Source organism: Orcinus orca, chromosome X, assembly GCF_937001465.1.
Source record: "Orcinus orca chromosome X, mOrcOrc1.1, whole genome shotgun sequence".
NCBI lineage: Eukaryota > Metazoa > Chordata > Mammalia > Artiodactyla > Delphinidae > Orcinus > Orcinus orca.
Window position 1 is genome coordinate 17,744,287 of NC_064580.1, and position 72,089 is coordinate 17,816,375.

At 39.5% G+C, this 72,089-nt stretch overlaps 1 long non-coding RNA gene across 1 annotated transcript; it reads left to right on the plus strand.

Moving 5' to 3' along the window:
- Positions 1–6,543: 6,543 nt before the first annotated feature.
- LOC117197874 (uncharacterized) lies at positions 6,544–29,014 on the plus strand. Its single transcript, XR_004478776.2, has 5 exons — positions 6,544–6,679; positions 10,654–10,780; positions 11,255–11,446; positions 11,588–11,672; positions 26,083–29,014. It is a non-coding gene; the product is annotated as an uncharacterized LOC117197874 (long non-coding RNA).
- Positions 29,015–72,089: the final 43,075 nt, after the last annotated feature.

The following is a 72,089-nucleotide window of genomic DNA, read 5'->3' on the forward strand; positions in this document are numbered from 1 at the left end:
ATTTTTTTGAGGGAAATTTTAATTTTAGACATGATCCAGAGAGCTATCATCTGTAAAAATAAATATCGATTTGATAGAAATAATAAAATCTTACTTAAATCCATTTGTAAATGCTTGAATCTCTTTAATAGAGAAATTCCATAAAACTTTTTGATGAAAAATAGTCATTAAACATGAACTATAGATCAAATCAACCTTCTTTTTTTTTTAACCTATACTTCTTTACTGAGTGCAAGCTTATGCTTGGTACTCTTTGATAGCTAATAAATACAGAAAGAATGATGGAATTAGAAATTATCAATAGAATAGAATAGAAAATTACCAATTTTCAAATTCAAATGAAATAACAAGTCTAAAAAATGATAATTAGTGGATAATAAAATCATTACGTCTGAGGTTATCCACTTTGGACTCGTGTTGGACTCACTTAGAGGATTAAAAAAAATGCTAATACCCATGTCACACAGCCAGTGATTCTGATTTAAATTACTATGGGTGTGGCCTCGGCATGGCGACCTTTTAAATCTCCACAGGTGATTCTAATGTGTAGTCAAGGTTAGGTGAGAGGTTGATGGAAACCATAATTTCATTAAATGCCTCATGAAGTGATGAAATGGGAAGGTCCCAGCACCACCTAGGAAGTCTTCTTGCCTAAAAAAAAGTCATTGAACCTAAATCTAATCAAGTTTCTAGATACAACTCTAAGTTTACAAGAAATAGAAATCATAAATAACACTTAAATGCATCTGTAGATATGTGAATCAGTGTCATATAGAAATTATACAGAGGATAAAGGAACAACTTAATAGCACCAAAGGGAAGCAACAAAATCCCAAATGTGGTATATCCTACAAGACCCAAAACTCAGTTTCTTCATTAATGGCATGTTAGAATAAATAAATAAAACGAAGGTGGGGACTGTTACAGAATTGAAGAGCCTTAAGAAACATAAAAACCAAATCCAATGCGTAGGACTTGTTGGATCCTATGCCAGGGATCTTCTCTTTTCTCCTCCAGATTTTCTCTCCACCCTTCTCTCTGGCCTGGGAAGTTGACCTATATGGACTGTGCCTTTAGGCTCCCTTGCCCTCCGGCTTCTGGTTGGGTTTGGCCAATGGGAAGCCCCAGAAGGAGATCATAGAGGGGAAGAGTGGGCAGTCTGAGGATTTATTCCCCTGACTTCCTCTCTGTGAGGTCACCTGGACTGGTTGGATCCCTCCATAAAAGGACACTGTTCCTCTCAAGGTCTTCTCTACAGACTCTTTCCTTCCAGGTTTAGTAACCTTGACATTGTCCTCGTTACTCCTTCACACCTAGCGGTGGTAACAGCTCTGCTGTTGCTAGCCAAAGATGACTGCACTAGCCTCCGTGATTCCCCTACACCCCACAGTGCTTTTGTAAATAAACCCTCCTTGAACTATCCTAACCTGAGACTGCTGTTTCCTGATGGGACTGATATAGATCCTCACTGAACCAAATCAATTCTCCTTTGAGACAGTGGAGAAATTTTGACTATGAAGTAAACATTAAAAACTATTAAGGGATTATTATTAATTTCATGAGGTATGATAATGCCATAGTGATTATGTAAAAAAACAAACAATTACCAGTTAGAGATACAAACTAAAGTATTTATTGATGAAATGATGTGTCTAGGAATTGTTCTAAACATACTGCATTGGAGACCTGGGCAGTGGGGTGGAAAGTAAGAAAGAGTACGGCAGGAGGGACTTCCCTGGTGGCGCAGTGGTTAAGAATCCGCCTGCCAATGCAGGGGACATGGGTTTGAGCCCTGCTCCGGGAGGATCCCGCATGCCGCGGAGCAACTAAGCCCATGTGCCACAACTACTGAGCCTGTGCTCTAGAGCCCGTGAGCCACAACTGCTGAGCCCGCGTGCCACAACTACTGAAGCCTGCGCGCCTAGAGCCCGTGCTGCACAGCAAGAGAAGCCACCACAATGAGAAGCCCGCTCACCACAACAGAGTAGCCCCCACTCGCAGCAACTAGAGAAAGCCCGCACGCAGCAATGAAGATGCACTGCAACCAAAAATAAATAAATTAAAATAAAATAAAATAAAAAATTTAAAAAAAATAAGAAAAAAGCACAGCAGGAATAGATGAAACAAGATTATCAAAATGTTGATAATTGAAGCAGGGTGACAGATATATGAGGGCTCATTATATGTGCTATTCTCTCAATTGTGCAAACAATGGAAAATTTCTATAATAGAAAGTTAAAGCAGAGCAACCAATGTTTTATTTTTTTCTTAGATGAGACCTGGTTTGCGAATTTTCATTAAAGAGAGAGGCACACAAAATCTGAATTTATACCAAATGAAGACTTTAAGGGTGTGTTTAAAGCATGGAAATATGAAGATGTTTCTACATTTTATTCTTTCCTGCAGAGAAAAATTGATGAGAAAGCTGAATACATTTACTGGATATATATTTTTCCTCTTTAGATATTCAGATAGCTACCAAATTCTGTCAATCTGCCCGTGAGCATCTGCAAAGGGAGGGGATGAAGAGGGTCTGGGGGCAGTGGAGGGGCCCCGACAGGCCTGAGCTCCTATTGTCTGCAACCTCAATGACAAAGTCTGATATTGCTTGGAGCTTCCTTTTTATTTTGTTTTGGATTTTTCTGGTAATAGATACTAGTAATGGAGCAAAGTTATGCATAAAAATTGTCATTATTTATAATCCTTTCAGGGGATTTAGTTGCTCCTGGGGCAGCTCAGAAGCAAACATAATTTCTTCTGCAACAAATTCTGCCCTAACCAAAGGAAGCAAGGTGCTGGATTGGTTCTGCTTCAGTAGCATTTTTGCTTCTCAAACACCATAGATAAGAGAATTGTGTAGATACCTGAGAAGAATGAGTGAATACAAATTGAAAGACATACATATCTTGCCACTAAAATAAGCTTCCTTTTACATGAAGCAAGTAGCAGACAACAATAAGGAAAATCCAAGCACAAAGAATTCTATTGCATGCTCAAAAATAAAACAAAATAAAAAGAAAAGCCAAAGTATAATGTCAGTTGGGTTAATAAAGTTGCTTTGTTTTCTTATAATAATAAAAGTTGGCAGGGCTCCACCTGCATTAAAGTACTTCCTGGCATAATGTTCTTCACTCTGTTTCTGCTACCCCCACTTTGCTAAGCTTGTTTTACTGACATTACTGTTAATTGATGGTTACTAGATATAACCAGAAGGCAGACAGATGAGGAAGGAAAAGTTGAAGCTTGTTTATAAAACAGGAAAATGCTGCTTTTTAAACTGTAGTATTAATATAAGAACCTCAGTTTACCAAATAAATGTAGTATTAACACAAGAACCTCCAGTCACCAAGATAAAAGTTGTACTTACTGCAAGTACAATGTAAGTTGTATTAAATATTGCCAATAAGGATCAATATTGGGGAAAACAAGATGATTCAAGGGTGTTTTAAAAATAGCCTCCTAGAATGTATCTGAAAGAAAGCCTACATTTCTAAATTATTTGCAAATATTGGCTAGGATATGAGAGTAGGTAATTTGGACTTAGGCATCTGGTGAGGTTAGTAGCATAAAGGTTAAGAGCAAGGGGTTCGGAGTCAGTCTGCCTGGGTTCAAATTCTGGCTCCATGACTTTATAACTGTATCACTGTTGGCCAGTTGCTGGACCTCTCTGAAAGGCCGACTCAAATTCCTCATATGAGAAAGAGGGATGGCAATAGGGGGCTGTTGGGAAAATTAAATAAAATAAATAACTCAGATAATATGACTTCAGATCCTCATAAAGGGACATAATCCAGAAATGAAACAACTAGAACAACTTAAAGTGTTGACTACTTAGCTGTTCACAGGATAAAATTATTATTTTGTCATCTTAAATAATTTATGGACCATGATGAGAGAGATTAATCAGAACTATCAATACAACAAAACTAGCAACAGTTCTAGAGGCTGATCCCATGGGAAGATCTGCTCCTCTCTCCAAAAGAAAATGGTCAATTGCACTGATTTTGAAGTTGTTTTGCATCAAGAATTATAGAATCTCCCATGGAGAACAGTATGGAGGTTCCTTTAAAAACTAAAAATAGAGTTGCCATATGATCCAGCAATCCCTCTCCTGGGCATATATTTGGAGAAAACACTAATCTGAAAAGATACATGCACCCCAATGTCATAGCAGCACTATTCACAATAGCCAAGACATAGAAGCAACCTAAATGTCTGTTGACAGAAGAATGGATAAGTAAGATGTGAGATATATGTGTGTGTGTGTGTGTGTATATATATATATATATATACACACACACACACAATGAAATATTACTCAGCCATAAAAAAGATGAAATAATGCCATTTGCAGCAACATGGATGGACCTAGAGATTATCATACTAAGTAAGTCAGACAGAGAAAGACAAATATCATATGATGTCACCTATATGTGGAATCTAAAAAAATGATACAAATGAACTTACTTACAAAATAGATTCACAGACATAGAAAACAAACTTATGGTTACCAAAGGGGAAAAAGGTGGGGGGGGGGATAAATTAGGAGTTTGGGATTAACATATACACACTACTCTATATAAAATAGATAAACAACGAGGACCTACTGTATAGCACAGGGAACTATATTCAGTATCTTGTAATAACCTATAATGGAAAAGAATCTGAAAAAGAATGCACACACACACACACACACACACATATAAAAAACTGAATCACTTTGCTGTACACCTGAAATTAACAACATTGTAAATCAACTGTACTTCAATAAAAAAAATGAATTACGAAGTCTCATCAACTCAGTCATTATTTGATATCAGCAGTTACTTTGATATAAGGGTTCAATATCAAAAATGATGGACATTTAGGCTGATTCTGAATTAGGAATGAAGTCATCCGAGCGACTTTGAATATCCTGCCATCATTATTTTATTAAACTAAAAGGAGGGTTAACATTGAGTCAAATTACATTAAGTACAAACCCCAAATGAACACCAATTCACATTAATTTTCAAGTGCTGCATTCACTCTGCCTTTCCACATCAGGACCAAGCCATGATTCAGAGGCAGTCCACTGATGAGTCATCCCCTGCTGATATCTAGATGGGTCAGAACGCCCTGCGTGGACTGAGCAGGAGGAGACAGAGAGTCCAAGGGCTTCCTTTGGTGTGACATGGCAGAACCTAGGGGCCAGGATCTAAGTCCCAGGACCCAGGAGAAGGACCCGAGAAGCAACGTCTCTTGCTCTCAGAGAACTCAACTTCCTATTGTCCCTTGAATGAGGCTTCCATGTGCCCAAAGGCTGCATGAGTTCTTTGACAAATGTGGAGACTTCATGAGCAGAGAAAGATATCTCTTCCAAACTAGAGGACCAATCTTCTTTCCAAATGGTCCTGGTCCTTGATGTCAGAGAAAGGGAAGTGCAGAACACAGAACACCCACAACACCAAGCTGAAAGTCCCCACAAGGTGCTATAACCCACTTGGTGCTAAAACACATCCAAACGAGCAAAAAAACCCAAAACAACAACAACAAAAAACTAATATAAAGGTCCTCTGGGAAAGAGCTGAGTTGTCTCTGATTCCAGCTCGGCATTCTACCTGTCCTCTTCCTTCCCCCCGCTCTCCTCTTTATCCACTCCAGCCCTCTGACCTCTACCCAGTGGCCATTTTCCAGGATCATCTCTCTGTCTATCTATTCTAATGGTGAGCACTTCGAAGTCCTACTCCCTGCTCACCATCTGACCACACACTAGGCCAGCCTCTCTCACACACATCTGACTATACTCAGAGGCTTGCAGCCTATGAGCATTTCCCATTCCTCCATGGGCCACACACCTAACTTAACCAGTCACCTCTATAGGAAATCAGGACAAGACGTACTTCCTGAACCTCTACTGAATCAGGCAAGAGAGAGTGCTTGCCACATTGGATTCGGTGTTCACACAAAGGCCAAGATATTACAAAACCTGGCTATAGGAAACAGCCCTGAAAAGAGGAAGTTTTACAGCCTCCCGTTTGAATGGCCTTTGCAGTTGTGGTTCCAGTTTTTCAGTTACTAGAGAGCATATACCCATGTCTGAGACCTTGGGAACCACTTCTGTGTATTCCATCCTGTGTATCAGTACCCAGCAGAGCACAGAGCCCAGAACTGAACGATGGTAACTTATTTTTTGATGTATCATACAGAAATAATCTTTCCTTGAGATTACAGCTGGATAATAACTTCCCTATTATAGAAACTTGACCAGCTCTACATTATATGTATTTATAGGACACAACCTAGAGAAGCTCAAGTCAATAACTGCTTTACGGGATCATGTGAGTTAACTACTCCTGCATCACAAGCCACCCCAAATGTTGGTGGTTTAAACAGCAATTATTTATTATTGCTCACAAGTCTGCAGTTGCCTGGGGGTTGGCTGATCTAGGCTGGACTCTGGGTGGGAGGCTGAGCTCCACGTGTCTCTTATCCTCAGGCATGTTCTTCTTATGGGATAGCAGAGCTACAAGAGGGTAAACAGAAACATGCAAGGCTCTAAGGCTGAGGCTTTGACTGGCACCCTACACTTCTACCCACATTCCTTTGACCAAAGGACATCACACAGCCAGCTCAAAGACAAGGGGTGGCGATAAAAACTCTGCCTTTACGAAGGATCTCCAAAGTCACATGACAAAAGGTATGCTACAGGGAGGGGTGAAGAATTAGAGCCAACAAGGCACTTTATTACAATTACAATTTCTGAGAACATGGGAAATTTGACTGTAAGGAATACTTGGCTGATGTTAAAATAAGAATGAGTTTTGGATGACATCAGCTGCAAGGTACTCATTTCTTCCAGATTCTTATCCTTTAAATTCTTACTACTTCCAGGAGGGTCACAATGGTTGAAAGTAAAAATTGCCATGTTCGAGTATCCCAAACCTTGTACAAAGTTCCAATTGGTAAATTAACTCTAGTGTCTTTTCTATAGACTTCAAAATTTGTTTAATCAGAAACCCATGATAACCAAAACCCTTGAAATGTTTTTATTGATCTGTTCCTTGTTTAATTAAGTCAATTTCCATCATGGTCATCCGAATTAACAATACAAGCTATAATTCTATTGAATCTACGATTCTAATATACAAGAATCTGTATGGAAGCACGGATCAAAGCACAAAGAAAGCTTATCCACAGAGAGTTTTCATGGTTCGTATTTTCAATTTCATGATAAGATGCAATGTGGAACAAACTCTAATTAAAGCACTTTCAGAAACATCTTGTTGTCTTGGCTTTGGCAATTATAGATTTACCTTGCTTCTGGTGGCAATTATAATTTTTATATATACCAAAGAAGAAATTTTCTCTCATTACTCAAATTTGAAAGCTCTGTGCTCTATATGAAACAAGCAAAAGATGGCCTATAGTGATTAATTAAGGATTAGGCTATTTAGATGTACTACCAAACAAATTACCAGGGCAGCTTTTCTGTAAGAAGCATGTTTACAAACCTTCTACCTCATTTGTACACATAACAAAAACAGTACTTTAGCTCGAGCAGTACCCATGTTCTTCCCTTGAGAAGGATATTGCTTTCTGCAACAGCACACACATTTCAGGTAATAGTAAAAGAACATCAAAGTCATCTTTTAGCTGAAAAACAAGCCAAAATACCCACCCACTCAGCTCCTCCCAGAGCTCTTAACTTCTGGAAGATACACATGCCTGCAATAAGAAATTGATGTATTAAAGATCCTACTTATGTTACATTTACAGCCAAACCCAGGGAGACAGCTAATGGCACTCTAAAAATGGTCATTTTGTCAGAGCTTCAGTGTCGATTACTGATTACACACAGGAAATGGTGACATAAAAAACCCAGTGACAGCACAAACAGCACCTGGCCAGGGCCTACGCATGAGCACGGATGTTTGATACACAGTTATATTTGGTTCATTTGATTAAAACTCTGGGTATCATCAGCTGGCAGGAAGAATTAGAACTAGTCAGCTCATTAATTTTTTTTTGACATCTTTATTGGAGTATAATTGCTTTACAATGGTGTGTTAGTTTCTGCTTTATAACAAAGTGAATCAGCTATACATATACATATAACCCCATATCTTCTCCCTCTTGTGTCTCCCTCCCACCCTCCCTATCCCTCCCCGTCTAGGTGGTCACAAAGCACCAAGCTGATCTCCCCGTGCTATGTGTCAGCTTGTTAATTTTTTCTTTCAGTTCAATATCTAAAAAATTATTCCCATGAGTGTAGTCATGAGGAATGAGGCAAACAACGATTAAAATTCATGAGAGGTTTATAAAATATGGCAGAGATTTGGAAAGAACGCTGGTCTGTGAGTCAGAACATAGCTAATAACAATAGCTAGCATTTCATTAATGCTTCTGATGGTGCCTGGAACTGTGCTGAGTGTCCTGTGTGCCCTAATGAATTTCATCCTTCTGACAACCCTGTGAGGTAGACGCTGTCATCATCCCCATCTTACAGATGTGGCTGAGAGAGACATCACAATATCCAAATGTGGTGGACTTGAGTCCTGATATTTTACTAGCTAGAAGTGTGTCCTTGAACAAATAATTCCTTTTTTGTGTGCCTCTGTGTTTTTATACAGAAATGAACTAGTAGGACTAGATCGGCGGTTCGTCCTTGGCTACAAATTAGGATCTCTTGGAATGCTTTTATCAGGCAACTTGTTGAATATTTATTGCATGCCAAGGGCTTTATATATAGTATCTCATCTGATTCAACAGTAGCCTGAGATATCATCAAGGAAATGAGGAATACCTGATCTCATGGAAGAAAAATTGAAGTTCAGGATCTTGCCTAGATTATAAAGCTCAGAGATGGCAGTCGGATCTGGGCTTAGGCATTTCTGACCGCCAGTCCTGGGCTCTGGGTCCTGGGATGAATTACTCTCATCCTTTATTGACTGATCACCGCTCTCCCTGTTTCCAGTCTCATCCCTGGCTAATGTATCCTCCGCATTGTTTCCTAAATGCTCTTTCTTAACTGTGCAACTTACTCCCACCTTGAAATCTGACATTATGTCTTCAGAGCTTTCTGGATATTTCAAACTCCTCGCTGCAGCGCACGAGGCACTCCAGGATCTGGTTAGTCCTCTAGTCTCGTTTCCTGCCAGTGCCCCCGCCCCCCTATTTTGTTCAGGCAGAGTGTGTCATACAGTTCCTCACATCTGCCCTTTTCACATATGTTGCTGTTTCTTCCCAGAATGTCCTTTTCTTCTTTTCTCCCCTCTCCTAGCTTAATTCCCACTCCTCCTAATCTCAGCTTAAGCATCTCCTCTTGAAGACTCCTCTGGCTATGATGGGGACTTTGTAAGGCCGCCCTTATTTGTTCCCATAGGACCTAGGGCCCTCTTTAAGGGAGTTGACTGGAAAGGTCACTTCCTTCTGAAGCATTCTCTAACTCTTCGATGTCTTATTGACCCATGTGCCCAGATCGAAACTGACGAAGGGGAGCTGGAGAGGAGGAGACGGGCTGGGGAGGGGGCAGGATCAGGCAGTTTGCTAGGGGCTCACCACCCCTGCCTCCTACGTGCTGGTCCCCACCCGGTCATGTCATCTTATCCCTAGATCACAGTAATCTCCTCCTGACTGCTCCCTCTGCTTCTATCCTGCAGGCGCTTTCCAACACACAGGCCACAGGGATCCTTTTGAACATAAGGCAGAGCTCGGGGCTACTGTGCTCAAAAGCCTGCAATGACTGCATCTCCCTCATAGTCAAAATCCAGGTGCTAACAAGGGCCTTTAAGACTTGACATCAGCACCTCTCAAGTTTTCATCAGCACCTCTCAAGTTTTCATGTGCATATGAATTACCCGGGGATCTTGCTAAAATGCAGACTATGACACAGTAGGTCTGGGGTGGGGCCTGAGATTCTGCATTTCTAACCAACCCGCAGGTGAAGCCGATGCTGCTAGTCCTCGGATCGCCTGTCCTATTCTCCTTGCTCTCTCCACTCCAGCCCTACAGGCCTCCCTACTGTTCAAAGAACACACAAGAAATGTCCCCTTGCCTCAGGGCCCGTGTACTAGTTATTCCTCTTACCTGGAATGCTCTTGTCCCAGATCCACTTGGCTAACTCTCACTTTCTTCACATCTTTGCTCAAATCTCACCTTTTCCATGAGCTCCACCCTGACCACCTGATTTAAAATTGCAAGCTGCCCTCTGCTGCTGAGGTCCTGCACTCCTGAAACCCTTTCTCTCGCTCTTCTGTTCTTTTCTTTCTGCATAGCTCTTATGACCTTTTAACCCATGTTATCAATTGACTTATGTATTACAGTCAGGATTTTGTTACCTAGCTCCCGCCCCCAATTCCACAAAGCCAGTTCCCGAGGAGCTCCCACTCTATATGTTGTGTTCACTGATGTTCCCCCAGAGTCTAGGACAGCTGCCAACAAATACTATTTGAATTTTGAATTTGCATGTTGTGGGTGAATGAGAAGGAGAAATGAAGATGATGTGGTGTGACTGTGTGTCCTCCACTGAGTATATTTTCCCTAAGTGCATTTTGCTTGGTGCTTGGCATATTGAAGTGAGATATTGCTTGGCACATTCTAAAGGCTTTTCTTGGGCAAGACATAGCAAAGCATGTTGTGCTCGAGACATTTCATGCTTTCCTTTATTTCCAGATGACTTCTTCTGGAAGAAATGTTATCTTCTTCTAATAAACTTGCCATTATCTTCGGAGACAAATTTCAGGAAAGAAATAAAGAGTATTGCAATTACTGTCTTCCAGCTTACCCATGACTCAGACAGGTAAGCGCTTCTGTACTTCATCTTCTTCAAATTTAGTAAAGCAGTCAGGTGTGTCTTTTATGATGGCAGAAGTTGATTCCCTTTTAATTCTACCAGTCATTTTACCCTCCTTCTCCCTTCATTTTTCTCAATCCTCCTACATTACTAAGCTTTCACGAGGGATTGTTTGACTGACATTACAGTCAGCATTTTTATATAACTAAGAAGATTATATCATGGAATAAAGACATAAGCTAACTACTCCACTGATATAGCTCTTGAATTGATCTTGGGCAGTATGCACAAAGACCAATAAGTTGCGCTTTTATTTGGTCTTTTTTGGGTATTCTACTCACCCATCCTCAAAAAAGTAATCTCTTGAATATTGGGTTAAACCATATGACATTGCTAATATTCAACCATTTAACTTAGAAAAATAGCAATTTCAGCTGGTTCAAACTAAATATAATTAGGAGAGTTTCTTCTTCTCTTCAGAGAACAATCAATTCCTTAAAAAAGAAGCAAGATTTGTGGGCCGCAAAAGAAGATTTCTGGAAAATAGGGCATTTAGCCTTGTCAAGGAGAGAACAGGCTTGTTCTCATCCCCATGCATAGGCTCCATCCAGACCATCTTGGGCCCTCTGAGCAAGCTCTGGGCTGGGAATGAAGTCTAGCTGACAACAATGGGTAAGCAAGGCCGTGGGGGCTTTCTGGTGATCATTCACACGGGATAGAAATAGTCTCAGTCTCTTAGTCCACTCAGAGACATTCATCCATATAGCCTTTTCCCAATCCTTGTCACCAATCTTCCAATTTTGTTTCTTTTAGGTCATGTTCAATTACTCAGATCTTTAGCCAGTGCCAAGGAATTCGTGTAGCTGCTGACCTCAGGCTATCTCCCTTTCCACACAAGGTAGGCAAAGGGATGTGCTGCTTGAAACTCTATTGTGAGAGGATTTCTCTTCATCATCCTTTTGAGCCATATGTGAGGGAGGCTATGTTCTGGTTATCTACCAATGCACAACAAACCACCCCAAACATAGTGTTATAAAACAACTATCTTATGATGCTTGTGGGTTCTGTGGATCTGGAATTCAGATGGGCACAGCAGAAATGGTACCACAATGTCTGGGGCCTCAGCTGGAACACTCAAAGGTTGGGACTGACTCCACAACTAGAGTCTGGAATCATTTCAGGCCATCTTCACTTACGTGTCTGGTGGTTACTGCTGGCTTTGGTGGGAACTCATCCAGGCTATCAGCTAGAACAGCTACACAGGGCCTCTCCATGTGGTCTCTCTGAGTAAGCTAGTCTGGGTTTCCTCACAGGATGAGCAACTCCAGAGAATCAGGTAGAAGCTGTATCACCATTTATGACTTAGCCTCAGAGGTCACACAGCATCACTTCTGCCATAGTAATAAGCCTGCCCAGATTCAAGGGAAGGGAACATGGATTCCCTACCTCTCTCTGAAAGGAGTGTCAAAGGCCCATCTTAAAAAGAGTATGTGGGATGGGCAATATTGTTGCAGCTCATAAATGCTAGCTGTTATTATCAGGGAGTCCCAGACCATTTTGTTGAATGCAAATTGTTGAAATAATTATTCCCAATGATTGATTTTTACTTATTGAACATTTTTGAGCAATCTGGGATGATTTTTGCAACCTTTTATGTGCCTTTAAGCATTTTTGTTCATTTTTTTCAGAATTAGAGTAATTTTCACTCCATTTATTTTTAAAATTTCTAATTCTTTGAAAGCCTGTGTGTAGAGGTATCAGCTATCAGCTGGAAAAGTGGCCTTCCATCAAAGAAAACTGAGGTTTATTTTTCATTGACCTCAAACTATAACTAGCTACATTGATTAATGATGACCCAAAGTCCATGAAAATCATATGAGGACCAATGTTTAGATATAGTTTTTCTATCTTTCTTAAAATCCAGTAAGAGATTCCTGTCTCCTGTCTAGCGGCAAGGCAAACATCAGATCGATTTGCCTGCAGGCCAGCAGCGTAAGCAACCTCAAGCTTGTCCTTGCATTCACATTGTGGTTGCACATGCTTTGTACTACAGCTTCAGTCCCGACAGCAAACACTGTATGAATGCTGGCCACAAAATGTCATATACAGCTAAGAAAACTTTAAAAAATAAATGTTTATGCAAAGATAGTAAAAACATGTTAAGTAAATTAAGTCTGTGATGGTTGAAAATTAAAAGGATGAAAAGGCTAATGAGAAGGTAGACAAATTACTTTTATGACTGTTTAAAATTTGTGCAATTATTCTAGGTTGCACAGAAATTATAAAAACATGAACTGAATATTGTAAGTGTTAATTCATATACTAATTTGCTTATAGACAATTCATTTAGAGATAGAAGCAAATGTAACAATTTCTTACAGCATTTGCAAACCAGCATAGCAGGAATAAGTGGATGAGAATGAATTATAAATAAAAAACCAAAAAAGTAGTGTGTGTGTGAAGACTCAAACTTCTGGGAAGAAATGGATACATATGCTTTAAAACATTTAAAGAACCATAAACCTACCCTGTGCTGTAATCTCTGTAAGGGGAAACACCATATCTGTCTTGTTCAACATTCTATCTCTATTTTATAAATATTTCTTTAATTATTAATGGTGTATCAAATTATCAATATTTGAAAAAAGCAAACTTGGAATATTCAGTTTAATTTTCAATCAATTTGTTTCTTTGACCAGTTGTGCTCAACCAAATATTTTCAACCAATTTATTGTCTATCAATCAACCTGGAGCCATGCTAGGCAAAACACTATCATAAACAAAAAGGACTGTGAGATACAATTCCTGGCTTCATTTTTTTTGGAGGGGTAATTTATTTGAAGAGAAACTATGTGAAAAATTTCTTAAGATTTAAATAATAGGTCAAGACAACAATAGGAGATCTGTCAGAAGCCTCTCTATGATTAATTATTGAATCAATTGTAAACTTCCATTTCTTATAATGTGGTGTATAAGGTAATATTAACCATTCCAACACAAAACACCAAGAAATAATTGATGAAACATAATAAACATCCTTTTTAACATAAAGCTGAGATACGAGGAAACTAAGGGAATTCCCCTCAAAAACCAAAAATTGAGAGGAAAACTGAAAAAGGAAAGTTGTAAGAGGGGGGGAGTTAAAGCTCCTGCTGTTCAGGGTTTTCGAATGGTGGGTTTTGCTCGTTTCTGTAACCAAGAAGATTAGGTTAGAACTGCCAAATGAGGACAAGCACCTACATGTCAGTCCAGAGCAAAGCAGAATGACTGCCTAAAGCTATAACCTCCAAAGGGCTATGTCATAGTGAAAAGGTAGAACAGAAGCAAAATCTACCCACTGCCAGCAAGACAATCACCCTGTTCAGGTCCCCCACCTGAAAAGTTGGAACCTAAGTTTTGCACTCAGTTGTATTTCTGGCTCAAATATATACTCCCTTTATGGTCCAGTATACCCCACCCCATGAAATGAACATAAAAAGTAGTCCCCATCCAGTGATTCCCCTTGTAGAAGTAAACACCGATCTTGTCTGGAGAGTCAGTCACACCCTCAACCCAGACCACAAAAGATTCCTGCAGATAAAGCCACACTAAACATGAGCTCACCATCCAAAAAGAAAAAAAAATTAAGATACATTGGTAGCCAACACAACCAACAGTTAGATTAGGCCCTCAAGTCCTTTAGATGATGAGCTTATTAAATATGTACTATAAACTATGACTAAACCTATTCTCTAGGAAAAAAATATGATAAATATCAAGGCACCACCAAAAAGACCAGGCAGGCTTGAAAAATAACCAACTGATTTGTTTTGAAATGAAAAATTTAGTCATTAAAATACAAACTTGGTGGATAGATTAAACCACAGATTAGACAGAGCTAAAGGGTGAACTAGTGAAATGGAAGACAGAGCTGAAGAATTTACTCAGAAAGTAACACATTCTGGGAGTGTGAGAGCAATCACTTTAGACTGGCACAATCAGAGGATGCATTGTGAAGGAGGTGGACTTTTAGCTGAATCTTAAAGACTGTGTAAGAATGTGTAAAAGAAGGTATTTCAGAGGAGTGGCATGACAGAAGCCAAATTGCAGAGACTAAATTAAAAACTTGTTTAGGTCACAGTGAGTTGGCCACTTTGGCTGAAATGGAAAGTTTGTGTAGAGAAGTAGAGAGAGATAAAGGCTGATTATGAATGTTAGGGCCTATCCCTAAAGCCATATATGAAATGCTGTAATAATCACATAAAATTAATTTGTTTTTAAAACAAAGCAGACACATAATGTCTGCTATATTGATATTGTGGTCCTTTTGACACACAACACTCCAGCTTGCCCAGCTGCCCTCCAATGAGCATGCACTGTGCATACCTCCTTAAAACGGAGGGGTCTTAAAGTCACTCTTCCCCTTGCCTTCCCTCTCTCCACACAGAGGTACATTTCAAAAGATTTCAGGTTGAAATCTGAATGAAAGAGTAACAAATTCCATGAAACTTGTAGTTGTGCCAGGCTGAGGATGGTGTTAAGCAGTTTATAACGCTTCTTCTACAAAAAAAAAAAAAAAAAAAAGCCTTTATGTTATCTCCTTAAATTAATTCCCCAAAGTATAGAAGGCTTTGTTAACTCTCAATTCCTTTCAAACATGATGGTAAAATGGATTCTAGCACTGGAAATTTAATAAGGCCTCAGAGGAAAAAGCGGATTTCAGATTCCCTAGCAAGGGGTGAACTCAGTTCCAGTGAATTATCTCCCTTGCCTTCTTTGCATGGCTTACACCTATACAAAAGAATGTAATATCCAGCCCTCCAACAGGGAAAAGGACAGACTCACCCTGTATAAAGTGGGAAAGGTATCAATTAAAATTTACCCATACAATTTCCGAGCAGACAGATTTGCACAAAGCTACTCACATTTGGCATTAGCAAGACGAAATAAAATATCGGGGAAACCATGGAACCATATTACAGCTAAATAAATTTCTGGAGAGATAGACAGATAAATCAATAATATAAGGAAGGTAGTTTTAAACAAAGGAACAGTAATAAATGAATGAATGAATAAATAAAAGACAGAAGGCCCCCTTCTAGAATCTGGAAGAATAAGATTTATTCTTATACTCATAATTTCTGTACTACAAATTATAAAAGACTTTGTAAGAATATAAATTCAATAAACAAGTAGTAGCAGATGAGATGATAAAACAACAGAGTGAGGAAAGTGAGATTGCAGAGGTTAAGAAATTTGTTTACCATTACACTTCTAAAAATTAATCTGAGACAGCAAGGAGAAGAATATTTCAGGGTTGAAAATAGGCATGGGAAAATATTTGAGATAGTCTCAGTACGTATATGCAGAAGCAAAAAGATAAATAGGAAAGATAGATATGGAAAACAGACAGGTAATCTAACATACTAGACAACTGTGTTCCTGAAATGCAGGTAAAAGGAAATATTAATATCAAAAGGGTATCCTTTGTACCAGGGAAAAAAGAGAAAACAAACGATATTCAATATTGAACTTCAAGTTTAAAAAAGAAATTTCGGCGTGCAGGTAATTAAAAAAAAAAAGCAAGTCATCTATGAGGTAAGGAGGTGGAAGACTCAACTTTTCCACAGCTTCATTAAGGTCGCCCAATGCAGCAAAGAAAAATATAGGATGCTCAGTTCAATTTTAAAATTTAGATGTAACATTTGGAACAGACTTATACTAAAAACATTCATTGTTCATCTGAAATTCAAATTTAACTGGGCATCCTGTATTTCATCTGGCAGTCTTAAGCTACATTTAATGTCAGAAAGCAATGGGATAATATCTGCAAAGTTAGGTGGGAAAGAAAATGGGACTCAAGAGTATTATACTCAGCTAACGGATCATTCAGTTAAAAAGGCAACAGGCAGACATGAGAGAAGCAAGGAACATAACTTCTCAGTGAGGAAATTCTGTTAACCATGTGGATGATTAAAATAAAGAGCTCAGGAATGGAGAAGCCATGGTAAAGAGGATGCTGAATCTGGAAAGTTCTAGGGCAGTTCGATTTAGAGGCTGAGACATTGCCATCAGCTTTCAAAGTCTTTTCTTCTCTTGGTCTACCTTCCACTGGCAGCATCATTCTCAGGACACTCTCTTCACATGGTTGCCTCCAGCAGCTCTAGACTGACCTCTTATCAGCTTGGCAACCTCAGTGGAAAGAGGGAACTTTTTCTTAAAAGTATTAAAAAAAACTCCTGGCCCGATGCTCATTTGCTTTTATGGACTGGGCTATGCAATGAGCCCATCCCTAGATCAATTGTCATCACCATGGAAATAGGCTACTACTTTTATTGGCTGAGTCGTATCACCTGGAACCAGGGGTGGCGTCAGCACCAGATAAATCACTGAGAGTGGAGGAGGAACGGTTTCCCCAAAGAAATACAGGGTGCTGTGACCAAAAGATGGGAATGGATTCTGAGCAGATCAGAAGATCAACTATTTTGTATGCTATATTGTTACCTCTCCAACTAAAGTGTAAACTTCTTGAGAACTAGATCTCTGTATTACACTTCTTTTTTTTTTTTTGGCAGTACGCGGGCCTCTCACTGTTGTGGCCTCTCCCGTTGTGGAGCACAGGCTCCGGACGCACAGGGTCAGCGGCCATGGCTCACGGGCCCAGCCGCTCCACGGCATGTGGGATCTTCCCGGACTGGGGCACGAACCCGTGTCCCCTGCATCGGCAGGCAGACCCTCAACCACTGCGCCACCAGGGAAGCCCTGTATTACACTTCTTTTAATCTCACAGAATGACTGCCTCAGAGCTTTATTATAATGTAGGTGCTCAAAAATATTAATTTCCCTTGATATAACTAACTTCCTATATTTGCAAAATGAGGAGGTTGGAATACATGAACTCCAAGGTCCCTCCACCTTTAATAAAGCTCTGTGAAAAATTCCATGAGAACATATCATATGGGGCCCCACATTAAGTACTTTTGGTATACTCTATAGTAAAACATTTGAACATTTAGTTATAGGTATAGCTCATGATAGATCTTTTCCACTTCAGAAATGTCAAAGGTGTTACAAAGTCCTATTAGATTAGTGTATTCCCATATGTCTTCCTCAAGTCAATGATTCACAATATGATGGAATAGTTTTCCTAATCATGCAGAGATCTTTTCCTAATGTTCATATTTTTCATTGAAATATGTTTACTTCTCATCACTTCTAAGCCTCTAAACAAGAAATGAGAGTCTGACCTTCACCCATTCTCCTCCCATTTATGCCTACTTCAAAATGCACTATCTTGATTATTACCATCTCCCGTTTTGCTTAGTCAGAAACTCTACCACCTTCCTTCCTCCTCTCCTCCCCATCCAATTGTCCACCAAGTCCTATTAATTCTACTCCCTACATATATTTTAGATCTCTCCCCTACTCCAAATCCTTGCCATGACTCATTTCCTATAGTTACTACATATTCCTTCTATTGTACTTGTCATTTGAATATATGATGGTAAGAGAACAGGCTCCAGCCAGTTGGCCTGGTTCAAAGCCTGGCTCCAGGATTTACTTGTGTGACTCTAGGGGAGTTATATAAACCCTCTAAGCCTCAGCTTCCTCTTCTGTAAAATGAAGCTAAAAATAGTACCCCATAAAGTTATTGAGAACATCAGGTGAGTTAAAACATGTAAAACACTTAGACCGATGTCTGGCATGTATTTAGTAGGCATTACATAAATACTGACTATTATTATTGTTCTTGGTTTAATTTACAGCAATTAAAGTAGCCGATTCCTCCAGTATACTAGGAATGTATCAATGGCAGGGTAATGTGATTATTAGCAGTATATTTAAAACAGTAGCATTAGTATTTTAATCACTAGCTTTCAGCACAGTGTAGGGGCATTTAAAAATCTAGTTCAATGAATTTAGCTTGTCAGAATAAGACAGTTCTACACAGTAACCACTAGATGGAAGCAAAACCTTTTATAAGAATCAATTCTTACCAGAAATTGCTGCAGTGTACAAAGATCTACCGCGTTTGTCTCCTTTATTTGTACAACCTCATCGTCATCAACAACAAAAAACCACCAGAACCACCACCATCATCATCAACAACGGAAGCTACAACAAAGGCAGCTCATAAAGAGGTTCAGAACTTTGTATGTTGAACGCAATTCAGACTTAAGGTTTTGGAAAGTCTTTGCTGCAGAAATTAGAAATTATTAATCAAAAAATGCTGAAAACACCCTCATTGAACCAAAAGCCATCTGCCACCCACCCACATTTACATAACAAGAATCTCTGAAGGCTCATCATGGGAAAGATGTAGACTCCCAGCTCTCTGCAGAGTGACTGCAACATAATGACCAATTGTCCCTGTGAATGACACACCTCTCTTCACTTTTTAACAAGGAATTGTTGTTTTCCTATATTGTTTGGGATGGGGGTATCGTAGGTATTCAATGACTTAATTACTGGGTTTACTTTCCTCTGAGAATTTCTCTAGCTCATCTTCAAATGTGTTTTTGGTGTCTTTCATTTGCAGTAAAGGGATTCATTTCTTTCTCCCTTGCTTATTTCCAGGGGTCCTCAGCCTATTCTTTCTCCACGTGATTCTCACGTATGACATCCTCACATCAGTGACACTTCCTATTACATCACTGTCAGTATTATCACTTTATTGCCAGTAATGATTCTCAGTGCGGAGATGGTTGTGCACAGTTGGGATATCTCTAGCCTCAGATTCTGATGAGCTCCCAGAAGCTGTTAGTTTTGTCTAATTAGCAGCAATGAATTGACCCTCTCTCTTTCTCTTAGAGTGGGACTTGCTCTCTCTCATACCCTCAAATATTCCTGGACTCTTTCACTTTCTACTTTTCTTTTTTCCCCTCTCTCTTTTCTTTTCTCCCCCTTCCCATCTCCCATTCTTCATCTCCTCCCTCTTTGCTCTCCCTCTTAGAATTCTAATGATCTCCTTTCTATAATGCAATGCTATCTTAAACCTATAACAAAAGAACACCCATACAATATAAATTTGATCTCAGAAGTGAGAGAAGGTAGTTTTCTCGCATATGGAACACGTGTGTGCTATCTTGGTAGGAAAATATTATTTCTACTTAAAAGCAATGCTCAATCATTGCTGTCATCTGCCCATAATTGAATGAGAATCAGCCGAACGCAGAGCAGAGGCAAAGTGCAACGACCTACTTAGGATCAACTCAAATCACGTGGATGAAAAATGACTACAATTCCACTCTTCTCTTTCTTATCACAATCTCTGTCCAAGTGGAAAGAGGTTTTACTTGCCTGCTCATTTCTCAAATCAAACCTCCATCTGAGATTTAGACTTCTTTAAATGGAGTCCAGAACCTGAGCAGCTATGATTCAGGTTATCGCAGAGGAATTCAATTTCTCGCGATGCCCTCTTTTCTTCCCACAGAGCAGCCAACTGAGAAAGCTCAGGCAAGGAGCAGGAAGAAGGAATTCGGGTTACCCTCCTGGGGTAACAGCCGCTCTGTTCGCCCTAGTCACCAAACACATGCTGACCAGGTAGTAAAACAAACGTTTTCCTTAATAAAGAGTTGAAGGAATTTCAAAGGAGGAAAGCACGTTTCTGTATTCCCCTGAGGGCAACATGAATTCTGCTAAGTATTTCAATTTCAGAATACACAAATGTAGAGAGAGTCTCTTCTATACCCGTGTGCTTGCTGCCTGGCACAAAATGTACACACAGCTACAGACGTCTGGGTTTCTTCTCACCAGAGGCTGGTGGAGATTCTCCAAGCACGTGGGTGTAGCTCTGGCAGTGTGATCTTCCTTCCCAGCTCATCGCTGGCCTCATGCTTGACTTATGTAATGTCGTCTGTTTGCTGATGGGCTCCCGCTTGATTGGCTCAAGAGTGGGTACTGCAAAACTTGTGCTCAGTCCCCGTGAGTGCTAGATTCAGACAGCTGATTTGATTTTGTATTTCTCCTGCACCAAGAGGTTAAACTGAGTATCGTTAAGGAAATAAACGTGGGTGCCTGTGCATCGCGTGGTGAGGAATGATTGGGATGAATAACGGCGGTAGTTTAGGTGGTCTGAATTATGCGTGGGTGGGTGAGGAGAGTGAAAAAGGAGAAGCAGGGAAGGGAATTATAAGGGAAAACTCTCTCTCTACTAGCAGCTAACCGTAGATCACTGGAATTCGTTCCTTATCACACGTAAGCAGGAACCAAGGAATGGAGTATGGCTGAGTGGAATGCCTAATAAAGGAGTTGGCTTTCTCTCACTGCCCTTTCAATCTAAATACTTAAGATATGCAGCAGCTCGCAGGGCTTTTACAAGGAGGCAAAAAGAGCAGAAGGACAAGAGTCATCAGTGGAGGATTTGCCACTGAAGGCATAGCTTATTGTACTGTGTTAAAAAAAACTTCATTCGTTTTTAGTCAAAACATTTTAAAAAAAAGAATTTCTATTTGCTCTGGCATCCTTGTCCATCTTTCCAAATTGAAGCGACCTCACACTGCTTCCGACTATTTTGGTGAGGGTTTAATGTAAACAGCCAAAATGTTTACACCGCTGCCCCTTCCGAGTTGCTTTATTTTCTCTTTTCTATAAATATGCCCAGCAACAAGGTATTTGGAGAGCTCCCCAAGTAACAGAAGAAGTGTTTTGAATTTCCCTTCTGCAAACCTCCATGAGAACTAACACAGCTCTCAGTGGGTCCTCCATAACCGCTAACTTAGGACTATAAAGTTGAACATTAATGAGTTCTCTATAGATCTTCTCCCTCCCCAACGCCCCCCCATAAAAAATTCTTTTTGGTATGGTAATTTTGTTTACTTCTCCCGAGAGCCAGTCGTTACCGAAATTCATCACCAGAGGGCGGACTTTCACAGAAAATACGCCAGTTCCCTGCTCTGGCTGATCGCGTCTCCCATTTGCAGGGTGGAAGAAACAGGTTTTATTCGGAGGTATTTTCAGTTCAAATTCAAGTTCTAGAACTTTGGTTTATTATTAGCCTGTTCTCTTACTTGAGTGGAAGGGAAGAGAGAAAAACAGGTCTGTCTGCAACCGTTGTATTCCACCCCAGTTCAGGGATGGCCTCAGAAACTGTTTTCAAAGATGATCAAAAAGAGCCTGATCGCGTAGGGATGTGAGAGCACAGGCTGCGGCCTCTCTCAAATGACAAATCGTTTCACGTTACTCAAGAAACCACAAAAGATTCACACCCACCCTCGCCTCCCCCAGGCCTTGTCCTTTTGCAAGTGATTTGCAATCCCAGACAAGTATTATATAACGATGAAGCAGAAGCCTGGAGCTTTGGATTTGTTATTTCTTTCGGAGAAAAGACATTAAAAAAAAACCCTGTTATTACAGCACTATCCTAAATGCCTGTGAGAAAAACATTTCTTAGAGTCGTTAGAAACGTGGGGCGGTGGAATTGATCAAAATTTGCATCAGTGCTAAAAACTGTGACCATCTACAATTGTCCAAAGGGGCAGTTTGAATGAAAAGACACAGTTTGGTGGGGTGGATTGAAAAGCTACAGACCTGAAGCTGGGAAAGCCCGGGATCTAACCCTAGCTGAGGGCTAACTAGCTAGCTGAGCACCCTTTAGTTACTTAACTACTCTGGGCCTCAGGTCTCAGATCAGGTGATCAGATGATCTCAGAATTCCTTCCATTCTAACAAGTTGTTCTTCTTCCAAGAACAAATGTAGATGACATTATTAATTTGACTCCTCATGGAGAATACAGTAGCACTCATTAATAAATCAAGCATTTTGCAGGGTATTATAATATTTCAACCTTTCTGAAGTACTCTATATTTCATATCTATGAAAATAGCCCATCATTTAGCAATCATTTCTTTAGTGTTTTAATGGCAATGGACCCTGGAGCATTTAAGTTCAGGGAATGCTAGAAAAGCACTGTGGTATGGCAGGGAAAAAAAAACAGGCTTAGGTTTGGATCCTGGATCTGCCTTTTATTTGTTATATGCCCTTGGACAAGTTGTTTAACCATCTGGACTTCTGATTTTTTTTTTCTTCTTTTTCTGGGAAGGGGGCAAAGTGATGAGGGGATGAAAAATGTTGGAAGGAAAGTTTGCGGAAAATGATGCAAGTGGATGCAACACTAATTTGGGACTCACAGGAAAGAGAATAAGATGAATTTTAATCTCCCCTACCTGCTTGGGCCAGCTAGAACCCTCTCTCCCAGACCTGGCTATTATCAATCTAACTTAGCCACTTTCCATTCCTCTGTGTGTCTGGTATCTAAAGCCTATAAAACTTGGGGCACACAGGAATGGGTGCGCTGGAAGTGCCAATGAATACACCCATGGGCTTTTGATTTTTAAACTGCAAGAATCTCTTATGGTTATAGTGGGAAATAATGGGCTAACCAGATGGCTGGGCTCATAGCGAGCTATCAATATATGGGAACTCTTTAGTATTATTAATATTTGTCATTACTACTAAAATGCCCAACCTATAAAATTATTTAGAGAGTTATTTAACCTCAAAGAACTATGCAATATTTAGCTCTTTTGGTTAGGTTTACTAACTTAGGAACTTTAAAATTACAAAATCTTGAATGAAGAAATTTAAGGAAGGCCAAGGTGGAGTGGGGGAGTAGGGAAGGGCTGGATTGGGAGTTTGGGATTAGCAGATGCTATGTATAAGTGAATCACTTTGCTGTGCACCAGAAACTAACACGACATTGTAAATCAACTATACTTAAATAAAATAAATTTTTAAGAAAGAAATTTAAGGAGGGGTTTTTCAGAGATAGGATCCTGTCTCTGAAAATGACCTCATCTTGGTCTCCGAAAGTTGGAATTTGGGGACTATTAGAGTATGTAGTCTTTGCAGCCTAAGGAGGCAGTGTGAGAAATCTTTTATTGTGGGAGGGTAGCGCTGGCGAGAAGAGAGTTCTGGTGTGCAGTGGTGGAAGGGTAGGTGGAGGTCCTGCTGTTTCTGGTGGTAGCAGCCTCACAGTCATTCTTGTGACTCCCTGAAAGTTCCTATTGCCCAGCTAGAGACAGCAAAGAGAGGATTATGGAAGAAAAATGGTGAAAGCCAGTGCTGAGAGATCCCAGTTGGTTAAGCTGAGTCCAGAGGCTGGCGTGTGAAGCGGTGTAATTGAATGTGTGTGCCCAGGGGATGGGGATTTCTGTCTTTCCTTTTTTAGTTCCCAGGGCCATATATGTGAATAGCAGACACTCCTGGGGCCCTGGCCACACCCCTCAGTACTCACCTCTACTTGCTGTAGGCTGCTTTCTATTGAATGTCTGTGACTGTGTCTGAGGTCTTTTTCTGATTGGGGAGCATGCTTAGTCTGTGCTCAGAGCAAGCTTCGAGTGCCCCCAACAGCAGCTCTCAACCAATAACAGACATAGAAGTTGGTAGAGAAATATCTCAGTTTCGTAGCCTACTGGTTGGATGAACTCTGAGGCGTGCTCTATAGTGCTCTAGGCTGCCTCCCAGAGTTCCTCAGAGGATGCACGTGCTTTATTGGCTTTCTTCCCTTCCCTGTACCACTCCTTCCCTCCCCTCTTGGTGTGTATAGAGCACTGGCACTCTAATCCTTGTTTCTGGGTCTGCTTCTGGGAGAACCCAACCTAAGATACCGGACATAGGCTTCTATTTCAAAATTTATATGTGATTTTCTGCATACGGAACATGAGTTATGGTGCCATGTGGATCTAGGTCTGAAAGTGGGTCCTGCCACATAGCTTTGTGACCTTGGGTCAAGTTCTTTAACCCCTCCAAGTTTTGATTTGCTTGTCTGAAAAAGAGGTGTAATAATACCTAGTCATTGGAGTGATGTGAAGTGCCTGACACAGTGTCTGGCTCACAGTCTAAGCTTTTAAATAAATATCGTCAATCGCTGACTGTCATTGTTCTTATTTCCCCTCCTAATGTACATAGGAGACCTCTTACATTGGCTGCAAAAGATGTCTTCTGGGGAAATCAGAAGAGAAAAATGATTTGTAACCCTTTTCATTCCTATGGCAGAACATAATTTCCTCGGGAGCAATAAGCTTCATTTAAAAAAATGCTATATGAGCAGGAAGAAATGGAGACACAAAAAAGAAATGCCAATGAAAGTGATCTGTCCCAGCTGGGTTCTGAACATGATAGGTGTGCAAGTGGGAGCTAGAACAGTGAACAAAGCAGCATCTGAGGTGTTATTTTTAGAACCTGGAGAAGCTCGAAAGAAGTAAGAGGGGAAATATGCAGCATTTATGTAACACATTTCCAAGTAGCTCTGAAAGGAAGTTTTATATTTAATGGAGTTGTTAACAATTAGGATTGAAAGCCTAAAATAGAAATAAGAACACTTAGCAACCTTGGGAGTATTTTGTTGGGTCTGAGGTAGAATATTACCTTTGGAGAAGTTGTATGCAGCGATAGGTAATATACATGGAAATTGACATAGCACTGTTATTCAAGTTATGTTTGATTATAAGACTCTTACTAATGATTTTTCTCCATCCTATTGACTGAACCGTATCTCTTTCTACATGACAACACCAGCCTTCCTTGCCAATCAGCCTATCTCTTCTTTGTCTTCCCTTTAATAAAACAGCGTTTTCAACTTCAGTGCTTTGGCTCATGTTGCTTCCCTACTCGAGCATGCCCTTCTGCTTACTTTCCTCCTACAGGAGTTCTATCTTTCTTCAAATTTCTTCTGCTTCTGGGAGCCCCAGAGACTCTTTGCTTTGACTTATGGCACTAGAAAGAGAATCTGGGTCCATGTCATGAAGGGCTTTGGATGCTGTTGTCTTCAGCTTATAGAAGTGGAAGCCAATGAGAGCCAACGTGCATCTTAGGAAGATATGAATAACAGTGGCAGCAGTGTGAATGGCAGCTTCAGAGAGGAAGAGACTGGCACAAGATCGGAAGGCTACTGTGATGGCTTAGGTGCAAGGACGTCGAGATATATACGAGGCAAAATAGAGCCAAAGGGCAGAAGGGATGACACTGAGAGACCTCTGGTGTACTAATTTTAAAAAATCCGATGGCCAGTTAGATGTGGGGAATGGGAAGCATAGAGAGTAAAAGGTTACTGTGGGGGGCTTGAGGTTTCCACAGATTTGTGGAAGGCAGTGATAGAGGGCAACGAGTGGACACGGAAGAGGTAAGAATTTTATTTGGATGTGTGCTGCTTGGCCATTCATTTGCAGCTATCCCAGTGTGCAACCAGAGAAGTGAGTCTGAATGTAACCCAGCAGGACGCTATGGGGCCTTCCCGGGGTAGACCCTACCCCCATATCCTCTGCTTTAGCTCCTCTCTGAAGTACCTAGATAATAGTAGTTGATGCAAATTTCCTGAGTTGTTCTGCAGATGTGAAAACCCCCCACCAAATGGAAGATGTTAACTACTTGATGACCATGAGCACATCGCCCCAGGCCTCCTGGAGCCTAAGGACTGATAACGTGAACCCCTGTGACACCACCTGTATCCTCACCATCAGCCAGTCAGAGAACTGCTCACGAGCTGATCACACACCCTGCGACCCCCTCTCACCTGGCTTTTAAAAATGCTTTGACAAAACCCTTCTGGGAGCTTGGGGAGTTTTAGAGCATGAGCAACCTGTCTCCTTGCACGGCCCTGCAATAAACCTTTCTCTGCTCCAGACTCCGACGTTTCAGTTTGTTTGGCCTCGCTGTGCGTTGGCCACATGGACTTGCGCTAACATGAACTCCCAGACAAGGACAGAGGGAGTGATGCAGATGACCAAGTTTTGGGAGACTACCTAATGAAATTACTGGGAAAGAATGAGTAAGAAAATACGTGGTCTTCAGCAAAAGCAATAGGAAAATCCAATATTTAAAAGGTTAATGAGGGAAGAGCAAACAGCAAGTGAGAATGAGGACCAGTGTGAGAGGCAGAAGGGGATCAGTGTGTAGACAGACGCTGAGAGAGGCCTTTCTAAAGGAAGGGGCTGCTCAACACTGTGAAACCTGCAAAACCATCACAAGATGAGAACTGAGGAAAGCCTATTTGTTTGACATGTTGGTGACCAACAACAGTTGCTAGGTAGAGGTAGGTGTAGAAATGGGGTTACAGGAGACTGAAGAGGCTGTGAGATGGGAGAAGGGGAGCGAGTGAGGACTTTTGACAGTGAAGGGTCACAGTTGAACCAAAGCTAGAAACGATGAACCAGGATCATTTCTATGTGTCGAACCAGTCTCTGTGCTGACCTCTGCTAAATGCTGATTTGGTCCTATTGTCTAAGTCTGTCAAGATCAAGAGAGAGGCTGGACTGTGGCAAAAAACGGAATCAAAACCTCCCAGGGCAATGAGTCCTGCCAGGTACTGTTACAATGAATTGTTTAAAAAGTAGAACAAGACAATCGAAAGGTGTCTCCTGCTTTGTGTGAGCCAAATTTCCTTTTGTTCCTTATCACAGTGGGGAGGAAAATATATTCATGCCCTAAATGCTCAATTGTGTAAGCAGGGATATAATTTGCATATACAGCCCAGGTAATGCTATGGGGAAAATTGTACCTGAAGTCTTAATGAGGAAATTTAAGCAGATGTGATGGAAGAATTAAAACTAATGTTAGCCTTTGTAGCCACTCAATTCCAAGCATAGCAATGTCTTCTTTAATGCATGTGAGGAGAATTTGATGACTAATTAAAAGGAACAGGCAGCCTAGGTGTTGGGGTAGTGGTGAGGTCCTTGACTCTATAAGAGCTGATGATAGGAGGAAAAGAGGACTTCTTTGCATAAATTACATTTTAGAGAAAATACTGGTTTTCCAATTTAATTTGACTTACAGTTTTGGAGTGCCTGTGATGTCACAGGCACCATACTCTCAGCACTGAGGGCATAAAGAAGGATGAGATACAGTCTTTTTTCTAAAATGGCTAGATGTCTCTGCCCTAGATGTGCAGTGCCTAGAGGTCCAGCGCCTAATCAAGTCAAGTCTAACTTCTAAAAAATATTGGGATAAACTATAGTAAAAGTTTGTTTAAAAAAATTGAATCTGGACAACGATCATCAATGGATACCATACCGAAAAGAGAGGTGACCAGATATTATATGCCTCCTTATGAAAGTGCAAAATACACATATGAAGTTTTTCTTGTCTAAATATCAAACTAGAATCTGATCAAGCCTCTAGATGAAACTATCAATTTATAGGGAACAGAGGATCACATTAAACGATACCATAGGGATGCAATTAGCAAAATCTAGACTGTCAAAGTCTAAGGACAAGCAACATGCTTTCTTCAACAGCCAACCTGCACTGAAAAATGAGAGAGAGAGAGAGGTTTAGAAGGTAAAGATTGAGAGAGTATTGAAAGACATATCTACTAACTTACTAATTGCAAAATATGGACCTTATTTTGATTCTAACTCAAATTGTAAAAAGTATGAGATTAGGGGGAATTTGAACACTTAATGGATATTTAATGTTATTAAGAAGTAATTATTAACTTTTTAGTGGGAATAATGACATTATGTTTATGTTTTAGAAAAGGAATCATTGTTTAAAATGATCACCTGCTGAAATAGCTAAGGATAAAATAATTTGATGTCTAGGATTTGTTTCAAAATAATCTAAAAGGAGGGGGGAAGTGGATAGGGGCATGTAAGAAACACAATTGGCCATGAGTCGATAACTTTTTCAACTGGGTTATGGGTACAAGGGGGTCCCTTTCAACTTTTATTTGTTTAAAATTTTCCATAATAAAAAGTTTTTAAAAGCTGACAAAAATAGGTCTAGCATCATTCAAGATGATTAAGAATTAAATTTAGATTTTTTCCCCCAATCTGTGTACTAGTTATAGAGCTACTGTGGCAGGTACAAGGCACTTTTGTTCACATGGGATGGGAAGGATGACAAATTTAGCTGCATTTCCCATGGCTTGAATTGAGACATCACTGGCATCCTTTTATCTGTTTTTCCTTTCATCTTGAAGATGTTACTTCAGATGGTGATGTGAGTTTTGGCATTGAGTGGGCTGAGAGGAGTGTTACTGTGTGGCAAAACAAACTCAGAAACAGGGAGTATGGGGAAAAGAAGGGGATGCTCTGCCCTCACATTACCCAAGTCTCTTCCCCCTCCCCCCATTTTCCTGGGAGAACATTAGATTCTTTAAATGCAGTGAGAAGGGATACTCCAGTCACTTAAGCTTGGGCTGAAGATATTTATAAAATAGAATTGAAATCATCCTCATCATCTTCATCGTTATCTCATCATTTATTAAGTGATTTCCCACATGCTAGAATGTGCTAAATATTTTACAGGCAGTCTAATTTACCCCTCACAACTCCTATATGAATTTATTATTACAGTTGTTATTTTACATCTTATAGACTTGAAGAAGATAAGTGTTCTGTGCAGGGCCAGACACTCAGTGGCAGGGCCAGGTTTCTAAATCTAAAGCCTTTGTGTAACTGAGCAGGACCCTGTGGGGTCTTCCCAGGACAGGCCTTCCGCCATATTCTCTGCTTTAGCTCCTCTCTGAAGTACCTAGATAATAGTATTTGATGCAAATTTCCTGAGTTGTTTTGCAGATGTGAAAACCCCCCACCAAATGGAAGATGTTAACTTCTTGATGACCACAGAGCACATCGCCCCAGGCCTCCTGGAGCCTAAGGACTGATAATGTGAACCCCTGTGACACCACCTGTTCCCTCACCATCAGCCAATCAAAGGACTGTGCACCATCTGATCACGTAGCCTGCGACCCCCCCCCCATCTGGCTTTTAAAAATGCTTTGCCGAAACCCTTTGGGGAGCTCGGGGCTTTTTAGGGCATGAGCCACCTCGTCTCCTTGCACGGCCTTACAATAAACCTTTCTCTGCTCCAAACGCCAATGTTTGAGTTTGTTTGGCCTCACTGTGCATCAGGCACACGAACTTGCATTAACATTTGCTCTTTATTGCAACACCAAATGCCTCTTAGCCTTTCCTTTCTAGATCTTAGGAGTTCTGATGAGGCAACGCAACAGATTTAGAAGGTCACCATTTCTCTAACTTTTCTGCTTTTTATAAATTTGTAAGTTCTCCAAATGCTATTTCAGTAGGGACCCTGGCTCTTTGAACAGAAGTCTCCAGAAGCTCTGTATGGTGCCTAGCCATTGTGCACAAATAGCTCACACTTTAGATATGAATTTTCCAAAATTATCTTTGGCCCACAATGGGGCTCACTGTTCAGGAGAAACGTGTTAGTTTGTGGCCGGCTCACAGTGTCCAGGCTTTGGAAATCCGGCTGTATCTCACTGGGTACAGAATTACCAGGACATAGGGTACTTCCCTTGTGGAAAACTGTCCCCCATAATCTGCATTTGAATCTGTGATGTATTTTGCACACAGGTTTATAGAATGAATCTAATATGTTATCATTAGAATTATCCCATCTAAAAATCCGACTGCAGGAGATGATAGGGTTTACAATGTAAGCTTTGGAATCAGACAGGTCTAATTAATACATACAACTTAATAGGCCTATGGCTTTGGGCAAATTATTTAACTTTTCTGAGGTTTAGTAAAATGGAGATCATAATCTAGTACATTATTGTTGTGAGGATTACAGGGTATGGCAGGGAGCCTAACATATAGTATGACCTCAATAAATGGCTGCCCTTGTGGGTGTGTTATCCTTTACTATTATTTTTGTTATTTCTTTGGTATCTAGCCATTGACTTTAAGGTTGAGAATGTTCTCTGTGAAAAGAGCCAAATATCCAGATGTCAGTTCTGGGGAAGGAAGAGAGTTTGGGGAAGTGGAGAGCGGGCAGGACGAAGACAAATTTAGGAGAAAGGTTAATAAAAAAAAAAAAGTGTGGTTCAGTAACATTGTGGATTCTGATTTAGCCAGGGAGAGCAAACTCAGAGGTGAACTTCTCTCCCTTCCTTCATAATTGTTCCTTAGGAAAGTAGGAATTGCCACCCTCTATTTGAGTCTTTATAAGTCTGATTAATTTTGTTTGAATGAAAAGTACCATTTGGGGAGGAACATTAAAACAACCTAAATCAATACTAATTTGGAAAGTTTATACAGGTCTCTCTACAGATTAGGTAAAATGAAAGAAAAGAAATGTAACAGATTTAGTAATTATAACTGGGATCATGACTCCACCACAATCATTTGATATTATAGTAAACAAATCTTTTAGTCATTGCTTTATGGAGCGATATATTAAGGTGCTCCATTGAAGAGATGGTGATTATAATACTCATAGCATAAATAAATTTTTAAAAAGGCGTGCAAAGGGGTATTTTAATTTCAGACAGAATTCCCAACAATCTCATCATATATGAAATCAAAAGATGCTGTATGTCAATAGCTCAGAATGACTTGAAACTGACGCTGTTAAACATAACTATAGTGACAATAAAGATACCGAGGCATAGCTATATAAACCTGTCCAAGATGAATAAAATGTTTCCTGATCCGTGAGTTTGGAAAAAAAAGCAATATTTTAATAATACATTGCTTTATTTAATTTGTGATATTATACATATGTGTGAAAATTTTAAAGTACAATATTATAGTAAGTTTGTGCAGCCACTGTGGAAAACAGTATGGAGTTTCCTCAGAAAACTACAAATAAAATTACCATATGATCCAGCAATCCCACTCCTGGGCATATACCCAGGCAAAACTATAATTTGAAAAGATACATGCACCCCAAAGTTAATAGCAGCACTATTCCCAATAGCCAAGACATGGAAACAACCTAAATGTCCATCGACAGAAGAACGGATAAAGAAGATGTGGTACATATATACAATGGAATACTACTCAGTCACAAAAAAGAATGAAATAATGTCATTTGCAGCAACATGGATGGACCTAGAGATTATCATACCAAGTGAAGTAAGTCAGAAAGAGAAAGACAAATACCATATGATGTCACTTATATGTGGAATCTAAAATACGACACAAATTAACCTATCTATGAAACAGAAACAGAGTCACGGACATAGAGAACAGACCGGTGGCTGCCAAGGGAGAGGGGGTTGGGGAGGGATGGAGGGGGAGTTTGGGGTTAGCAGATGTGAGCTTTTATATATAGAATGGATAAACAACAAGGTCCTACTGTACAGCACAGAGAAGTATATTCAATATCCTATGATAAACCATAATGGAAAAGAATATTTTAAAAAAGAATATATACATATGTATAACTGAATCATTTTGCTGTACAGCAGAAATGAACACATTGTAAATCGACTATACTTCAATAAAAAATATTGATGAAAAAAGTACAACATATAAGTAGACATTTGACTACTTAATCTATGGCTCTACAAGTTTATTACTTAAATTGGCTCTAATTTTGGCCAGGGGTGGGCAGAATTTTCTCTCTGGTATATTAAGGGGAAAATAAGAAGGAACACATTGGACTGCTTGAGATGAGCAGTTATTCAAGGCCTGAGTATTCCAGAAAAATAAAGACAACATAATGTGAGGCCGAGAGTGCAGCCTGTGGAGCCAGCCTACCTGGACTGGAATCTCTGCTTTGCCACTTACCAGCTCTATGAGGTTGGGTAAGTTACTCAACTTCTCTGTGCCTCAGTTTCCTCACCTGTAAAATTAGAATAATAATAATGCTTACCTCATATGTTGTAAGAATTGAATGAATTAATATTTGTAAAGGGCTTAGAATAGGGTCTAGTACATAGTAAGAACCTAGTGTTAGATATATGGATAGAAAAATAGATAGATAAACCCTGTATCTTGATACAGTTGGCCTTTCCAGGAAGAATCTGTGCTTTGACCTGATCTTTATGCTAGAGGATATGTATATTTATTTGCTTCAGGAAAATGAAAGTAACTTATTTTGCAATGGAGAAGTCTCCATATGTGCATGTGTCTGATGACAAAACAAGATTGGATAGGGGGATAAGGAGGGGAATTGTGCTTCTGGGGCCAGACTTGAGCCCTCCCAGTTCTAGGGTGCTCTCTCTGAAGGAAGAGATCTTTCAGCCACCCGGAGGCTATGCCTTAAATCCCTGTTAGTTTCTGCTCAAAGCCATGCTCTACCCTATCGGTGTGTTGTCAAAATCTTGTCCTGTGGAAAATACTAAACGTTGGCAAGGATGTGGGGTGGCCAAACACTCATATACTGCTGGAAGGAGTGCCAAATGGTACAACCACTTCGGAAATCAGTTTGGCAGTATCTGCTAAAGCTGAGCATATGCCCACCCCATAGCCAGCAACACCACTCATGGGTATAGTCCCAACAGAAATGTATACATGTGTTCACCAAAAGTCATGAACTTGAATGTTCAAGACAATACCGCTCATCAAATCCAGATGCCCATCAACTGGGAAATGGATAAATGTATTTTGTATTATTTACCCAAGGGAATACTCTACAGCAATGAGAATGAACTACAACTCTGCACAGCAATATATGTAACTCTCTCAAATGCAATGTTGAGCAAAAGAAGCCAGGAACAAAAGAATACGTACTGCACAATTCCATTTACATCAAGTATAAAAACAGGCAAAACAAATCTATGGTGATAGGAGTCAGGATAAGGGTTACACTCAGAGGAGACTAGTGATTGACTGGAGAAAGGCCAAGGAGGGGCTCCCAGGAGCAATCTAAACCTTGTGTTCTAATTTTGTAAATGGTTTTTGTTTTCGTGTGTTTATGTCTTGTTTCTCTAATTAAATTTTCAGTTCTTTGACGGGGATGACTGTGTCTTGTTTTCCTTTGTATTCCCACAGTGGACAAACCATGTGCATGCTCATTAAATATTTGTTCATTTATCAGGAGGAAAAGCAGTCTTGCCTAGCTACCTTGTGGAAGGGTATGGTTTTCATGTCCAACTGTAGCAGAATCTTTTAATAATTATGTTCCTTAATTTAAGACAGTCTTGGAATAGAGTGGCTATTTTGAGCTCTTAACCTTGTGTTTTAGACAATCTGATGTTCCAAATACTTCGACTAAAATCTCCTGAGGTAAAGCGCCAGCTTTGGAATAGATTTTCTGAGAAGCCAACTTTGAGTGCTGGCAGAATGGAGTGGCTGACTGCCAGCTGTGGGTGGGAAAACTTGCTCTTAACTTTGCTTGACTACCTCGTTAACTTACTGGGCCATGGGTGAATTCTCTCCAGCTCTGCAGGGCCTGGAGAGAGAGAGACAGAGAGGCAGAGAGACAGAGAGAGAGAGAGAGAGACAGAGAGACAGAGAGAGAGAGACAGAGAGAGAGACACAGAGAGAGACAGAGAGAGAGAGTGACAAAGAGAGACAGACAGAGAGAGAGAGACAGAGAACATGCAGCTTATTGGGAGCAACTGCAGGGCCTCAGTCACAGTGGGAAATGGTGCTGGCTTAAGACACTGTTGGTGAAATGAGTCAGCATGTCAGCTCAGCCCGAGGACAAAATCTCCACAAGTTAGCTGTAACTGGAGAGAAATCTACATTAAACTGAGAGCAAGCACTCATCCTCCTCCTTAAAGTAAAAACAGCCCTTGGTGGAAAAATTTTATATCATAAATAATACACATGGAGTTATACTTCAAAACTGTGGGGACCTATAGGTAAGAATTGTTTAAAGTCTTTTTTTTCCCTTTTTTTTTTTTTTTGACTTGGCTCTGAAAATAAAATGGTTGATTCTTTTTAAAGTGATGTGTGGAAGAATCTTTCCAGACCCTAGGTTACTAAATATTTATGATGAAAAAAATGTAGACAAATACAGATGTTTCTGAAACCTGTAATTTCTTTAACTGATTCCAATTCGGGATGCTATTGTGATTCTCTAGTATAATATTTTTCCACTTGGAAACTCAGAGCTAACTCTGGCTGCTTTTGTAGTTGGCTTATAAGAGCAGCAGAAGGAAAAAGAATTGTGTCCCCAGTAATTCTGTAGGATGCTACATTGATTTCTTAGTTTTACGGACATTACGTTAGGGGGCACGGAGCTTCCCTCACAATTTACTATTTCCTTTCCCTTTCTTGAAAGCAGACACAGGCACGCCCTTGAAGGCAGAATTAGTCTCAGCAAAAATTCAGTGGAAGTTGGACTTCCTTTATTTGGGATCTGGGGGGAATTTGTAGAGTGCTAACATCTTGAACAAACTTCTAGGAGTCTGGAAAATTCTGGAAGCCATTAGAGAGGGTGGAGGAGCCCTGCAAGTATAGTGAGAGTTCATTTGCAAGTGTGAGCAGTAAATTGACACTGCCTTCTCATTTCCTTTCTGTTCTTTCACACTGAGAAAGTGCAACCTTGACAGAGGCTAGGCCAAGGCATCAATGCTGATTGAAGGTAACTGGTCCTCCAATCAGAAAAAAGGGAGACTTCAGCTGATTTGGAAACACTTCTGAACTTACATTGATTTATTGTTTTTAGGAAAAGTAGGAGAGATTTTAATTGTTTCTTGAGTCTTTCCTGAAACTTCCAAAGTTTACCAGACTTGTGCCCTAATGTAGAGCTTTGGATTTTATTGTTAGTCAGAATCATATATTTAAGGAGTTAGAATTTTGAAAGCCATCTTTCAAGATAGCTTACTGTCACCTCTGTAGTCCCAAATGCTTATGAATGGGGAAGTTGTATGTTCTGAATAGTTGAATGAATAGTTCAATGATGAATAATTATTTAAAGAGCATTGTACAAATAAAGCAAAAACATGACAAATTCACCAATTTAGACAGCTAGGACTCTGAGTGTTCAGGAGTTAGTAATGAACTTCTGGTTTTGTGGGTCTCAATGTAGGTGAAAAACTGAGATGAGAGCATACATTTCAGGGTGGAGGTGGTGGTGGGTTTTTCTTTATGTCTAGGGGCTTTTGAGGAGGGATGTGGGACAGAGGGTTCCTGTAATTATCAGGCTAAGGAACTTAGAGCAACAAGATATCTAATGCACTTTGCAAAAAGGCCTACATGGAACAGTCCAGAGTCTGCTGGTATCACGTCTGCTTTCAACTTCCTACCTGTATCATCAGAAGGAACATATCCACCTTGGGTTCCCCTGCACGCTCCGCCTCTATTTCCGCTTCCTACCATCCCTTTCTTCTAGAGCCCCCTCTCTTTCTCCTAGTCTGTGTCTCTTCTCAAGCTTGTCTACCTCATACCCATTATCCTCACTGAGTATTCAAGCATGTAGCAGCTTCAGAACCACTTAGATAGCTTCACCATCTACTTTCCTTGATTATGAAATCAGATGTCACAGAAATGTTTCTTAAAATAACTACTACATTATATGGGTTGTTCACGCTACCTTTAAGATTTAGATGAGACTGAAACCCACTCCCTCCATGAGGATGTCCAAAGCAGTCAACCGCATGGTCTTAGGGGTTTTCAGGACTGCTATGGACCAGTGAATGTCACATATTTGTCATTCTTCCTCTTTCTGAACGGGAATGTCTATTATGGTTATCCTGTCTCATTCCACCTATTCCTACACACGTTAGAGCAGGGGTCAGCAAACTTTTCTGTAGAGGGCCAGACAGTAAATATTTCAGGCTTTGTGGGCCTTATGTTCTCTGTAGCAACAACTCAATCTACCATTGTAGCATGAAAGCAGCCATAGAAAATATGTAATTGGTGTGGCTGTACTCCAGTAAAACTTTACAAAAAACAGATTGCATTTGTCCTGCAGGCTGTAGTTCACTGTCTCCATACACATATTTCCTTTCATTCTGAGACTCCTATTATCAAGAATTTGTCACTTTAAACCTCCATATCACTTGGCTTTTATTTTACAATTTTACAATTTCTTTTTCCTTATCCTTTCCTAATGTTTTATGGCAAAGCACGCCAATCTGATTTCTAGTGCAGTAATGTGGTCTTTGGCTAGGTCCATCCTGCTACATATCCTAGCTATTAAGATCTTTATTGCTACAAGTATATTTTTGATACTTAACATTTTCACTTGGTTCTTTTTAAAGTATTCCTTTTACTGCTACATAATTCAAATAACCTTCCTTATCTATTTGAGGGTATTTAATATGCCATCTGTTCCAGTAACTCTGCTTCATGTGGTATACATTATTTAATTTGCTTTTTTTGTAGATGTTGTATTACTCAGAGATAAAATTCTTTTGGCCAGCATGGCCCTGTTCCTAGGGTACCAGCTACTCTCTCTAGTAATGTAAATTTGGAATAGATGAAGCCCAGGCTGTAGTTGTTTATGTCCTGCATGATGATTTTTTTTTAAATTTTAGATTATTTAATTATATTAAATTTGAGGAGATTATTTTACTGTTTCTCAATGGCTTCAACTTGGCATAAGAACGAAAGGGGAATGAGTATTCTTTATCTATTTGTTATCCACAATTTCTTACAACCATTTTGGGATAAAGTCTTCATAAAACATTTCAAAGTATGTTTCTTAGCTGCCACCAACTTGAGGGGGAGAGCAGGGTCACAGCAACCTTCTAAATATGGTTTATTTTCTATGTGCACTAATCCCACTTTGTAGGAAGGTCAAGGTGTTCCAAGCCCTCCCTAAACATTTCCTGAGAATCTTTAAATGAGGGACGTTTACACATGTGGGCTCCACTAAGTGATTCATCTGCTCATGGAGAGTCTCCCAGTGTCCTGACTTCCGTGACCTGGGAGGCTGCTGCACCCCCTGCTGCTGCCCAGTGAAGAACCCCCTAGGTGGGTGGTTCTGAGGCTGCTGGTTCTGGGCCATGATGGCCCATGTCTGCTGAAGCCATATGGTCTGAACCTGCTCAATGCCTCATGGAGACTTGGGAAGTTAGTGATTTAGACGTAAGTGAACCATTTTCTGGAAGAACAACATATGTACAGAAAACTTATGGATCATAAGTTTAGAGCCCAAATGATTTTTAAGGAGAGACAAGTAGATGAGCCCAAGTCTGGAATACCCCAGAAACCACGGAACCACCTCCATTTGCTGCTATGCCACAGGCAACTCTTCTAATCCTTCTAAATCCTTTCTTTAAATACTTAAAGAAGCCACATTGGGAGGTGGTGGTCTCCTTAGAGTTGTAATCTACCAGCTCTGGCAATTCAGAGAGTAAGAGGGAAGAAGTGACTTCCTGTGTGGCCCAGGACAAACCATACCCGTTTATCAACTCCTTATGCAAGTATGCTTTTGTGTTGCCGTAAGAGAATTCCACTGACACTGGCATTCCAGGCTGCTTTTACCTTTGCTATGTGAAGGGTCATGATCATATTGAGAGAATGTGGGGAAGGGGTAAGAGGAGAACTTACAGGCTCTCCCTTCATCTATCTAATTCCTCCTGTGTTTGCCACTGCCCCAGGCTGCTGCTATTTCTAGAGGCACGAATTCATGACTCCCTGTGGCTTCCCAAGACAGTCTGAAGAGTTTTTTATTTGTTGTTGTTAATTCCTTGGTTCCCTCTTTTCCTCTCACTTGTGAAGTTTCTCCATGGTTGATTTTGGTAGAGGGGAGCCAGCAGCCTCTGTTAGTTCTCCACCTGGTTAAGAATCAAAAACTCTCTGAAGCTATCTTTATATTCACTTTAAGACCTGTTTGGCCAAATAATTAAGGGACGTGTAACAGCTACACTGACTTACATTGGTAAGTAGGGAAGGAGAAGCAGGAAAAAAGAAAAGAAAGACAATAAATGGATAACATAACATATGAGCAGAAATAAGTTTTAATAAATGTAAGTGTTCTAAACTCACTATTAAAAGCCAGAGAACATTAAATTGAATTTTGAAATAAGATTAAACAATATATGATCTACTTAAAACAAATGAAACAAAAGGGTATAGAAAGATGGAAAATAAAAAGGATGAAAAGATATACCAAGTAGATATGAGCCAACAGAATCTGGGGTAGCATCTTAATAGCTGATAAAACAGAATTAAAGCAAAAAGTATAAGGGATAAACAGGTCTTTGTATACAAGCAAAAGTTATAAAATCAGAAGGAAAAATGAATCATGAATATATACGTATCTAACAATATAACTTCAAAATATATAAAGCAGCTACTCATAAGGTAAAATTAATTATGCAACAATAACTTATTTAGATCTTTAAATCCACCCCTTTCTAAAATTGACAGATCAAGAAATCAAAAACAAACTGAGACATGGGAGGTCCAAACATACAAATTAATCATTTTCGGCCATTAAATATTAATTAAATCCAAATCAACACACTCTTTTTGAGCACACTTTCAAAAATTGACAATGTAATAGTCCACAAAGGAAGCCTCAATAAATTCCAAACTATCAATATTAAAAACTATGTTCTCCTACAATAATATAATAAAATGAGAACATAAAATTAAAGAATTGCTAAAAATTCCTGTGAGACTAGAAACTGGATAGCACACTAAAACCCCCTTTGGTTAAGAAGTAAAGAATTAAAACTAAATTCAAGTGAATTACAATGAAAACACTACTTGTCAAATTTTGTGAGACACAGAGCAATGTCCTCATTTAGAGGGAAATTTATAGCTTTTAATGCATTTATCAAGAAACAAGAAATGTTGAAATGAGCTACACTTTCAAGTCAAGAAGTTTTAAAACTATGGATAAAATAGAGACTAAAAATAATAAATGAGCATAATGAATAACTCCAAGTAATTGAATTTGAAAACCTAGATGACTAGATTCTTTTCTGGAAAAACATTTTTAAATGCTAAAATACACCTAAGAAATTGGTGAAAAAGAACAAGAAGCATTAAAAAAATTCATGACAATTAAAAACTCCCTTTCACTTTCCAGGACCATATGTTTTTATAGGAAATTTCTACCAAATCTTAAAGAAATAGTTAATTTTTATCTAGATCAGTTGTTCTGGAAGATAGAAAACATGTCTATTTTATGTTGTGAGGTTAATGAACTCTGGTTTCCAAAACTGGACATGGACAATACAGGAAGAAAAAATATTTATAGGTCTATCTCACTTATGAATGTAGATGACAAAATTGTAATGGAGGAAAAGAATATTAGTCTCTCAATTGATGCAGAAAATGCATTTGATAATTCAAAACGTTTTTATGATGTAAGTCTTCACAAACTAGGAATAAAATAGAATTTTCTTTATCTTGGGAAAGATTATACACCATATCCCTAGAGCAAATGTTATATTTAATTGAGAAATCTTGGGGAAACTTTTAAGATCAGGAACAAGGCAAGAATACCTCTATCACAGCTACTGTTCAACACAGTACTGAGACCTACAAAGCTATAAGAAAGGAAAACAAACTAAGTTTAAAAAAATTGGGAGCTAAGCAATAAAGCTGTCATTATCTGTAGATGATATAAATATCTACCTAGAAAAACCAATAAAATCAAGAAACAAGCTACGCAAACACAAGACCAACTTATGAAATTAATAGCATTTCTCTACACTAGTAATAATGGCCTAGAAATGATGTTTTAAAAAAAGATACCACTTATAATAGCAAAAACAAAACAAAACTCAAAAATAAAATGCCAAAAATATACAACAAACCAACCAAAAAAGAAAAAAATCCCTGCAAAGCTGGCATTGACAAACTATAGCCTTTGGGATAACCCGGTCAACTACCTGTTTTTGTAAATAAAATTTTTTTGAGGCACAGATACATCAGTCTATGGCTGCTTTCATGCAACAACGACAGAGTTGAGTAGTTGAACAGAGACTGTATGGCCTGCAAAGCCTAAAACATTTACTATCTGGCCCTTTACAGAAAAAAATTTTCTGACCCCTGCTCTAATGTATACAGGAATGAACATAACCCAAAATATACAACACCTGTGTGGGGGAAAAAGTAAAAGCTCTATTAAAGGATAGAAAAGAAGATCAGAATGAGGAGACATTCTTTGCTCTTCGATTGAATGACTAGATTCTATTAAATTGTTCTGTCACCTCTAAATTAATTGAATCAATTATTTAATTGACATGAAATAATGGTTTATATTCATTAATTACAAGATGTAACCCAAATCCAGAATTAATCTGGATTTTTTGAGGCACTCAATAACTTTACTTTAAAATTAATATGGAAGAATAAAATTCTGCAAAAACCTAAATCAATTTTTAAAAGGAAGAACAAAGAGGGGAGTTATCTACTCAGATATTAAGACACAGCACAAAGTCACAGCAAGAAAAATATATGTGGTACTGGAGTAAGAACGAATAGATCAATGGAATGGAACAGAGAACTCAGAGACAGACCTTATATATATGAGAATTTAATGTATGATGAAAGTGGCACCAGAAATCAATGGAAAAGGATGGAATGTTTAGCAGATGGTATTGGGGAAACTAACTCACTTTATGGAGAAAAAGAAAACTGGGACCCAACTTAATACCATGTTCAAAAGTGAACTCCAGATGCATGAAAGAACTAAATGTGAAGGATAAAGGTATAAAATTAGTAGAAGATAATGCTGGAGATTTGTTTGTGGCCAAAGGGAAGGAGACTTCTTAAATAAAGCTCCAAAGGAAAAAGAAATAGAGAGGAATTTGACTATGTAAAAATCAAGGATTCCTCTCCAATGAAGAAAATATGGACAAAGTAAATAGTCAGATGATAGACTGGGAGAAAATACTTCCAATGTCAAACTAACAAGAAACTCTAGTAAATAAATAAGAAAATGATACTCTAATAGAAAAATGAGCAAAAGAAAAGTAGCAATTCATAGAAGAGGAAAGCAAATGACTACATCAGGTATATGAAGATATGCTCTAAAGCATTAGTAATGAGAGAAATGCAAATTAAAACAAGGGATATCATTTTGCTCCTATCAGGTTGGCAAGCATTAGAAAGGTGGTAACGGTAAGCCTGTGGGGAAATAGCAACCGTCATACATCGCTGTTGTAGTTCTAGAGAGCAATATGGCAGCTGTTAGCCAAATTACAAACATCTGTATACATTATAACCCAGAAATTCCACTTTTGGTTATATATGTCAGACAATTCTCAGAGAGGTCTGTAAGGTGGCCACATTTGAAGACGCTCATCACACTGTTATGTGCGGTAGTGGGGAGTAGGGGGCGATCCAGATGTGTGCCACTGGAGAACTGAGTTAAGAAAATGTCAAGGGTGCAACTCGTGGGATACTGTGCCATAATTAGAAGCATCTGACCAGTTGTACACAGTCACACGGATATCTTTAAAACATAGTGCTGAGTGGGGAAAAAATTAAGGAGGGTATGTAAATGGGAGTGAGGAATGAGATTAAAGAAATAAAATAAAATACAAGAGGAAATTCCCTGGCAGTCCAGTGGTTAGGAGTCCGTGCTTTCACTGCCGTGGGCCCAGATTCAATCCCTGGTTGGGGAACTAAGATCCCACAAGCTGCATGGTGCAGCCAAAAAAATAAATAAATAAAAATAAATAAAAAGTAAAATACAAGAGCTGAACCTTGCATGGTCCAACGATGACAGACAAGCAGAGGAATATAATGAACTCAATCCTCCCCCAGCCAATGTCCTTAGCTGAACGGCCAATGCCAAGTTCTCTCGGACCCACTGCCTCTGACTTTGTTGTTATGCTGAGCTTTTACTGGGAGAATTCTCCTTGAAAAGCCTTTGTTTTTGCCTGTACTGTAAAAGGTTAGGATTTCCTCTGGTTCCCAGCTTTTCTGGGTGTCACTGTCAGTCTGATCCCATTGAATTTACAACTGCCAGATATTTCTTTCTTTCTGGTCTATTGCTGACACCCATCACAGACTCCCAATAGACTGTGGAATAATTATTTTTATATTTCTTCTTCAATGGTTTTTGTAAGAAAGAGAGGTAAAATGTCCGTGTTCACTCAATTATCCTGAATCAGAAGTCTGAAAGGTTTATTATTTACTTTTTAATTTTGTGCTTCAACACTCCTCATCTAAATTTCAAACCCAGGGTTGTTGAAATAGCTTTCTTAAATATTTTAAGCTTGGCTTCTGAGGAAATTGCTTTAAACTCAGAACTCCAACAAGTTTAGACAGATCTACTATTTGTGGGTTTTTAATATGCCCTCACGCTCAACATCCTGAGTGCGAATTTGAGAACACGAAGCTATCTTAAAATTGCTTTAGTACTTGAATTGAAATTAAATTCATAAATCAATAAAGAAAAGAAAGCAAAAATGCATAAAACCAGTGATTTATTTATGCATTAAATGCTAATATTGACACCTCTTATACTTTTTTAAATTCCAAGAATTTTCTAAACTTGTTGATTATTTTAATCTTATTGCTACTGTGCTTGTAAATGTACTTTTTAAAATTAACTTTTTAAATTAAAATATAACATTTTAAAAAGTGCACAAATCCTAAGTACACAGCTTGATGAATTTTCAGAGTAAACAGATCCATGTGTAATCACCAAATAGATCAAGAAATAGACTTTACCCACAGCCTAAAAGGCCCCTCACTCAAATTGCCAGTCAAGGTAGCTCACATCCTAACTAACTTTTAAAACCATACATTTGTTTTGCCTGTTGTTGAACTTTAAATAAACGGAATCCAAGAATACATATTTTGCCTGGTTTCTTTCACTCAGCATATATATGTGAGATTCATCCATGTCGCTGTGTGTAGATGTAGTTGATTAATTTTCTATTGTATTCCACTATATGAGTATGCCACCATTTATTTATCCTTCTAACACTGATGAATACTTGGGTTGTTTCCAGTTTGGGGTTATTAAAAACAGTGCTGCTGTAAATGTTCTTGAGATGTTATTTTCCATGCACATATATGCTCACTTCTGTTGGTTATGTACCTAAGAGTGAGAGTTCTAGGTTGTAGGGAATATTTATGTTCAGCAGCTGTAGATGTCAGTTTCCCAAAGTGGTTGTACCAATTTACACTCCCACCAGCATTGTATGAGAGTTTCAGTTACTCACATCCTTGCCAATACTTGATATTATTAGTCTTTCAAATTTTAGCCCTTTTATTAGGCATAGAGTCATATCTCATTGTGGTTTTAATTTGCGTTTTCCTGGTGACCAATATGATTCAGTACATTTTTATATCTCTTGATTATTTGGATATCCACTCTTGGAAAAGCTTATTCAAATCTTATGGCCCATTTCCATTGGATTGTCTTTTGTAATGGATTTGTAGAAGTCACCTTTCTTTCTCTCCCTCTTTCTCCTACACCCCTGCCCCTTCTCATGCTTTTTCTTCCTTGTTTCTTCTTCTTTTAAAAATATACTCTGGGTGTAATCCTTTACCATTTATATGTGTTGAACAATATTTTCTCCTGGCGTGTGGATTTCTTTTCAGTCTTTTAACGATGTAGGAGCTCTTAATTGTAATGTAGTCCAATTTATGGATAGTGTAGTATAGTTTCTTATCTCTGGTTTCCAGTTCTCTGACAAAATTCTCCACTTGTAATTTACTTTTTTGAACATATTGTCTGGGCCATTTTAAAGTCTGTGTCTTATAACTCCATTCTATGGATTTCCTGTGGGTCTTTTTCTATTGTCTTTTTAAAAAAATTCTGGTTCTCAGTTGCATCTCATCTCCTTAAGTGTCTGATTATTTTTGACTGAGTGCCAGATATTTGCATTCAAAGTTTGATAGATGTTTTGATGCTCTATATAATACAAACTTTCTCCAGAGAGGATTTATTTTTGCATTTGTTAGGTAACTAGGTTTGGGGGTGATCACCTTTTTCCAGCCAGAAATCGAGGTGACTTAAAGCTGCGCTTTAATCCTGCTGAGGACGGTTTTATTTCCAGTTCACCCTTCCTCCTAGAGCATAGGCCTTTGTGGTCCTGACTAACAGCTTGAGATATTTACCAGGGCCCCTTCTCCTAGGCAGTCTGAACTCCAGTTTGTGTCCCTTTATGCTCTGTTATGCTTAGCTTCTCAGCCTCTCAGCTGCTGCTTTCACTTTTGTAATTGGCAATCACCTCGATGGAAAAAGTATTCCCAAATGCCTGTCTCAAGAGTCTTGGCTTCTGTTTTCTTCTGAATCTTGATTCTGAAAATGCTCACTGCCTTGGTAGTTCTTTGATTCATTCAAGCTAAGGTTTTCTTCTTCTTCTTTTTTGTAAAATTGTTTATTCCCCAAGCTTTTCTAATTGTTGTCAGCAGGATTGTTGGTTTGAAACAACCTAGGTAGCTATTGCTCCAGAGGAAACTTTTTAAAAATTTTTTTACTTATTTATTTTTGGCTGCATTGGGTCTTCGTTGCTGCGTGCAGGCTTTCTCTAGTTGCAGCGAGCGGGGACTACTCTTCGTTGTGGTGCAGGGGCTTCTCATTGCGGTGGCTTCTCTTGTTGCGGAGCACGGGCTCTAGGCGCGAAGGCTCAGTAGTTGTGGCGCACGGGCTTAGTTGCTCCGTGGCATGTGGGATCTTCCCGGACCAGGGCACGAACCCGTGCCCCCTGCATCGGCAGGCGGACTCTCAACCACTGCGCCACCAGGGAAGCCCCAGAGGAAACTTTTAAAAGTAAAAATCTGATCATGCCACTTCCGTCCTCAGAAACCTTTAATATATTCTAATTTCTACCCACTCCTACCTTTATTTTTGCATTTATTTCTAAACCAGTTATATTATTTTACACTTCAATGATTATTCCTACATTTTGTCCTCTGCCTGGAGTTCTCTTCTGTCCCTTCATTGCCTCAAAAGTGAAGTCTCTTCACAGCCCATGTTCTATTTTATATCCTTCCTCAGACTCCCTTCTGTGTTTGGCCTCTTATTTCATACATACTATTCTAGCTGTAACTCGCATGCAACCTTCTAATTTTTTGTTCATATGTCTGTCTTCCTTGCTAGAAAGTGAGCTCTTTTTTGGCCCAGACCACATATGATTCATCTTTTTATTTCCAAGTGCCTAGTGCAGTATTTAGCACCAAAGAGGTATCAAATGAATGTTTCTTGGACTGAAATGAATTGGGCTACAAAAACATGTATGGCTTTAAGTATGGTTTGGTTCTGAGGTTACCTCCCAGTCTGTCTTGTCTCAGGAGTTGGTGAGGGCCTTACATAGGGGATGACCAATTGAAATGTCTCAGGCTTCTTCCTGCCTGGTTGGTGGTCTTCTTTTACAGAACTGGTTAATTACACTCTCTCTCTCTCTCTCTCTCTCTCTCTCTCTCTCTCTCTCTCTCTCTCTCTCGTCTATCGTGTCCAATGATATCACAGACTGGTTAAAACCTTATACTAGGCCTGTTATTAACTCTAGTGACCTCTCAGCCTGTCTGAATTGTTCAAAGTCCAAAACTTAAAGTACAGAGTACTTAATTTCTGTTTCAAGCCATTTGTTCTTATTAATCTCCAGAGTTCCTCACAAATATATTTAGCCCATCCTGGTTTTCATCAGAAAGTGGACATCTTCCAGGGTGAGTGTTACCTCACGAAGTCTTTCCTACTGGGTAGAAGTCATTTTCTCTGTGCTTATCCACAGGATCTTGTTAAATGTGTCCCCTCTATACCCCTCCAGCCTGGAGGTCGCTGAGGATTTGTTAGTTCATTGTTTCATGGCATTTGAGCTACATGGCTCTCAAATAACTCGCATGTTCATTAAGACAGTAATAAATATTAGAGTGTGGTTTAACATATTAATATTGACTCATTTATATTCTTCCAACCTTCAACAGCTGGTCTGAGACAGACTAGGTAATATAAAATGATGACAAGATAAAAAGAGAACTTTCAAAATAAGAAAAGGTGAAAAACTCTAACAAGAGCTCCTTGCTATAAGAAGCTATAGATTTCACATACCAAATTTAGCTCTGTGTCTCCTGGTGGCTATCTTTATGAGGACACCTGAGAGAAATTTATCACTGGGTTCTTTGCGTCAAAGGGTTTCTAGTATCATTAGAAAATTTGTTTAAACATTTTCTTTAAAAGACTAGTGTTTTAAAAATTTATCTCTTCCTTGGCCCTCACTGAAAGCCAATGTTTACCATTAAAATATTCTGTAAAGACAGTTGTAGAGTGAGGGGAAGGTAGGCCAAGCAGGTAGCTTTCTGATGATGTAGTTTAACCCAAGGAGGGAACTGGAAGAGCCTTGAGGAAGGCTTGCTGACATCTCTCAGTCTATCAGTTTCTAATCCCAGCTAAATCATCTGATTTTTTAAAAATGAAAGATGTTACAGATCTCCAATTTTGGAAAAAGGGGTGCAAATATTTACATAGGTGATTAAAGAAAGCAACTAATTTCATTTAAATCATAATTTCCTTCTCTTGCTGTGAAAATGAATGATGTCAGATAATGGTTTGGATTGCTGTTGTGTTTTCTGTAGGGAAGTATCATTAGTAACCACCACCAGCACAAAGAACGGGCAGATGGTATTGCGATAGATGCTGAAGATGTGGAAGTGAACAGGACACATGGAGCCTACAGTCCCACAGGTAAACATAAGAGCATATGTAGATGTTAAAAGAATGCACAGTGTATCCGTTTCTTATTGCTACTGTAACAAATTGCCTAAAACTTGGTGGCTTCAAACACATAATTATTCACTTACAGTTCTGGATGTCAGAGGTCTGGAATGGGTCTCAAGGGATAAAATCAAGGTGTTGGCAGTGCTGCATTCCTTCTGGAGGTTTAATCTTTTTCCTTGCCTTTTCCAGCTTCTAGAGGCGTTCTGCATTCCTTGGTTTGTGGCCTCCTTCGGCAATTGTATCACCACCATCTCTGCACCTATCATCACAACTCCTTCTCTGACAAACTCACCTACCTAGCTTTTATATAAGGACCATTATGATTACACTGGGATCACCTGGATAATCCAGGATATCTTTCATTAGTTACACCTGCAAAATTCCTTTTACCATTCAGGCAACACTTTCAGAGGTTTGGGGATTAAGATGACATTTTGGGGGGACATTATTCTGCCCACTACATATTGTAAGCACACAATTGCCATGGCCTTTATTTTTATTTGTCTATCTATCTACCTATCTAAACTATCTATCGCCTTTATAAACACGGTTGTTACTTATAGTCTAATTTTCAAATTTTCCATCTCTGAAATGGGGCGATAATATCCCACTCAGAGGATGGTTATGAAGATGAAATAAATTGAGTGTAAAGGCATTTAACACTATACCTGGAACACAGTATGTACTTAGTTCACGTTAGCTGAATGGAAATGTAAATCTAATACCTAAAACCTGTATGCTACAGAGAGTTTGAATCCAACATGCAAGACTCTCTGGACAGAGAAAAAGTTTTTGTTCTTCTTTTAGGTTGGTGCATATTTTCAAGAGAAAATAGAAAATGTGGCTCCAGATAATACTAGCTTTGTGTCCCTTATTTGAGAACTAATCATATGGTGAAATATCACATGCTTTGGCATTCTTTTCCATAAAACATAAGGGTGAAAACTTAAAAATAGAAAAATAGAAAATCTCAACAATAATTCTGGTAGAAACAACTTGTAACTATTTAGCACCTTATTTTTATTTCTGGAACACTTTCCGTTTGAAGAGCTCAAATTACTTGGGACATGTTAGCTAATTCATATGGTACCAGATGTGTCTGGTACAATGAGGGAATAGGTACCAGCAAAGAAGGGAAAAGGGGGTAAATGGGGCAGGTGTGACAAACAAAGGTTTGTGTTTGGAAGCAGTTCTTAGCAAAGGTGAAAATATTTTTAGGTAGTCTCTTCTTTTTCCTGTGAAAGTCTGTAATACTCTAAAATTTGCTCCATTCTTACAGCCTAGAAATAGAACCCTGGAAATAGAATGACTGCACTTTGGTGGTTATTGTGGGCTGGGAAGTGAAAGCCAAGAGTAGTGGTTCTAAAACTTTTACTTTATGATTTCTATGCCTCACCCCATCTGGCTTCTCTGATCCCCAGTGGCACATATCAACAGTTTTCTCTTTCTTTCCACTCTTCCTTGATGACCCTCTTACACACCAAAATAGCTCTATTTAAACTTTTATTTCGATCACCTCTGCCTGACAACAGTTCAGAGTTCTCTCCCTCATGAGATCTCAGCAGATTTCAAACGCTGGTCAGAAGACAGTACTGGTGGAAGATTCAGGTGGCCAAGGAGACACATTTCCTCCATTTCCATTGTGTTCAAATTACTACTTCCTTTGAATCATTCATTTAACAATTTCTGCCTGAGGACCATTTCAATAAGCTATCAGTGCTAGATACGAAAGTTACAGTAGTAACTTTATAGCCCCTGCCCTTATGAACCTTACAGTCTAGTGAAAGAGACAAAACATAAACGAGGAAACTAGTATGTAAATTAGATAATTCAGGTTGTTATAAGTACTGAAATAAACAGGGTAACAAGATAGAACGCAATAGGGGCTATTTTAGAAGAGGTGGCTAGTTTAGAGAATTGGTCTGGTTGAGGAATAGAAAGAAGGCTAGGGTGGTTGGAACATGGTGAGGTGGGAAGAGTTTCATGAGATGAGTTTAGGAAGGTAGAGGCTCTTTTCAGTGATGCTTAGCAGTTTGGATTTTATTTTACAAACAATGGAAAATCATGAGGGGGTTTTATAAATTTATTTTATTTATTGTTGGCTGTGTTGGGTCTTGCTGCTGCGCGCGGGCTTTCCCTAGTTGCAGCGAGCCAGGGCTACTCTTCATTGCAGTGTGCAGGCTTCTCATTGCGGTGGCTTCTCTTGTTGCAGAGCACGGGCTCTAGGCATGCGGGCTTCAGTAGTTGTGGCACGTGGGCTCAGTAGTTGTGGCTCACGGGCTCTAGAGCGCAGGCTCAGTAGTTGTGGCACGCGGGCTTAGTTGCTCTGCAGCATGTGGGATCTTCCCGGACCAGGGCTTGAACCCGTGTCCCCTGCACTGGCAGGCGGATTCTTAACCACTGCACCACCAGGGAAGCCCATGAGGGGGTTTTAAATGGGGGTAATAACGTTATCTGATTTATAGTTTAAAGATCACTCTGACTTCTGAGTGGAAAAGAATTTAGAAAGGGGCAAGAGCAGCGAGATCTGCTAGATGTTGGTGGTGAGGGGTGCTGGTGGCATGGACAAGGGAAAACAATGCAGACGGACAGATTTGGGATGTTTTAGAGGTAGAGTTGGAAGGAGGAGCTGTCAGATTGGTTGTGAGGGTTGAAGAAGAAAAAGGGAACTTGGGTGATCCTAGGGTTTGGCTTGACCAACTGGGTGACTGCTGGTGCCATCTACTAAACTGGGAAAGACAGGTGGGGAAATGGATTTTGTTGAGGGAGGGGATTATGGGTTTTTGGTCTAGGTCACTAATTTAGAGGACCTTCTAGAGCAGCCTACCTAACTTCCAAGGGGAGATGTCATAGCAGCAGAAGATAGAGTTTGGGAGTATTGAACATCAGTAGTATTTAAAGCTATGAGACTGCATGAGTGCATCAAGGTAAGACAGAGAAGAGGACTCTGGGGCTTATAAACATTTAGAGATCAGTTGGCAAAGGAGGAACCAGTCAGGGGAAGTGTGATGTCACTGAAACTGTGAAAGGAAATGAGTTCAAGAAGGAGGGCGTGATCAACTGCGTTAAGTGCCCCTGAGAGGATACAGTACTATGTTTGAGGACAAGAAGTAACCACTGGATCTGGCAAGATGGAGCTCACTGGTGAACTCGACTGAAGTGGTTTCCATGATGTGGTGGGGAGAGAAACCACATTGTGAAAGAGTGAATGGGAGGGGAAGAAATGAGGCAAACAAATATAGACACCAGTTTTGGCTTTCCCACCCCTAGTGTTGTTATCTTTTCAAAGTTTGTTGGGATACCTTGGAGCAATCCTGGGGAATGGGTAATGGTATGGTAAAAAGGAAGAATTTATATTCCCCATTTGAGCTATATTTGTCATAAAACACTAATTCCAGTGTCTCTGTCCATCATATTTGTATTAGAAGCTCTCATTACCTTATTTTTAGGGTGACAGGTGAATCTTCAACTCTCTATCCTCTCCCTCTTTGCTAATTTTTCCCATTTAGCCCTTAAATAAAACATTTTTGGCATGTTTACTCTGTATGTGCTTCCATACACATTTGGCATATGCTCTATACATATTATAAACACTCTTGATTGTCTTTTAGTTCTTCCATTTTCCTTTCCTTTCATAAATTTAAATGAAACTCTCTCTCTTGTGGTTAGTTTCCATGTGCTCATAACCTTTCCTTTTCCTGCCTTTTTCCTCTTGGGTTTTGGGCAGAGTTCCCTTGGCTAGGTAATGTTTGTATGTCCATTATGTTGCCAAAAGAAGTCGCATTTTCCCAAATGAGAACACAGTTCTGGAGGAAGGTAGATATTCATGGAACAGATTGTAGGTGGTTGCTAACTCTAGGGTGAGTATTATGTTTGATTACTACCCTTTCAGTCAACTCTTGCCATCATGGTCAGTGATAAACGACACCTAAGACTAGACCAGAACTGTGAGAGGAGAATAAGAGCTTTCTATGGGACGTGGAAGAAGGTCCAGTTTGCATACTATAGTTGAGATTGCCATGCCTTCTCTTCTTTCCAGGCACATTGCTAGATTACATTTCCAAGCTTCTCCTGCATGTATGTGGCCACAGCATTGAGTTCAGGCCAGTGGAATAAGGGTAGAGGTGAAGTGAGCAACTTCCAGGCTTTCTCTATAAAAATTTCTAGAATGCTTCTCCATGCTCTCTCTTCCCTTGCCTCCCAGCAAGGTGCAGAGGACTCCACAGTATACACCAACATTTTGGAGCTGGTAAAGCTACAAGATGGAAGGAGTCTGGGCATCTGAAGACCATGTGGAAGGCAACCTTATACCTAGGAATATACTCTTTGGGCTTCACATGAACAAGAAATAAAGTTGCAAAGCCATTGAGATGTGGGGGTCTGTTTGTTACAGTTGCTCATGTTACTGACCCTAATGAATATACTTCCCTTGCATGATTTTTCTCTCTGTGAATTTGGTCATTCCTCTTCACTCTCCTGCAGTGCCCGTTTCTCACTTTATCAAATTTGACAGCTAATGTGATGACCTGTTTTCTATTTTTTTCTGACATGATATGTTTTCTGACCATCTCAGCCTGAGGCAATACCTCCCACCAAATTTCTAAAGTGACTATTAGCTTTATGGTCTACTGGGTGAATAATGAAAAGATCATAAGCTCTTAATACCTGTACTACTTTGGATAAGTTACTTAACCTTCCAGAGGTCACTTTACTTTTTCTGAAAAATAGGCATAATAACAGCCTATAACTCATAAAATTGTCATGAGGTTAAGATGAAGTGATAAATGCAGAAGGCTTAGAGCAGTATCTGGCATGTGGTAAGCACTCTATTATTAGGGTCAGTCTTGTACCAGTTTAGTTTAATTCTATATACTGAACTACTAACTGTGTCAAGCACAGATAGATATCACCCTGAGGAATATGCTGTTCTCATAGTTTCCTCAAATGTAACAATTATTAATACATTAATGCAACTTGTGTTCAATGGCATTTATTGAGCATCTACTGTGTACCAAAGATTGGGCAATGTATTGTTGGGGATAAGAATATGCACCCAAGGAGGTCAATTATTTTCCATGTCCCTATACGTCCCCAGATCAAATCAATTAATACCATCTGAAGAATTATTTAGGAATATTTTGGTTTCTTCTCCAAAGCTGAATTCCTGTAGGTTTCAGGGGCTTAATAAAACCCCTTACCTCATAGGGCTATTGTGCATATCAGATGGTAGAATATGTGGAAGTACTCTGTAAAGTTGAAAGTCTGAAGCAAATGTTTATGAAGATGTCAATTTTCAAATCTTTAAAGTTCTTAAATGAAGTTTTCACCTCTGCACGATTTTGTCTTCTCTCCAAACAGAATATAAGCTTGCTGTAGGTGAGGTTGTGCATTATTTCATCTTCATAAATCCCTAGTATCTATCTCAGTGCTAAGCAAAGAGCAAGCACTAGATAAACTTTTATGGTTTAAATTTTTGTACAATGTTAACCATGAAAACCTTTGACTTTCCCTTTCTGGTGGTCCTCTGAAAAGTAGTACCCATATATTGTGTAGGGGATTTGGCTACACTGGTTTTAAGAGGAGAAACCTGCTTAAGGCATGTTGCTAAGTGGAAAATATACTTTTAAAACATTTAATTATCTGAGCAAAACTATTTTGAGTTTAAGCACCAATTTTCAATGAAAAATCTGTCAGGCAAGGAATGATTATTGAGCTCTGGGTCTGCTCTGTGCATCTGTACACACAGTGTTGAATAAGCTGTTAATCCTTGCATTTTTACAGGATATTTTAGGGATGCTCATGGTGAGGTCATGCATATCCATTTCTGTAGTGTTCTCCCACTCTACCCACTCACCATGTGTTCTGGTGCTGTGATATTTTTGTCCACTCTCATAGTACTCTCTCCTTCTTACCTTATTTCCCTCCCCCAAAGCCGGGAAAAAGAAAGTTGATTCTTCAATTTTTCCCCCCAATTGAAAATGTGACCGAGATTAGGAAGGAGGTCATTGCTATTTTTATTTCCCCACTTCAGGTTGGTGTTGAAATGACTCAGAGTAAACAGCTTGATATTCTGTAAAAACAATTCCTCAACTAAAGAAAAATTATATCAATGATAAGAAACAATGTTTGTTTTTCTGGAAGAGATTTTCTTACATTCCCAACACTCACTTTTAAATTCTTTCTGCTGTTACTGCCTGTCAACTTCAGGTCTGCAGAAGGATTTTATAAAGGAAAAAATGATCAAGTCATGCTTTTTATTGCAATGATCCAAGGTGTGATTTAAATTAAGATATATTTGTATTGGATTGAAATAGAATCTCTTCGTTGTCAGTCCAGTACCATGGACAGAGAAATGTCTTCCAGTCCATTTCTCTTCCCACCTTCTTGGTTAGCTAGCACTAACACATTCATTTATAAAGAACAGTTTGTTAAGTCCTCAGTTCACCTGGCCCTTATATTAAATAATTTTATGTCAGGTCTTACCCCAGGACTACTGCCTCTTTGCATTTACTATTAAAAAATATTCTAGGTATCATTTTTCTTCTTTAGCTATAGGCAGTTTGAGATGATTTAGACTCCCATTTCATGAACCAACTACTTTTCAAACTCTATTCTCTCAATTTAAAAAATTATTGTGAAATTATTATAGATTCGTAGAAAGCTGCAAAAATGAAAGAGAAGTTCCTTTTATTCTTTACCTAGTTTTCCCCAATGTAGTGTTGCCAGATTAAAAAAAAAAAAAAACAGAACACCCAGTTAAATTGGAAATTTAGAGAAACAATGAATACTTTTCAAAAACAGGTATTTGTAGTATGAGTATGTACCATCCAATATTTGGGATATACTTATACTAAAAAAATGCTTTGTTTCTTATCTGAAATTCAAATTTAACTTTTTTTTTTGTCATTAGGCTATATCTCAAGGATATAGAGCCAAATTATTGTTTTAAAATCACTTTGAATAGTTTCTCTTTGCCTAGTTATGACAACAACTAGATATATGGTTATGTTCACTTGTGTAATTTTACTTTTGAATATTTTAGGAATTGCTTTTATTTTTTTAAAAATAAATTTATTTATTTCATTTATTTATTTTTGGCCACGTTGCGTCTTTGTTGCTGTGCGCGGGCTCTCTCCAGTTTGGTGAGCGGGGGCTACTCTTCGCTGCCGTGCGCAGGCTTCTCACTGCGGTGGCTTCTCCTGCTGCGGAGCACGGGATCTAGGTGCATGGGCCCCAGTAGTTGTGGCTCGTGGGTTCCAGAGCGCAGGCTCAGCAGCTGTGGTGCACGGGCCCAGGTGCTCTGCGACATGTGGGATCTTCCCGGACTAGGGCCCGAACCCACGTCCCCTGCATTGGCAGGTGAACTCTCAACAACTGCGCCACCAGAAAAGCCCAGGAATTGCTTTTAAATTTAATTTTGGTTTACATAATATTTACATGGTTTTAAAGTCAAACTTACATGAATATAATTTCAATGCATTTCTACTCCAAAGTTATTGAAATTAGTTTGCTCATTTTCACATTTAAAAAAAAACAGATGCAATATTGTTTCCCTAGGTACTGCCCTTTTGTGATTATTTTATAAAACATCTTTCTGAAATAGAATGTTCCCATAAAGACAGGCTGTTTAACACTGGATGACCTTCTTTTGAGTTACTTTAAAACAAGTCACCTTGTATTTAACCTAGACAGAAAGTGGAATTTCATGCTAATTAGCCTCCTAGTTCTTTTCATTTTGTACATGACTAAAAATATTTTCATAAAGTCCTTAAATGGAAAACCAACAAGGGAGCTTTGCAAATGTAATCCTAATTAAGGTGCTTGAATTTTATTTTATTTTTAATTTTTTTTCCATACGGGTGTTTTAAAATTAAAAACTTAATAGGTCCTGGGTCCTGAGGTGACACAAGAGTCTTCCTGGTGATTTCAGTGCAGGACAGAAAAGCCACGCAGGCAGACCTAAGGAGCAGCTCCTGAAACATGCCCTATTGTGCTTCTGTTATTTTTTTTAACAACTCTCTATATAGTTTTTATGTTTTGGAATTGTGAAAATAATCAATAATTTAATATTTCATAAATCTATTTTGGGCGGTAGGAATGAACTGTTATTCAATGTTAACTCAACTAAAAAATTAAACATGAGTTGTTAGTACAAGTCCTTTGGATATTTACGAATATTTTATCTTTAACAAGAGAAAGATGACAGTTCAGGTCTAGCCAATAGTTGCTATTATCATTTCTGGGGTAGTTTTATATCTGTCTCTCTTCTTGCCTTCCATCTTTGCCTCTCTATCCTTTGTGAAAAGATAAGCTTAACCTTTGAAATGAAAGTATATTTTTATATTTCTGATTATTAAAGTAGTATATGCTTATTGTAAATTGTTCTTCATATTATTAAGTCCATTAGGTCTAATGTGTTGTTAAGGGCCAATTTTTCCTTATTGATTTTCTTTCTGGATGATCTATTGATGTAGGTAGGGTATTAAAGTCCCATATTATTATTGTATTACTGTCAATTTCTCCCTTTATGTCAGTTCCTATTTGCTTTATTTATTTATTATAAATTTATTTATTTATTTTTGGCTGCGTTGGGTCTTTGTTGCTGCACGCGGGCTTTCTCTAGTTGCGGCGAGCAGGGGCTACTCTTGGTTGCGGTGTGTGGGCTTCTCATTGCGCTGGCTTCTCTTGTTGTGGAGCACGGTCTCTGGGCACGCGGGCTCAGTATTTGTGGCTTGCGGGCTCTAGAGCACAGGCTCAGTAGTTGTGGCACACTGGCTTAGTTGTTCCGTGGCATGTGGGATCTTCCCGGACCAGGGCTTGAAGCTGTGTCCCCTGCATTGGCAGGCGGATTCTTAACCACTGTGCCATGAAGGAAGTCCCTGCTTTATATATTTAAAAGTGCTCCTATGTTGGGTGCATAAATAATTACAAATGTTATATCCTCTTCTTGGATTGACCCCTTTATTATTATGAAATGCCCTTCTTTGTCTTTTGTTACAGTCTTTGTTTGAAAGTCTATTTTGTCCGATATGAATATCACTACCCCAGCTTTCTTTTCATTTCCATTTTCATGGAGTACTTTTTTCCATGCCTTCACTTTCATTCTGTTTGTGTCTTTAGATCTGTAGTGAGTCTCTTGTAGGAAGCGCATAGATGGGTCTTATTGTTTATTTTATCCATCCAGCCACCTTATGTCCTTTGATTGGAACATTTAGTCCATTTACATTTAAAGTGATTATTGAAAAGTATGTACCTACTGTCATTTTGTTAATTGTTTTCTGGTTGTTATTGCTGTTCTTCTCTGTTCCTTTCTTCGTCTCTTGGTTTCTTCTCTTGTGTTTGATGATTTGTTTTTTAGTGTTATGTTTGGGTTCCTTTCTCTTTATTTTTTGTGTATCTATTGTCAGGTTTTGATTTGTAGTTACCATGAGGGTCATGTATATAGACCTATATATATAGCAGTTTATTTTAAACTGATAGTTGCTTAAGTTTGAATGCATTCTAAAAGCACTACATTTTAATTCCCACCCCATGTTTTGTTTTTGACGTCATGTTTTACATCTTTTTGTGTATTCCTTAACATCTTAATATAGTTACAGTTGATTTTTACTATTTCTGTGTTTTAACCTTCATACTAGCTTTTTAAGTGGCTGATCCACTGCCTTTAATATATATATATATATATATATATATATATATATATTTGTCTTTACCAGTGAGAGGTTTTTCTTTCATATATTTTCTTGTTTCTACTTATGGCCTTTTCTTTTCTGCTTAAAGAAGACCCTATAACATTTCTTGTAAGGTCAGTTTACTGGTGGTGAACTCCTTTTGCTTTTTCTTGTCTGGAAAATTACTTATCTCTCTTTCAATTCTGAACAATAAACTTGCCAGGTAGAGTATTTTTGGTTGGAAGGTTTTCCCTTTCATCATATTGTGTTACTCCCTTCTTGCCTGCAAAGTTTCTGCTGAAAAATCTGCTGATATTCTTATGGGGGTTCCCCTATATGTAACAAATTGTTTTTCTCCTGCTGCTCTTAAGATTCTCTCTTTAAATTTTGACATTTTAATTGTAATGTGCCTCGGTGTGGATCTCTTTGGGTTCATGTTATTTGGAACTCTCTTGGCTTTCTGGATCTGGATGTCTGTTTCCTTCCCTAGGTTGGGGAAGTTTTCATCTGCTATTTCTTCAAATAAGTATTCTGCCCCTTTCTCTCTCTCTTTTCCTGGGACCCCTATAATGTGAATGTTATTCTGCTTGATATTTTCTCATAGGTCCCTTAATTTACCTTCACTTTTAAAAATTCTTTTTTCTTTTTGCTGCTCTGTTTGGGTGAGCTCTATTGCCCTATCTTCTAGAGCACCAGTCCTTTCTTCTGCTTCATCTAGTCTACTGTTGAAACCCTCTGGTGTATTTTTCAGTTCAGTTGTTCTATTCTTCAGCTCTGTGACTTCTGTTTGGTACTGCCTCCTTGTGAAAGTTCTCACTGCATTCATCCATTCTTCTCCCAAGTTTGGTGAGATTTTTATGACCATTACTTTGAACTCTTTATCAAGTAAATTACTTAGCTCCACTTCATTAACATTTTTTTCCTGAGGTTTTATCTTATTCTTTCATTTGGAACATATTCTTCTGTTTCTTCATTTTGCTTGACTCTCTGGATTTGCTTCTATGTATTAGGTGAAATAGCCACCTTTCTCAGTCTTGAAGGAGTGGACTTGTGTATGAGATGAACCTTATCATTCAATCCTGCCCAGCTCTTGGTTGTCTCTAAAACCATTGTGATTGTCTAAGCAACCTGATTTATTCTGGACATGTCTCGGTTGTTGAATGTGTACCAATACGTGTCAGTGTTCCAAAGACAGGGATCTCAGTCAGCACCTAGTTTCAGGCTGATTGGAAGCCAGACCCATGGGCAGCAACTTTTAAAGTAGCAAAACTCCAGTCTTTACATTGTGTTCTCCCTGTCTGTATGACCGTATTCAAAGTTCTTTTTATAATGATGCTGGTCATATTGGATTAGGGGCCCTACCCTTACTCCAGTATAACCTCATCTTAATATATAACATCTGGAACAACCTTATTTTCAAGTAAGGTCACATTTTGTAGTACTTGGGGTTAGGACATCAACATATGAATTTTGGAGGGGGCACAATTCAGCTCATAACAGACTCCTTTCCTTTATATTTGGACCAGTGCTTCTCAGTGTTGGTTGTACATTAGAACCTACTAGGAAGCTTTAAAAATCCTGGTGTCCAGATTGCACCCCAGACCACATACATCAGAATATGTGTGGAACCCAGGCATCAGCACTTTTTAAAGCTCTCCAGGTGATTCCAATGTGTAGCCAGGGTAAGAAACAACTCTATTTGTGTGTCCCTCACTAAGAACAGAAATTCACCCAATTCTACAGACAAAATGTTGAGAAAATAAAATTCTAGTAACATATTCAAAATTTTCTCCTGTTGGGCTTCCCTGGTGGCGCAGTGGTTGAGAGTCCGCCTGCCGATGCAGGGGACACGGGTTCGTGCCCCAGTCTGCGAAGATCCCACATGCAGCGGAGCAGCTGGGCTCATGAGCCATGGCCACTGAGCCTGTGCGTCCGGAGCCTATGCTCCGCAACGGGAGAGGCCACAACAGTGAGAGGCTCACGTACCGCAAAAAAAAAAAAAAAAATTTTCTCCTGTTGCTAGCAGTAGTGAGATTAATTTTAGAATCAGGACAAAATTTGGGGGAATGGTGGGATTACAGGTGTTTTTTTTCCTTTTCAACTTTTTCTTGTGCCTAATTAGAAAATTTTCTTCAGTTCACATGAAAATTTTACACAAAAATCCACTAACCAATAAACTTTTTTAAAAAAATAAAAGACACATCTTTTTCTTATTCTTAACTATCATGGACCACTACATAGAAAAAAAGAGAAAAGTATTCCCTCTGGATTTAGTGTCATAAAGGGGCTTTGATAAATTCTTAGCCATACTATCTAATAACTGATAAGTCAAAGAACTACAGGTGACTCTTTTAAAACAAAATGATCATTTATGTTAACATTTTACCAATATCTAAATAATTTATAGGTAACAAGCCTGTGTTTCATATCAGCTTACTCAGATATCTGGGCATACATTTCAAAACCAATTTATCTTGAAAGTTATTGTAGGAAATGATGTTGCTCAGTCTTAAACATTCTAAGGTTCTTCATATTAAATGGTTTAGAATTTTTGTTAAAGCCAAGGTAGTGTTTTGTTACATGTTTTAAATTTTTTCAGGATTAATTTATTGCGGTCTAGAATTTGGGACCTTTCTGTCTACTCTCTGTGAGCTTGTGGTGACCCAATATTATTTCTCAAGAAGAATGTTGGTCCTGCTTTTGGGTGGTCTCTTGGCCTTCTAGTCACATTGTTTAACTTTCATAAAAGATTATGAATCCCTATGATCAACCTGGCTGATTGTTAAAGCATATTGTTCTACATTCAACTGGCAACATAGGATACCCCAACACCAAGAGCTCATCTAGAAGAACAATCTCTAGCTTGCTGTCATTCAATGCTTAGCTACAGCCTGGTTAGAATTCTGGAAATTTATCCCTTAGATATTATTGCACACATGTGGAATGGCATATGTTCAAGGTTGTGCATTGTAGTATTTTTTTGTAATATAAAAGATTGGAAACGAATTTATCATTTTTTTTCTTTTGTGGCTTGTATATTTGGTGTTGTATGTAGAAAATCTGCCTAATCTAAGGTCACAAAGATTTTCTTCTGTGTTTTCTTTTAGAAGTTTTAGAATTTTAGTTTTTACATTCAGGTCTATGATCTATTTTCAGTTAATTTTTGTATATGGAGCATATTATGGGTTGAAGTTCATTGCACTTGCATGTGGATATACAGTTATTCCAGGAGAAGAATACTCTTTGCACCTTTGTCAAAATCAGTTGTCCATATACATGTGGGTCTATTTATGGACGCTGTTTTGTTCTATTAATCTATTTATTTATGTTGATACCAGTACCACAGTTCCATGATTACTGTGTCTTTTTTTTTTTAACATCTTTATTGGGGTATAATTGCTTTACAATGGTGTGTTAGTTTCTGCTTTATAACAAAGTGAATCAGTTATACATATACATATGTTCCCATATCTCTTCCCTCTTGCATCTCCCTCCCTCCCACCCTCCCTATCCCACCCCTCCAGGCGGTCACAAAGCACCGAGCTGATCTCCCTGTGCTATGCGGCTGCTTCCCACTAGCTATCTACCTTACGTTTGGTAGTGTATATATGTCCATGCCTCTCTCTCACTTTGTCACAGCTTACCCTTCCCCCTCCCCATATCCTCAAGTCCATTCTCTAGTAGGTCTGTGTCTTTACTCCTGTCTTACCCCTAGGTTCTTCATGACATTTTCTTTTCTTAAATTCCATATATATGTGTTAGCATAATTCAAAAGGAGTCATGTACCAAAATGTTCATTGCAGCTCTATTTACAATAGCCCGGAGATGGAAACAACCTAAGTGCCCATCTTCAGATGAATGGATAAAGAAGATGTGGCACATATATACAATGGAATATTACTCAGCCATAAAAAGAAACGAAATTGAGCTATTTGTAATGAGGTGGATAGACCTAGAGTCTGTCATACAGAGTGAAGTAAGTCAGAAAGAGAAAGACAAATACTGTGTCTTTATAATACGTTGTGGACTTAATCAGAATTAAAAACTTCTGCTCTTTGAAAGACACTAATAGAGAATGAAAAGATAAGCCACAGAATGGGAAAAATATTTGCAAGTCATACATCTGATAAGGGACTTGTATCCAGAACATATAAAGAAGCCTAAAACTCAAAAATAAGACAACCCAACAAAAATGGACAAAAAATGTGAACTGATTGTGTTTCTTCTCTGGGTCTATTTCTAGATAATTGAGAGTCTAATTTATGGCCCACCTTTTGCCATAGTATTTTGTATACTAACCTCATTCTTGGATTCAACTTATCTTTCTTATCTTCATTTTCTGTGTGCATGTATTACCTTCAAATTCCTTACTTTCTGATATGAGAGGAGTATAAATAAATGAGGCACCCTAAGGAATCAATAAAGAGAGGCCATGAGCTTTTGCCTCAGCATGGGGGTATATTTGGAAGGAGTCCACAGAATTTACTATAGGCTTCATCACAGATCTTACTGTGTCAGGGGAGGACCGTGGATAAAAGCAATTTTTTTAAGGTGAAAACATCATTCTTATACGTACATAAAATGAACATGTGTTAATGACTTTAGCTCATAAATTGAATGAGAGATGCAGGCAGATATAATAAAGAATCAAGGGAGAAATCATAGAAGTACACATTTATATGAAGTAAAGGAATGTTGAAATGAATTGCAAAAGGTTGCAAAGCTAGCTGATTTTTTTTTCCAGTGGGAGGGCTTGTCCCTTCACCTGAAAAACTTCATTGGCAGGCCTACAGATGTCTAGAGACAAGAATTAGTTTGCATTTCTGTCAGTTATAGAATGACTTGGGGAGTTGTAGAATAGCTCCAGAGAATCCGAACCAGATAACCCGGAAGACTGTGCTGCAGACCGGGGGCTGGCACTTTGGTTCCAGCATCAAATCCAGCTGCAGCCTGTGTTTGTATGGCTTTGAGCTAAAAATGGTCAGTATAAATGGCTGAAAAAATCAAAAGAATAATACTATTTTGTGATACCTGAAAATTATATGAAATTCATACTTCAGTGTCCACAAAGTTTTGTCAGGACATAGCGCATTCATTTATGGATTGCCCGTGGCTGCCTTCACACTATGATGGCAGAGTTGAGTAGTTGCCACAGAGACTCTACAGCCCGCAAAGCTGAAGATATTTACTATTTGGCCCTTACGGGAATAGTTTGCCCATCGCTGCTCTAGACAATTCATAGTTTTCCATTAAAGCACATTTTTCCCTACAAAAGATAAAAAATATTAATACCTCTAACTTTCTCCCTCTGCCCCTCCTTCTCCCCTCTCTTGTTTTCCTTCCTTACTTTAACAAATGTTTCTGGAGTGCCTACTATGTGCCAATATGCTGATACAAAGGAGAGAGAAAACACCAGTTCTGTGCTACTGTAGCCCGTAGTCCGTGGGAAGAGAAACATTAATCGAATATTTACATACAGATGTGTAATTATGAACTGTGACATTCCCAGAAGGTAAGGAACAGTGTTATAATAATATGTATTAGAGATACAGCCTTGGTGGGGTTGGGAGGGCAGGGAGAGCTTCCCTGAACAGCTGAAGATGGAGCTGACTGATTACTGTGTCTGACTGACCATGGTAAGTACGTGGGAGAGGAATGTAAGAGACGAGGCTGGGAAGGAAGATAGAGGATAGTTCATACAGAGCTCTGTGGGCCTTGTTCAGAGTTTTGCTCTTTGTCTTGAAGGCAATGGTTGGCCACTGAAAAGGGAGGCAGGAGAGAGCTCAGGAGATGAGCTGGGAGGCTACTGCAATAGTCCAAGCAAGGACAGGATTTTTGTTTTACAAATCAAGGCCTGGTTTGGTCTCACGGAATACAATGAAAAACTATGCTCCTAGCAATGCCATTGGGTCATGAGAATTCTTTGTAGAGCTGGCTTGGAGAGATTTCTTCAATAGGTCTTAGTGGAATCCATAAGGTAGTTCATTGTAATAATGATTCACCTAAAGACACATTTTCTTTGGAGCTGCAAAGATCTACTGCCTCCTGTAGGTACACACTCCATCACCACCACCACCCTTGAGAGCTCAGGGAGTAAGCTATACTTTTCAGATCATGATCCTTGGAGGCATGCTTGAAACAAATGTGAAGCTTATGACTTCCTTTTCTGCAAGACTGGAAAATTTCTATAGGGTTTTCTTAATGCTTTTCCTTTTCTTTCTTTCTTTTTTTTTTTGGCTGCGCCATGTGGTATTTGGGATCTTAGTTCCCTGACCAGGGATCAAACCCATGCTCCCTGCATTGGGAGTGCAGAGTCTTAACCACTGGACCACCAAGGAAGTCCGGTTTTTCTTAATGCTTTACAATTTCCTACTAATGGTGCTTCAGGCTTCAGGGGATGCTTTATATCATTAACATTCCTACCTGCCAGGATCTTACATCCTTTAAAACCTGGTCTTTGCCTTGTAGGCTGGATTTGAGTCTATAACAACTGATATGGCTTATCAGATTTCGACAAGACTCCCAAACACAGTTTCCTGTTTCTTAGGGGCTCTCCTGGTTCAGGAGCAATTGCTAGGTTCCCCATTTGCACTCTTTGCATCTCAGATCAGCTTGGCAATTTTATTCTTTCCTTAGCAAAGCCTGTCTTGGGAGCCAGATACAATCTTATATTAGCAAAGCTCTCTGGGTCTGTCTTAGTGATTCATGTTAGTTTCTCCTACGGTGACCAACCACCCTGTTTTGTCCATGACTGAGAGGTGTTCTGGGATATGAGACTTTGGGTGCTGAAACCAGGCCAGTTGGTCATCCTACTCCCTTTTATCATATAGTCACCTTGGGAGGCAAAAAGGGTCTATAAGATTATATTCGCTTGAGAAAAAACCAAACCAAGGCTCAGAGACGGTGACCCATTCAAGGTCACACAGGGAATTCTGGGTAGAGCCAATAGGACATAGTTTTTTTGGCTCTATCTATTGAAGAGGCCTGAAGAGGTGATGGGCAGGGACACAGGTCCATGTCATGTCCATGTGGGTGCCTATGAAAAAGGACTTTAAAGTTTAATTGTGAGTTTAATTAACATAATTATGATGCCAATATTTCATGGAGAGAGAGAGATTGAGAGAGAGAGAGAGAGAGATTGAGAGAGAGAGAGAGAGAGAGAGAGAGAAAGAGAGAGAATGATACCCTGGAAAACAGCCCTGCTCCTTATTTTACATATCCTGGCAGCAGCTTTCAAAACTAGCTGCTCATCAGAGACCGTGGGGAGCTTTTAAAACACAGGGGTGACTAAGTCCCCCTCCCAAAGCTGCTTTAATTAATTTAGGCTGGGGCCTGGATAGCCACAAGTTTGAGAACCTCCCCAGGTCATTCAAATGCACATCCAGGATTGGTAATCACTGTTCTATAGATCAGTGATTCTTAAACATCCATGAGCATATGGATCAGCTGGGAATTCTGGTAAAATGCAGATTCTAGTTCAGCAGGTCTAGGGTTGGGCCTCGAGTCTGCATTGCTAACAAGCTCCCTAGAGATGCTCATGCTAATAGAAAATGACTGCATTATTTTGTTGCTATAAAAATTGTCAGAATTCATAGTAACTGCTGAGTGCCTAGGTGACAGGTCTAGTCAGAAGTATTGCTTACTTAGATATATTTAAACTGAGGAATCCAAACTCCCTCCTTTGTGGCTAAACCGGATTTTTAAAGCATTCTGCCTTCAACTTATCACTGGTAGCTCCAATGTGGTGTCCTTTGTTCCTTGGGTTCTTGTGTACATGGGGCTGATTGTGTTTTTGCTCCTTGTGAAATCCATGTGGGATTGCACGCACTCCTGGGGTTCAGCATGCCTGCCTCCCATCTGACTAATTGTCAAATAGGTCAGCCTTTTCCTCTTGCATACCACTGAACTGTTGAAGATCCTGGAATGCGTTGTGGTAACTAACCTGGGATTGGAATCTACAGTACAAGGGTTAGCGTATTTGACCCAGTGGGAGGCTGGGTGGCATTTCACTTCTGTAGACATCTCTTTCCCTGTTCCTGGTTCCACAGAGAACTTGGGCTACACTTGCTCCTTTGTGGGGTCTTTTAGAATAAAGCCACTGGGGGGTGATTCACAACAGTGTTTTTCATTTTCACCCCTCACCAGTCTAATTTGGAAATGGAGTGTAATTCTGAATAAGTCTAAATAGAGAAGGAGGGAATGGGACTGCATTATAATGGAGGTCCAGCTCAGACATTCAGGAACCCTCCACCTCTGACTGTTCAGAATAAAACAAAGGAATTAAATAGTGTTTAACTGTTATTAAAGTAAGTAAAGGTCATCACCATTTTCTGCCAAGGCTCTCATTTTAGCATCTTTTGTAGAATTCAATATATTAGACACAGACACATTTGCTAACTTGCCCACTGATATACATACGATTTCTAACTTGGGTTAATTTCAATCTCTATAATGCTATCGTTTGTGTCATTCCCCCAACCCCCCAACTTATACTCTTCACTTTCAATGTGGGACAGGGCCCATTTTGCTTAAAACTTTCTTCTTTCTTCCTTTTTTCTTTTCTTTTCTTTCTTTCTTCTCTCTTTCTCTCTTTCTTTCTCTTTCTTTTCTTCCTTCCTTCCTCCTTTCCTTTCTTTCTTTCTCCCTCCCTCCCTTTCTCTCTCTCCCTTTCTTTCTTTCTTTCTTTCTTTCTTTTCTTCTCTTCCTTCTCCCTTCCTTCCTTCCCTTTTCTTTCTTTTTTCTTTTGAAATAACAGTGCTCTGGATAACTCTGATGCCAGTTCCAGTTCCTGAACTCCGCCAGCCATTTCCAGGAAGCCTGTACACCAGCTACAACCCTCCACAGTGTCTATTTTCCCCTTGTCTGATTCACAGCCAGATGTATATCTGCAACTGACATTTAATAACACCAGAATGTTCTTATGAGTAGGAGGAGTAGGTGACTGCTTCTCGGGACATGACTCAGAGGACTGGGGAAACCCTCCTTTTACCAAAATGCTTTCCTCCCTTCTGTCTGATGCCTAAAATTCTTGCAAGAGAATTCTGGGTGTTTTTTTTTTTTTTTTTTGGTTAAGGTTCTAGCTCTTGTTAAATGCTCTGGGAGGCGGATAACACTCTAAACCAGAGCTTCTCAAATTTAACATGCATATGAATCACCTGGGGGAATCCTGTTAGACTGCAGATTTGGTTTCAGTGGGTCTAGGGTGGGGTCCATGAGTCTACATTCTAACAAGCTTCCTGGTGAGGCAAAGTTGCTGGTGGGTGGCACTTTGAGTGGCGAGACCAGATCAGTGGTTCTCAAATATGGCTGCACATTAGACGCTCCTGAGGAGTATTTACCTCCACAAGTCCAGACTGTGCCCATGACCAATTAAGTGAGACTCTGGGGGTGGGACCCAGACATAAGTAGTTGTTAAAGCTTTGCAGGTGATCACAGTGTGCAGCCACATTTGAGAACAAATGCTTCAAGCCAGCGGTTCTCAACCCTAGCTGCGGATTAGAACCATCAAGGGAGCTTTTAAAAAATACAAATGCCTGGATCCACCCAAGATCAATTAAATTCATCTCCGCTGGTGAGGTTTAGGCCTTAGTGCTTTTCAAAAGCAGACTGTTTTTTAACGTTGTGTTGAGGTTTGAGAATCACTGCTCTGTTAATTAGCCTTTGTAACTTCATGTGGATGAAATCTCCTATGGGCAAGATTGGGTTGGGGCAGGGAGGAGAGGCAAGAGGTGAAAGACCCAGAAAACTGGGGTCCACACCAAGGGCAGGGATGTGAAGAGAGATGTAAAGTGGGGAAGGTGGGGGAGCTGAACATTTTGCACACTGTACAGTTTTGCCGAGGGCTTTGGAGGATTTGGGAAGGTCTGATGATTGTACTATCTTGTTGGCTAGCTGGCCTGAGTAGTGGGCAGGGCACGATGTGAAAGCTGAGCCTACTAACTCTTTTTAATTTTTCTCTGAATTAGATGCCTCAGTGAGGGTGACCAACTGTTCCAGTTCACCCAGAACTGTCCTGGTTTTAGCACTGAAAGTCATGCATCCCGGGAAACTTCCTAGTCCTAGGCAAACTGGGACTCTTTGGGCACCCCAGCCTCACCTCTGCAGCAGGGACCCAGAACTCGATGTGTGGCCACCACAGAGGAGTGGGCTTTTCCTTCTGGCCAGTCAGTTGGAAGAAAATCAGCCTTGTTAAGTTCTTAGGAGTATTTCATTCATGTCGACAGTGAGGGCCAGGCATTGTCAAGATGGTGGGGAATTTGGAAAAACCTGATCCTCAGTGCATGGCGTAAGGACATTTGAATAGTTTATCTTCATTCTTTCTCTTTTTCTTTCTTTTTTTTTTAAAGACTTGTTGTGCCAAGACACACACACACAAACACACACACACACACACACACACACAAACGCACACACACACACACACACACACACACACACACACACACACACATCACTGTTTGGTTGGCATAGCATTTGACCAACATAGGCATGGAGGTCAAACAGATTCTGAGGAGATGAGAAAAAAAAATCCTGGTCTGTGCCCATGAGCTCCAGTCTGACAGATGGATGTAACATACTCAGGAGCATTTGCAAAGCACATGGCTTGAATGTAGATTAATGCCACGCAAAGCGAATATGCAAATGTTAACAGGACACTGAGTCACAGAGTGAAATGCCACATCAAAGGAATATGGGGTTAATCAGGAAGGACCTTTTTGAAGATGTGAATGTCACTTTCTGAAGTGAGGATAATGTCACTTTTCTAAAACATACAAAAAAGCCCCAAACACTAAAACTGAAACCAAAACAACTCAAAGTGCTCATTAAAGGGAGGAGGTCAAAACTGGATGCTTCAATGTCCATGTTCTAGTTCAAAGACTTTAGCATATAGTCTCTGAGGTAATCCACCCTCAGCACAATCAAAGCCTGGTTTGGAAGCTACTTCAATTTGTATGATCAGGCTGCTGGTAACTGGTTTCCCTGACACAGAAGCCACGAGGGATTCCTTACTGGAATTGGGACTTTGGGGTAAACCCTAGAGCTGTAGTTCTCACATTTGAGTGTGTGTCAGAATCATCTGGAAGACCTGTTACAGAGAGGCTGACCCCACCCCCGAGCTTCTGATTCTGTAGGTCTGGGGTGGGGCCTAAGAATTCCCACTCCAGGTGATGCTGATGCTGCTGGTCCCGAGACAACACTTTGAGAAAGAATGGACTAGAATAACATTCTCCTTGAGCAGTCTTATAGACACAGTAACACAGCTCTTCCTAGAACAGACCTTGCCATTTAGCACCTCATGACTAAAATTGAAGAATGTAAAAGGAATGAAAATTGAAAGTCAAGAAAGCTAGATGCCATCTGGGGAGACAAATGGAAAACATCCTTATTTTTGTTTGTGGCTAGAACTATAGCCTGCCACTAAAAATATGGTGTTTCTGGATTTCATATGTGAACAATTAAAATGAATTCTGCCACTATGGCTTAAAAATAAAGAACATCCTACTTTTTGGAATGAGGAAATAAATCTTGTTTTCTCCTGAGTGATCACGGGTCACCAAATTATATTCTGAACATATATATCAGACTATGTCATAAAGTGCGTTTTCTTCCTCGACAGAGTCATCTTGTTGGATAACGATTGGGACCAGTGAATTTCTTAGCAGTTGAACTATGCCCATGATGTAATTCAATCAGTTGCTCAGGTAACACTGCAAGATGCATTTCAATTAAAAGTATGTATTTTGAATTAATGCAAGATAGACAGTTCGTTTACTTTCTTAGGTTAGCTCAACCACAATGCCTAAAGCAAATGCTTCTACATCCTGCAGGAGAAATTTAAGGTATAGTGGACTTTCTTGCTGACTGATCCGCCATCCATTTTCTCTTTTATTCCTTCCTAATAGCATTCCAATTTTGTTCAGGTATCTGCAAGTCATTTATTCGGGAGGTGATCTCAGGAAACACTGTTAGAGAGTGGAGAAAGAGACAGAGAAGGGAAGGAAGCAATGAAGGGAACATTATCAAGTGAGTTACCGCTGTGGTGCTCAGTGCGGCCGGGGCCGTGTGATGATGGTATAGGGCACACTGCTGGCAGACAATTCTCAGTGGGGTTTCTATCCATCTTGTGACAGCTTTTGTACTGCTGTCTGTTATATAAACATCTTTGGAATATATAGTGTCTCCCTCCAGGGGCAGAGGACAGATTTGTTTCCAGATCAGGATAATTAAAGATATCTTTCTCTGGGACAAAAGTTGTGCAAGTTTGCTAATAGACCCTTGTAAGACTGGGGCTTTCTAAGCTTGGGGTCCTTCTGCTATGACACAGACCCACTGTGTGCATAGCACCCACTTGGACTACTCCGCATCACCCCCGCGGGATTTGGGTGTCAAGGGAAACCAATGGGCACGTGAAGCTCATGCTGCCTGCTGGCTGTGAGTAATAAAGCTCTTTTTCTCTGACCCAGGGGACTCATGTCTTCTGCCAGCATCCATGAAACGGTGGCAGGCTGACCTGCTGGCTTGCAGGCAGGGGAAAATCTCAGACTCTTCACAATCCTTGAAAGATCTCTCAGACTTATCCCTCCTGAGGGATGGTGAAGCTGGGGTATCTAACAACCCTCAGTCCTTAGTTGAAGGCTGTTCCCAGGAGGTGTCAGACCTCCAACATTTCCAGCTTTCTGCATGAACAGGATGAGTGACCTTCTGCAACTTTGGAGAAAGCTCTGACACAGAGATGTAAACATTGCCATTTAGAACTGGCTGGTGCACGCTGAAGTGGTAAGGCCTGTAGGGTATAGCTAGGGCACAAAAAGGGTCTGTTCTACCTCTTCTGGTGTTCACATACATCACTTTGGAGACCACCAGTGAAGAGTACAAGAGGGACATGTTATAAAGTGAAGCCATCAGAAGTCAGGGGCACCAGATCGTGAAGGATCTTTGGAGCCGTGTTAATTAATGTGAGTGCAATGGGGAGCCATTGGTGTTTTAAAGCAGGGTAGCTACTATTCACTGAGCATTTACTATATATTAGGCACAATGCCCGGGACTTGAACTATATTAACATAAATATTAATCTTCACAGCATTATTTTCATGATTTTAATATTTAATACTAATTTGTCCATTTATCCAAAAAGGGAATTGTGCCAGCCCTCAAGCCCAGCTGTGTTGGCTCTGAAGCCAGTGGTCTTTTCACTATGCCATGGCTACCTCTTTTCTTGAATTCTCTACATATGAAGAAATGGGATGCAATTTGCTCAGTGTGAAATGATTCATCTTAGGTATCAGATTGGTTTGTGCCTTTTCATTTTACTTTTGAATAAGAGAAAGCATATGTCTTCATTAAGCTGGTATATATGACTATGAAATAACAATTTGTTCTTTATTTAATATAAACATTAAGCCAAAGCCAAAACCAGTTTGTAGTTGATCAATAAATTCCCTTAATTCAAATTCAAATATTCAATGCTTATATTTTTGAGAATCACTTCAATCCAAGTTACCTTCTTGTGTTAAAAAGTCTGAAAATTAATAGAATACATATTTAAATAGAAAAACTCAAATATGTCAATGTTTTCATGTTTATCTAAATGAATGCTGTATTTTTATTGCCATGTAGCCATATCCTATTTATATAAAGTAGATAATTATGTCCCAAGAGCAGTCTCCATTTATGTTGCTAATGGCTCATAAATAAATCTCCTCTCCACTCCTAAACACCAAAAGAACTCTTTGATATTAAATGTGCCATGATTTATCTTAGCTCCCATGTGAGAGTATTGAGAAATGTTGGCAAAAAATAATCCAGTTATTTCTGAGCTAAGTATGGAGATGAAAGTAACTAGTATTTACATTTTGAAAGCTAGCTAGGTGTTGAATTTTTTCCTACACATTTTCCCAACATGTTTAAAAACAATGTAGAAATTCAAATGGAAAAATTCTCTATATAAATTTGCTTAGTACAGGGATTTTGGATTTTTAAATGAAAGCCTTCTAGATTACAAAGCATTTCTTAGAGTGTTTTTCCCTCTATGCTTTTCTTAGGGTGACTAAATGTCAGTGCTACACTGAAAAGGAGCATTAAGGATAAAATTCAAACTTTACAGTGAAGCCATTACTGAAGTTATCTGTTTGGTCAGCTACATACTTTGCAAGCTCACAGTTTTTATTGCGTCCAAAAAATGATAATATGCCTAGATTGTATTAGTTTAGGAAAACTGATCTATTTCATACGTGAGTATAATGGCATAAATTTATGGCAGTTTCCAGAGTTCCTTTGATGAATATATTTATAGGAAGCAGGCATTGAAGTTTGCCTTAAAAGTTCATTCTCAAAATGTCTGTTTGGTTTGTCATTTCCAGGTCTGTTGAGGTAGGGGCGTGGAGGTGATAGAGCTGACAGGAATGAAGCATGTCTATTATGTCACTTCATTTAAAAATTACTTAGAAATGCCTATGGAATTTGAGTGAAATCTACATCTGCAAGCAAAGGTTCATAATCTATGTTGTGCAATGAAGGAGTGGAGTGAAGGTCAAAGCTTCCTCAGGAAACTAAGAGGCCATGGTCAGCCTCCAAGAATACCATTTTCCTTAGATTTCCTAGGTCCTGGAAAGGAAATAGGATGAGTACTTGGGAGTCGGAGGTTAATTCTCCACACACTGGCATTGTCAACTCCCTCACCCAAGAAAGGGAAGCTAAGGTTGTCTTCTATCTGTCGGGGCCAGCTTTCTGGAAAGCTGGGAAGTCACCCGAGGGAGGGAAGAGTTAAAGGATAAACATCTGACTTTGTGATCCAAGGTCACATTTGGGGAAGGAGGGCCCCTAACTGGGGATACAAGGTGGGGCCACATAAAGAACATTCTACATGACATCTTGGGAGCCTTGGCTTAAATGCCTGAGAGAGAGAACTATAAATTCAGAAAAGATGGAATTACCCAGGGCCTGCTGGCCAGAGCAGCCCTGTCTTCAGAGGAGCTGTCATTCTACTTGAGGCATAAAGAGTTATGAGTGCAGGTAGAAACTGACAGAACAGGCAGTCAGTAACGGAGACAGCCACCCCAAGAAGGAGAGAACGGATTTGGCTGGCAGTGTCTGGCCAGGACTCACTTAAGTGACTGGAGCTGTGGAGACTCCCCGGTCTGTCTGGACCTCATGCCTATGCTCCACCATGCAATCTCTCAGAATTCTGAAATTCAACATTTCCAGAAATAAACTTGTCACCCAAATTCGCTTTTCTTCCTGTATTCTCCAGCTCTGTTGGTGGCTGGCTCAGCCATCTGCCCAGTCAGCCTGTCCGTCAATCCTCACATCCAATAAGACCAACTCCTCACTCTCTCTCTCCCCCATACTCCACGTCTGCTACTGCTGCTTTGGTTTAGGCCCTCTGCCTTCTCTAAACTCTACATGGCTATCAAACTCTTAGATAAAAAATACAAAT